Raw genomic sequence first — 72,089 nt, forward strand, 5'->3', positions numbered from 1 at the left:
TTACAAGTAGCTCATGACTGAATCTTGACTATGTGACAGATTTACAAGTGTTCTGGTTTAGAAAGGACTACGACCAGGCTCAGACTGGCCCACTGGGGTATCAGTGAATCGCTGGTCGGCCCTGTGCCTTTAGGGGGGCACTACTAGCCCCCTCCCGCTGCTTTTTTAATAGGCTAGATTAGTCCATCCGGTTATGTCCACTATCAATTTACCAATCCCCATGGCATCCTCCACGGTTCCCCTGCACCACTTGTTTTGCCATTGCATAGGAACATGATGTTTGGCACACAGACCCACTGAAGGTTGAAGCATATGAGCGGAGAGGGAGGATTAAGGGACGTGAGGGGGTACAGTCACTGGGGGTGGGGAAGGGGACAGGCAAACATTCTGAGCAGGAGAGTAAACATTATATCAAGAGAAATAATTAAACGAACAATTAAAACAACGCACAAAAGGGTGCTCAACCCAACTATGAATAAAAGGAAAAGAGGGCGTGATCACCCTCGCTAGAGTCAGGGGGGCAGTGTGGTAACGGGTGTACAGGAAAGAGTCAATGGGAGTGTGGAGCAGAGAGAGTAGGGAAAATGTGTGCAAGGGGGGAAAGGGAAGAATGCTGAGGGCATACCTCCCAACTTTTGAAGAACTGAAAGGGCTAGTTCACACGTGAACAAAGGGGCGGATTTTGACAGCGGATTTCACTTCAAAATCCGCCCCTTTACAATGGTGGTCTATGTAGACCACCGGGCTTTGCGGGCTGCCACTAGCGGAGGAAAGAAAGGACATGTCCTTTCTTCAGGCGGAAGCCGCGCAGGCTCAGCCGCGCGGCTTCCGCCCCCGGCAGCTCCCTCCTATGTCGGCTCATTCATTTGAGCCGACAGCAGAGGGTTAAGCCACGACAGCGATGGTCGCGGCAGGCGGGTTTTGACAAGAGAGAGACGCGGCTCACCGCGTCTCTCTCCGTGTCAAAACCCGCGCGGGCAGTTCTGACCCAAAGAGGGATAAAATGTGCGGCGTGCCGTGGCAAATTTAGCCCCGCCCACTTTTGTGTTGACCCCGCCCACTCGATTTTTCATGTGCCCGCACACAATATAATCCTCCTACAGTCACCCGTAAATTATATGTCCCCCCTCTATCTCTCCCCCTGTTTCATATACACCCTTCATCTGCCCCGTTTCATGTCCCCCTTCCATCTCTGCCCCCAGATTTATGTCCCTTCAATCTCTGCCCCCAGATTCATGTCCCCCCATCTCTGCCCCCAGATTCATGTCCCCTCCATCTCTGCCCCCAGTGTCATGCCGTCCTCTCCTTCATCTGCCCCCAGATTCACGTTCCACCTCTACATTAAACTTACCTTCTCCTCCGCTCCCTCGCCGCCTCTCTCACTGACACATGCGGCTGAAGGAAGGAGCTGACACAGGTCAGCTCCTCGCTTCGCCGCCGCGTGTCTCTCTCGCTGACACATATGCGGCTGAAGCGAGGAGCTGACACAGGTCCGCGATATGGCAATAATAAACGGTTAACAATAAAAAATATATAAATGTGAAGGGTTTCAAAATTAAAATACTGGTTCACATGCACTCGTAATATTCTACTGGCGTGGCACTACGGTCTGTTCGGGTAATATACGAGGCCGGCGAATTAATGCTTCACGGTCAGACGGCACTTCCAAACTGGTCTCAGACTGCCCTTTCTGGCTTAATACACCGGTCTCGTATATTCGCTGAACAAACTGTACCTACGGACGGAAGTGATTTAGTCATTTTTCACACTCGTATTGTGCGGTCACTCGCTCATCTGCTAAATTTACTTGAGAGCTTCAATAATTATTTTCCTGAGGAATTCCACAAGAAAATTAAAGAAAACTTCTTGGTTGTAGATCCATACTCTGCTATGTTGAAAAATCAGCTTGCTTAACATCTCAGCAGTATGAGTGCCTGATAGATTTGACATCGGATTCTGCAATAAATGGACATTTTAAAAGTAAATCGCTAGTAGATTTTTGGTGTCAACTAAAAGACGAATTTAAAATTTTGGCAGATAAAGCAAAAATTCTTCTTCTTCCTTTTGCAACAACTTACTTATGTGAAGCAGCGTTCTTCGCCTATGTGGCCACTAAAACAAAATATACTGTAGATCTCGACTAATGCGGAACCTGACATTCGATTGCAGTTATCCCAAATTAAACCAGATATTGCTAAACTGTGCAAATCAAAGCAGCCTCATTCTTCACATTAAAATGAAGTTATTAAGTTTTTTTAAGACTTAAGAAATAGGATGTCTGTTTTCAGGATTTTTGTTTTTCGTTATATATAGTTAAGTTCCTTATTTTTTTAACTGTGACTGAAAAAGAAAATTTTTTGAATAAAGGTAATAGAAAATGCAATATCTATCTATCGTTAGAATTTCCCCCGCCATCGTTACTATCACTCGTTATCTTTGGCATAGGTTTTAGGTAAAATATGTTAAGTGCTCACTACAGAATTTCTGTCCTGAATAGTGCTCCTCGACTTAAAAAGTTTGGGAAACGCTGCAATAAAGGAATCAGCCCTTAAATCTAAATTTCACTCTAACCTCTCTAAAGGAGAACGTCAAGCCCTCAAGGAATTACTGGCCAATCATAATTAAAATTGCAGACAATGGAGGGAAAGTTGTGGTGATGAATAAGGAACAATATAGAGAGGGGTACATGTCTCTACTCAATGATGCTACAACATACCGCAGATTAGATTCAGATCCAATCCATAAGTTTGCTAAAATATTATAAAATTTAGTCATAGAAGGGGTTAACTTGGGCATAATTCCTACATCTAAATTCCAATATTTAATTAATAAATCTCCCATTATCCCCATTTTCCATGGGGTTCCTAAAATTCATAAAGATTCCACCCCTTTACAACCTTTCATTGCAGGCATAGGATCAATTATCGGAATGCCTGTGTGCTTGGGTGGACAACTTGCTTCAACCCCTTGTTTCCCGTATACCAGGATATACGGTATTAAAAACTCAAAGGAGGTTTCAAAGATGTTTAATAACTTTCCATTGAGCTTCTCCAACTCTTGGTTAAGTTGTGATGTCAATGTCTTGTATTCTTCCATCTATCATAAGAATGTACTTATAGCTTTGTCTTACCAGTTGTATCGCCACAGTTCATACACTGAGGAGCTCTGTGAGTTTATCATTCAGGTAACTCAAGTTTTACTATCACATAATTATTTTATGTTTGATTAACAATTTTTCTTACAGATTTGTGGTGCCCCGATGGGGGCCCTTTTTCCCCCCTCACTTGCCAATTTATTCATGGCATGGTGGGAGTAGTCTTTTATTTTTTCTCATACAAACCCCTTTGTTCCTTCGTTGCTTTAGTATGGACACTACATCGATGATATGCTCATTGTTTGGGATGGAGATGTAGCGCCCATACCAATGTTTATTCGTTATCAGAACACAAATAATTCAAATCTAAAATTTACATACAATTCAGATCTGTCCAAAATTATTTTTTGGGGATTTAGCACTCACGGGAAATCTGTTTACAGGCTTAGTATCTATGTCCATTTACCGCAGGGCTAAAGCTGGGAACACTATCCTCCTAGCTACAAGTTGACACCCCAAGCACACGGTACAAACGATTCCGGTTAGCAGGTTGATTCGCACAAAGTGAGCCTGCTCAGAAAGCAATGATTTTGTAAGACAATCTAAGAAGACATGTCATAGACTGACCAAACGAGGGTATCCATAATGGGCTCTTAAAAGAGCTATGAACATAGTCCAGTCTAGAGATCGTACAGATCTTCTTGAAGACAAATCCCAGGATTCGAATTTATGTGACTAGACTCCAGCATTTACTTTTTTCACTCCTTACAGCCCGCAATTTGGCAGTATTAAGCAAATTATTAAAAACAATTTACCTATATTATACACTTGACACCATTACTAGAAAAATCCTAGAATCGGGCATCAGATATGTATCACGAAGGGGTAAGTCCCTCTGCGATACTTTATCTCCTAACCTCTTTCTTTCCAACCAAACTAATACTAATCCTTGTTCCTGGCTTAAATTGTTTTTTCCAAATGCAGTTTTTCACGATGCATAGTATGCTATTTTGCTTCCAAAACCACTCAGTTTGACATTAAGAACATGGCAAGTTCGTATAGAATTTCTGGTTTATATAATTGCAATAGCAGTTACATTATATGTCATTAAATGCACTGCATGCAATCTTCTATATGTTGGATGTACTATCCGTCCAGTAAAAACACAAATCTCAGAACACTTGTCCGACTGTGCTAATATTACAAGTGACAATATCTCCAATGCATCAAAACATTTTATTTTTCAACATCGTGGTAACATCTCTACATTTGTATTTTTCATAATAGAACAAGTTCCAGAGCCTATAAGAGGAGGCGACTGCAGAAAGCACCTTCTAAAGAGAGAGGCTTACTGGATTTGGAAACTGAATACCCGTCATCCTAATGGCCTTAATATTAGACAGGATTTGTCTTTAGTTTATTAATAGAGATGAGCGAACACTAAAATGTTCGAGGTTCGAAATTCGATTCGAACAGCCGCTCACTGTTCGAGTGTTCGAACGGGTTTCGAACCCCATTATAGTCTATGGGGAACATATACTCGTTAAGGGGGAAACCCAAATCTGTGTCTGGAGGGTCACCAAGTCCACTATGACACCCCAGGAAATGATACCAACACCCTGGAATGACACTGGGACAGCAGGGGAAGCATGTCTGGGGGCATAAAAGTCTCCATTCTGGTCCGACCTTAGACTCCGCCTCCTCCAGCAGAGCCAGCGCTGATTGGACGAATTCCGTACTCTGGCCAATCAGTGCTGGCCAATGCATTCTATTGGCGTGATGAAGCAGTGCTGAATGTGTGTGTTTAGCTCAACTACACCGGTGGAGTACGGCCCGGTACCGTAGCTCTTCTATGGTCAGAAGGGCGTTTCTGACTGTTAGCCAGGAACGTCCTTCTGCCTCGTGGCGCCTATCGCGCTGTACTGTGGAGCGGGGAGGAACGCCCCCTCCCTCTCCTGATAATACTCGTCTATGGACGAGTACTGTGAGCAGAGGGAGGGGGGCGTTCCTCCCCGCTCCACAGCACAGCGTGATAGGCGCCGCGAGGCAGAAGGACGTTCCTGGCCAACAGTCAGAAACGCCCTTCTGACCATAGAAGAGCTACGGTACCGGACCGTAAGCTCTTCACACTGGGCACAGATCGGGAAAGCCGACAGTGCGCTGAACTTAGCGCACTGTCAGCTTTTCGGCAGTATATAACACTGCCTATGGGAAAAATGGTGAGAGGTCCTCTTTAATTTTGTAAATTAAATTAAGTATTTCCAAATTAATTTTGAGCAAAGAGGTACAATATGTGATGAGACGTGGGCATTCTATACAAAATATTCTATCTACTAGACTGTATAGCTCTTATTCCAGTACCTCCAACTGGTTTAGAATTAATCACTTTTTTATATGTGGGATGCCCAGATGTGTGGTATGTAAGTATGCAAAAAAGTTGAAATTTTCCATGCATCACACGAAACTCAAAATTTTGTAATCAAGACTTTCTTAAATTGTACTGCAGAACACGTGATACATATCTCCTGTACCAGTAGTGATCTTATTTATGTAGGATATACAATTAGACCACTCAAATCACATATATATCAGAACATCTGGCTGATTGTACAAAACAAGCCACAGTGTTAGGATTGTGCAGAGACTGCGGCCATGATATGGGCGTCGCTGTCTGTTCCTCTACACAATCCAGGGTTGCAAGGGTTAACCTGCCTTGCAACAGCCGGGCGTGATCGACTGGTTGATCGACATGTGTGTCGACCTATGGACGCTCGGATTGGGCAGCTGGGCTATCTGCTGGTGACCGCCCCTTGCCTATATAAGGGGGCTGGTCTGGATGCCCAGTGCTCTATGATCACATTCCAAACCTGAAATGATGTGTGTATGTATGTTTGGGTTCCAGACTGTAAACAAGAATTGCCCTAGCTAGTAAACAGGGGCGAACCTGCCCCTTTCACCGCCCGAGGTGAACTACAGAAAGCCGCCCCCCCCGCCTAGAGGAGGGGGTGGAGCCGGGGGGCATGGCAAAGTGCAGGGGGCGGGGCTTAGCGCCGTTCGACGGCAGAGAGCAGGCACGGAGACGACCTGCTCTCCGTGCCTCCCCAAACCACCGCTCGGTGCTAAGCCAGTCCAGGACAGCTTGTCCTAGACTGGCTTAGGTAACCAAAAATGCCGCCCTCCCTGAGGCCCTCGCATAGCGCCGCCTGAAGTGCTCGCTTCAGGTCGCCTCATGGGAGGTGCGGCGCTGCTAGTAAATTGCCCCTGAGATAGTAATGCCACTGTTAGGCAGCATGCTGCCTTGTCTGTTTGTGGTAAAACTCAGTAGGGTCAGCTAGCAGTACTTCTCAGGCAGGGTGACTGGGAGTGGGCTTGGTAGTAGTTGCCTGGGTGGTTGGGTGGAACAACTGCACACAGGTTTTACTTGGTCTCTGGCCTGTCCTGGAGTTCAGGCTAGCCAGTTTGTTTATTTGTGCGGCTGCTCTGACTGCACAGGCCTCTGTAAATGATAACAGAGCACACCTGGTCCTTTACTTTAGCCGCAGTGACAGGAACTGTAGGACTGTGTTCACACCAGGTTGGTTAGCGGTCAGTGGCCCAGAGGTCTCCGTAGGGTTTTATTTTTTTAATAAACCCTGCTGACCATAACAGTATCATAGAGCCAGAGCCCCGCCGCAAAATGACTTCAAAAACGCATTTAGTGAATCTTGTTGAAAGTCTGAACACACGCCTGGGATCAGTGGAGCAACACTTGCAGTAATCTCCACCTGCTGCCCCAATTAATTTTTCTTTTCTATCTCAAGGGTTAGTTCAGGCTATGGCTCAGTTGGTTGGTAGTCTGCCGAGCCCTGCAGCGTCACCGTGTCCTCTCCTGCCTCCGGAGCGGTATGCGGGTGAGCCGTAGGGATGTCGGGGATTCATTCACCAATGTAAAACATACATTGAAGCCTGTCCCAGTCTCTTCCCAGATGAGAAATCTAAAGTGGCCTTTGTGGTTTCCTTGCTCACTGGGAGAGCCTTGGCCTGGGTCACCCCATTAAAAGAACGGGACGCAGCGGACTTGGCTACACTAGCCGTACTGTGTGAAGCACTACGCCTGGTGTTTCATGGCCCAGTGCCCCAGTCCACCTATGCCTCTCAGCTCTTACGTTTAAAGCAAGGCCAGAGCTCGGTAGCGGACTTTGCTATCAAGTTTCAAACCTTGGCATCTGAGCTGGATTGGCCAGACAAAGTACTGGTGACAATCTTTTGGGAAGGTTTGTCCTCAAATATAAAGGACAAACTAGCAGGCCGAAAGCCTTCTACCTCCCTCTCTGCCCTAATAAATTCAGCTACTCGTGTGGATACACAGTTGTCTGATAGGAGAGTGGAGCGGGGGCTTGAGCATAACCTCATGTCTCAGAGGGGGGTCATAAAATCTACCACTGCTTCGCCTGTTGTGGAGTTCACGGAACCTATGGACACCTCCCGTGCTTCCACTCCTCGTGGCAGCAGGAGTAGGAAAATTAAGGAGGTAATTTGTTACCGTTGCAACAGGCCAGGGCATATTGCTCCTCAATGCTCGACCCCACTGGAAAAGAAAGCTAGCCAAGTGTCCATCGGGGGTGGGTTACTTGGTACACAAAAGTCCCATAATCATGTCCATTTCCCATTAGCCCTTAAGCTGGGTAATGGTTGGGTAAATACTGGAGCAATGATAGACTCTGGGGCCATGGGGAATTTCATGTCAGCCAAATTCGCCCAGCAGAATGGTGTGCCCATGAGAGCTCTTAAGACCCCCATAAATATTACGGTGGTTGATGGGTCTCAGATTCGGCCGCAGATCCGATTTGAGACGCCACCGTTGCTTCTGCGGTATAAAACACTGCATACAGAGAAGCTCTCTTTTCACATCTTGGAGGGCTTAACTGATGCAGTAATGCTAGGTCTCCCATGGTTACGCCGGCACTCACCAGTCATAGACTGGAGGCAAGGAGAGATTAAGAAGTGGAGTCCTGAGTGCAAGGGAAGGTGTATGGAGGCTATACCAGCAGCTGTCCCTCCAGTGAGGCCTTCAAAGCAGGAGGGCTTACCCCCTCAGCTTGCAGAGATCTTTGCTATAAATGCTATTAAGACTCTGCCAGTACGTAGGTCTCATAATTACTCCACTGACCTGTTGCCAAGGGCAACGCCGCCTCAAGGCAGAAGCAGGAGGCATAAATCTGCAAAAAAGTCTTTTGGTCCCCTGCCATCAGGTGCCAGGGAGGGTTTTTGCCCGCAAGGGAAAGCTAGGGAAAAACCTAACACTAAGCTGAATGTTGGCGCAGTTTCTGGGCAGAATAAAGGGACTAGACTTGTACACACCCCTGACTTGCCAAATTCTGTACTAAATGGCAAAGTTCCACGGACTGTTTATTTTGCCATGAGTCAGGCCAAGGCCAGGAGCAGAGCAACAGCTGACAACAGACATAGGTCAGGGACGGAGCTGTCCCCAAGGTTTCGTGTCTGGCTCACTCCTCGCCATTCTCGTCTCTGATCCGGAGACGCATGACGTCGTTGCGCCGTTGAGGGGGGGTAGTGTTAGGATTGTGCAGCAACTGCGGCCATGATCTGGGCGTCGCTGTCTGTTCCTCTGCACTGTCCAGGGTTGCAGGGGTTAACCTGCCTTGCAACAGCCGGGTGTGGTCGAGTCTTTGATGGACTGGTGTGTCGACCAATGGACGCTCAGATTGGGCAGCTGGGCTATTTGGTGGTGACCGCCCCTTGCCTATATAAGGGGGCTGGTCTGGACGCCCGGCGCTCTATGATCACATTCCAAACCTGAAATGATGTGTGTATGTATGTTTGGGTTCCAGACTGTAAACAAGAATTGCCCTAGCTAGTAAATTGCCCCTGAGATAGTAATGCCACTGTTGGGCAGCATGCTGCCTTGTCTGTTTGTGGTAAAACTCAGTAGGGTCAGCTAGCAGTACTTCTCAGGCAGGGTGACTGGGAGTGGGCTTGGTAGTAGTTGCCTGGGTGGTTGGGTGAAACAACTGCACACAGGTTTTACTTGGTCTCTGGCCTGTCCTGGAGTTCAGGCTAGCCAGTTTGTTTATTTGTGCGGCTGCTCTGACTGCACAGGCCTCTGTAAATGATAACAGAGCACACCTGGTCCTTTACTTTAGCCGCAGTGACAGGAACTGTAGGACTGTGTTCACACCAGGTTGGTTAGCGGTCAGTGGCCCAGAGGTCTCCGTAGGGTTTTATTTTTTTAATAAACCCTGCTGACCATAACAGTATCATAGAGCCAGAGCCCCGCCGCAAAATGACTTCAAAAACGCATTTAGTGAATCTTGTTGAAAGTCTGAACACACGCCTGGGAGCAGTGGAGCAACACTTGCAGTAATCTCCACCTGCTGCCCCAATTAATTTTTCTTTTCTATCTCAAGGGTTAGTTCAGGCTATGGCTCAGTTGGTTGGTAGTCTGCCGAGCCCTGCAGCGTCACCGTGTCCTCTCCTGCCTCCGGAGCGGTATGCGGGTGAGCCGTAGGGATGTCGGGGATTCATTCACCAATGTAAAACATACATTGAAGCCTGTCCCAGTCTCTTCCCAGATGAGAAATCTAAAGTGGCCTTTGTGGTTTCCTTGCTCACTGGGAGAGCCTTGGCCTGGGTCACCCCATTAAAAGAACGGGACGCAGCGGACTTGGCTACACTAGCCGTACTGTGTGAAGCACTACGCCTGGTGTTTCATGGCCCAGTGCCCCAGTCCACCTATGCCTCTCAGCTCTTACGTTTAAAGCAAGGCCAGAGCTCGGTAGCGGACTTTGCTATCAAGTTTCAAACCTTGGCATCTGAGCTGGATTGGCCAGACAAAGTACTGGTGACAATCTTTTGGGAAGGTTTGTCCTCAAATATAAAGGACAAACTAGCAGGCCGAAAGCCTTCTACCTCCCTCTCTGCCCTAATAAATTCAGCTACTCGTGTGGATACACAGTTGTCTGATAGGAGAGTGGAGCGGGGGCTTGAGCATAACCTCATGTCTCAGAGGGGGGTCATAAAATCTACCACTGCTTCGCCTGTTGTGGAGTTCACGGAACCTATGGACACCTCCCGTGCTTCCACTCCTCGTGGCAGCAGGAGTAGGAAAATTAAGGAGGTAATTTGTTACCGTTGCAACAGGCCAGGGCATATTGCTCCTCAATGCTCGACCCCACTGGAAAAGAAAGCTAGCCAAGTGTCCATCGGGGGTGGGTTACTTGGTACACAAAAGTCCCATAATCATGTCCATTTCCCATTAGCCCTTAAGCTGGGTAATGGTTGGGTAAATACTGGAGCAATGATAGACTCTGGGGCCATGGGGAATTTCATGTCAGCCAAATTCGCCCAGCAGAATGGTGTGCCCATGAGAGCTCTTAAGACCCCCATAAATATTACGGTGGTTGATGGGTCTCAGATTCGGCCGCAGATCCGATTTGAGACGCCACCGTTGCTTCTGCGGTATAAAACACTGCATACAGAGAAGCTCTCTTTTCACATCTTGGAGGGCTTAACTGATGCAGTAATGCTAGGTCTCCCATGGTTACGCCGGCACTCACCAGTCATAGACTGGAGGCAAGGAGAGATTAAGAAGTGGAGTCCTGAGTGCAAGGGAAGGTGTATGGAGGCTATACCAGCAGCTGTCCCTCCAGTGAGGCCTTCAAAGCAGGAGGGCTTACCCCCTCAGCTTGCAGAGATCTTTGCTATAAATGCTATTAAGACTCTGCCAGTACGTAGGTCTCATAATTACTCCACTGACCTGTTGCCAAGGGCAACGCCGCCTCAAGGCAGAAGCAGGAGGCATAAATCTGCAAAAAAGTCTTTTGGTCCCCTGCCATCAGGTGCCAGGGAGGGTTTTTGCCCGCAAGGGAAAGCTAGGGAAAAACCTAACACTAAGCTGAATGTTGGCGCAGTTTCTGGGCAGAATAAAGGGACTAGACTTGTACACACCCCTGACTTGCCAAATTCTGTACTAAATGGCAAAGTTCCACGGACTGTTTATTTTGCCATGAGTCAGGCCAAGGCCAGGAGCAGAGCAACAGCTGACAACAGACATAGGTCAGGGACGGAGCTGTCCCCAAGGTTTCGTGTCTGGCTCACTCCTCGCCATTCTCGTCTCTGATCCGGAGACGCATGACGTCGTTGCGCCGTTGAGGGGGGGTAGTGTTAGGATTGTGCAGCAACTGCGGCCGTGATCTGGGCGTCGCTGTCTGTTCCTCTGCACTGTCCAGGGTTGCAGGGGTTAACCTGCCTTGCAACAGCCGGGTGTGGTCGAGTCTTTGATGGACTGGTGTGTCGACCAATGGACGCTCAGATTGGGCAGCTGGGCTATTTGGTGGTGACCGCCCCTTGCCTATATAAGGGGGCTGGTCTGGACGCCCGGCGCTCTATGATCACATTCCAAACCTGAAATGATGTGTGTATGTATGTTTGGGTTCCAGACTGTAAACAAGAATTGCCCTAGCTAGTAAATTGCCCCTGAGATAGTAATGCCACTGTTGGGCAGCATGCTGCCTTGTCTGTTTGTGGTAAAACTCAGTAGGGTCAGCTAGCAGTACTTCTCAGGCAGGGTGACTGGGAGTGGGCTTGGTAGTAGTTGCCTGGGTGGTTGGGTGAAACAACTGCACACAGGTTTTACTTGGTCTCTGGCCTGTCCTGGAGTTCAGGCTAGCCAGTTTGTTTATTTGTGCGGCTGCTCTGACTGCACAGGCCTCTGAGAATGATAACAGAGCACACCTGGTCCTTTACTTTAGCCGCAGTGACAGGAACTGTAGGACTGTGTTCACACCAGGTTGGTTAGCGGTCAGTGGCCCAGAGGGCTCCGTAGGGTTTAGTTTGTTTTATTTTTTTAATAAACCCTGCTGACCATAACACAATGCCACTGTTAGTCAGGCAGCATGCTGCCTTGTATGTGTGTGGTAAAACTCTGTAGGGTCAGCTAGCAATACTTCTCAGACAAGGGTTACTGGGAGTGGGCTTGGCAGTAGTTGGTTGGGTGAAACAACTGCACACAGGTTTTACTTGTTCTCTGGCTTGTCCTGGAGTTCAGGCTAGCCAGTTTGTTTATTTGTGCGGCTACTCTGACTGCACAGGGCTCTGTGAATGATAACAGAGCGCACCTGGTCCTTTACGTTAGCTGCAGTGACAGGAACTGTTAGACTGTGTTTACACCAGGTTGGTTAGCAGTCAGTGGCTCAGAGGGCTCCGCAGGGTTTTTCAGTTGTTTAAGTTTTTTTTAAATAAATCCTGCTGACCATAACACACAGACAATATTGCCAATGTGTCGCAACACTTTGTACAATGCCACAATGGTAAAAACAGATTCTCTTTCTTTGCTATAGAGAGGTTAAAAAAACTTGTCCGGGACATTTAAAATTAAATAAAAACAAACATTACATTAGGTAACTCAGATGTGGAAATGCCCAAACTATAAAAATACCAGAGATGTTATCCTGGAGTATCTCATTGTAAATAATCTGATAATGCCCAATCAGCATGGGTTTATGAGGAATCGGTCCTGTCAAACTAAGCTGATCAGCTTCTATGAGGAGGTCAGTTCAAGACTGGACATGGGTAATGCAGTAGATGTGGTGTACCTGGACTTTTCAAAGGCTTTTGATACTGTTCCACATAAACGGTTGGTATGCAAAATGAGAATGTTGGGACTGGGGGAAACCATATGTATTTGGGTTCACAACTGTCTCACTGATAGGAAAGAGAGGGTACTTGTTAATGGTAAATATTCAGACTGGGCCACAGTCACCAGTGGGGTTCCTCAAGGGTCAGTATTGGGTCCTCTCCTGTGTAATATCTTTATTAATGACCTGGCAGAGGGTTTACAAAGCAGGTGTCTATATTTGCAGATGATACTAAACTTTGTAGGGTAATTAATAATGAGGAGGGTAGTAGAATATTACAAGGGGATCTAAGGAAGCTGGAAGCATGGGCGGAAAATTGGCAAATGAAGTTTAATATTGACAAATGTAAAGTAATGCTCTTTGGGCGACGTAATAAAATGTATGATTATGTACTTAAAGGGGCTCTATCACTGGGAAAAGTCATTTTTAACTAATCACATCCTTGCATTGCCTTTAGAAAGGCTATTCCACAATTACCTTTAGTATGTAAATTGCCTCAGTGGTTTCTGAATAAGTCCGTTTTTATTCATATGCTAATGAGCTTCTAGCCAGCACAGGAAGTTCCCAGCAGCACTCGTCCCTGCTATTATCTCCTATGTGTGTGAAAACAGGAAACTGAGTCAGCAGCAGCAGCAACCTCTCATAGGAAACAATAGCAAAGGGGGTGCATGATGTATCGTGCACCAGTCTAATTATCATATGAATAAAAACGAACTTATTCAGAAATCACTGAGGCAATTTACATACTAAAGGTAGGTGTGGAATAGCCTTTCTAAAGCCTATGCAAGGATGTGATTAGTTAAAAACGACTTTTCCCAATGATAGAGCCACTTTAATAGTAAATTACTAGGAAAGACTGTCAATGAAAAAGACTTGGGAATTTTGGTGGACAGCAAGCTTCCCTTTAGTGACCAGTGCCAGGCAGCTGCTGCCAAGGTAAATAAAATTATGGAATGCATGAAAAGAGGTCTAGATTCTCATGACAAGAACATAGTTCGGCCTCTATACAAATCACTAGTACGGCTGCACTTAGACTATTGTGTGCAATTCTGGACCCTGATATTCAAAAAAGACTTTATTGAACTTAAAAAAGTGCACAGAAGGGCAACCAAAATTATTAGGGGAATGGTTGCATTGGAGTACCACGATAGATTAACAAACTTGGGGTTATTTAGTACAGAGAAAAGATGTCTACGGGGAGATCTAATAACAATGTACAAATACATGAAGGGACAATGCAAAGAACTTTCTAATGATTTTTTTTTACTCTGTCTCACAATTACCTCTGTCTCACAGGCCCGATGCCTTGGGGTAACGTTGGACTCCGACCTATCCTTCAAGTCACACGTTCAAACCCTCAACACTTCCTGCCGCCTCCAACTCAAAAACATCCACCAAATCCACTCCTTCCTCACCCCTGAAACTACTAAGATGCTCGTCCAGGCCCTCATAATCTCCCGCTTAGACTACTGCAACACCCTTTTCCATGGACTCCCAGCAAACACCCTCACCCCCTTTCAGTCCACCTTAAACTGTGCTGCTTGTTTAATTCACCTCTCCCCCCCCCATCGTCATCGGCTGCTCCCCTCTGCCAGTCCCTAACGCTAACATACAAAGCCATCCACAACCTGTCCCCTCCATATATCTCTGAACTAATCTCCCGCTACCTGCCCACACGTAATCTCAGATCCTCCAACAACCTCCTACTCCGCTCTGCCCTCATCCGCTGCTCACACAACCACCTCCAAGATTTCTCCCGTGCATCCTCTGCAACTCCTTACCAAGACACATAAGACTGACCCCCACAATCACAGGATTCAAGAAGGCCCTGAAGACTCACCTATTCAGGAAGGCCTACAACCTCCAATAACGCTATCACCACACCACCATCTGAACTGTCTCCCCCTCTCCTTCTGTCTCTACCCCCCTTCCCTCATAGATTGTAAGCCCTCGCGGGCAGGGCCCTCTCCCCCACTGTGCCAGTCGGTCATTGTTAGTATTATATCTACCTGTATATTCTGTTGTAATGTATGAAATCCCCAAATGTAAAGCACCATGGAATTAATGGTGCTATATAAATAAACAATAATAATAATACTCTTAGGCTAGTGACAGTGACAAGGAGACATCTTTACAGTAAGAACAGTGAACATTGCATTGAACAAGTTCAAAAAGTGCATGGATGCCTTTCTTGAAGAGAACACTATAAAGCTTTATGGATTCTAGATTTTAAGGACACGTTGAGGGCTTTTATACTGACTGCCAGATAGGAGTTGTGAAGGATTTTTTCCTCCTGAAATGGAGCAATTGGCATAATCCTCATGGGGTTTTTTTTTGTCTTCCTCTGGATCAACACTGTAGGGGATTGTAGGGTTATAGGTTGGACTTGATGGACTGATGTAATCATCCAACCTCATCTACTATGTAACTATGTTATTTGGGGGAGGTAGGCTCAGCAGTGGACCCAGACAGTCAGAGACAGACACAAAACCAGGTTCAACAGGGTTTTAAACCTGTCCGTTTATTTTGCAACAAAAATAAAAGGAATTGGCCGACAAAATAAACAGGCCCTAACTTCAGGCAAAAATAGGAAACACAAACACCTGCCCAGCTGGGCGACTAACTAAACAAGAGCACTTTACCTATACGTCTGGCAGAAAAACCAAACAGAAGCATAAGCTGTGGTGCACACACTGGTCTCTCACTAGGCATCAGGATATATGGACAGAACACAGCTCCTCCACCCTCCCCGAGGAACTGCCCGGGACTGAGGTCTTTATAGGCCTGTAATGAGGCCCAGCTTCCACCTGTGCACAAAAGCTCCTTCCTGCAGAAGGATAACAAGAGGTTAAACTCACATGCGAGGTTTTGCTAAATCTATGTGATGCCCTTAGGCTTAGCTCACACAGGGGGCGAAAGGGTGGATGATTTTGGCACTCTCCGCGTCACTCTCGGGTCAAAATCCGCCTGCCACGACTGTCGTGGTTTCAGACAGTCGAGGCTTATCCCTCCGGAGAAGGCTCAAATGAATGGGCCGACTCCGGAAGTTGCTGACGTGAGGCGGAGGCAGCAGCTCAACAAGCCGCGGAATCTGCCTGAAGAAAGGGCAGCTCGCTTCAGCTCGCTAGCAGTCTCCATAGACCATCATTCTGAGGGGGCAGATTATGACGTGAATTCCGCGCCATAATCCGCCCGCCCCCTCTGTGCCTGTGTAAACAGGCCCTAACTCACCACACGTAAGAGAGGAATCTGGGGGAGATATAGCATCCTTCCAGAACTTTCCCTGACACTCTCTCACAGTAACTATTTATCCCATACAGTAAATGTTGCAGTGGGAAAACAATCTAAATGGCCAACTGCTTTTTTTTGCTGTTTTACTCCCCCCTTCCCACAAAAAAGATATTCAACAAATATGTGATACTAGCTGGTACCCGCGACTTCGTCTGCGGTGCTTGTAGCAGTGGGTATATACAGGCGCGGGTAAGGTTTTCGTAGTGTGTATAAGGTATGGGATATGAAATGTAACTTTGTATCTTGTTGTTTCTGTAATTCAGAGAGTACGTGAGACTTTTGTGTTGAAGTTATTTTGTATTTGAGCTGCTATACGGTGTTGTGAGAAACTTTACATAGTGACTTTGGGACAGAAGTATTTGAAGTTAACCCTTTTCCGCGGATGGCATTTTTGTGATTTTGGTTTTTAGTATTTGACTCCCCTCCTTCTAAACCCCATAACTTTTTTATTTCTCCGCTCTCAGAGCCATATGAGGTCTTAATTTTTCTGGGACAAATTTTTCTTCATGATGCCACTATTATTTATTCTATATAATGTACTGGGAAGCAGGGAAAAAATTCAGAATGGGGTGGATTTGAAGAAAAAATGCATTTCTGCGATTTACTTATGGGCTTTGGTTTTACGGCGTTCACTGTGCAGCCAAAATGACATGTCCCCTGTATTCTGTGTTTCGTTACGATTCCGGGGATACCAAATTTATATGCTTTTATTTACATTTTGACCCCTTAAAAAAAAACCAAAACTATGTTAAAAAATTTTGGGAAATGTTATTGCTTTGATCACTTTTTATTCAAATTTTTATCAGAATCAAAACAGTGAAAAAACGGCAGTTTGGCACTTTTGACCATTTTTCCCGCTACGGCGTTTACCGAACAGGAAAAATATTTGTATAGCTTTGTAGAGCGGGCGATTTCGGACGCGGGGATACCTAACATGTATGTGTTTCACAGTTTTTAACTACTTTTATATGTGTTCTAGGGAAAGGGGGGTGATTTGAAGTTTTAATCCTTTTTATTTGTTTTTATATTTTTTTACTTTTTTTAAAACTTTTTTTTTGCATTTATTAGACCGCCTAGGGGTATTGACATGGGTGGGCGGTGTTGCGGATTGTCAGAGCGGTGGGGGTCGGCAAACATGGCTGCTCCGGAGCGTTATAGAGCGCCTCCTGGAGTATCGTTAAGGTGAGGGGCAGAGTGGTAAAGTATATGTATATGTGATTGTGTGGGGTTAGGGGGAGGCTGTAGAGGGTAATATGAATTTTGTGGCTTGCAATGGTCCAAAGTGTGTGAGATTGCAGAGATGGTGGTGTGAGTTTGGGTTTTGTGGGGGTCCTGGCACAAACGTATGTGCGCTATTGTGACGAAAAGTAGCCTATTGCGCAATCGGGTGTATTAACTATGTTTGTGGAAAATTTCAGCCAAATCGGTCGAGCGGGTTTTGCGTGATTGAGGAACAAACATCCGAACATCCAAACTCACAAACCCACAAACTTTCACATTTATAATATTAATAGGATAATTAAAAAATATAACTTGCCCTGCAATTACCAATTTTAATTTCTTAATATTTAAGATACGGGTCTCAGAATGTGGCCGCTCAAAGAATTTTTATTTTTTTATTTTTCAAAGTTTTCTATTTTTATAAATGTAAAGTTATGCATTTTGGTCGATGATTATGTACTTGATAGTAAATTACTGGGTAAGACTGCCAATGAAAAAGACTTGGGGATTTTAAAATATAACAAAAACAATATCTATTCAATACATTTGGTTTTTGCCCACCTCACACTGATTTTTTTGCAGCTTCCCAATACATTGTACAGAATATTAAATGGTATCATTACGGCCCAGTAAATGCAAAAATTTAAAAATTATGACTTTTGGAAATTGGGAGTAAAAACCGAAAACTCAAATGGAGGGTTGAATTTATAAGAGCTGTGAATGCTTGTCTGAAGTGTCTGAAGAGAAATGGTATTGAGTAATTGGTGTGACAATGGAGTTATACTATGTAAAATTCTTACACGTCAGCCTTAGACCTTTTGTTGCACATTTCACCATATGGGTATCTGAGTGAACAGAGCTGCCCAGTGAAGTGAGCAGCTGCAGTAATGAGGGTTGCATTTAAGTGATGTTTAGCCCCTTCCCGCCGATGGCACTTTTTGACTTTCTGACCAAGCTCAATTTTTCAAAACTGACATGTGTCACTTTATGTGGCAATAACTTTGGAACGCTTTAACTTACCAAAGTGATTTTGAGATTGTTTTTTCGTAACACATTGTACTTCATGTTAGTGGTAAATTTTGGTAGATATGTTTTGTGTTTAGTTATGAAAAAAATAGGAAATTTGGTGGAAATTTTGAAAAATATGCATTTTATAAAGTTTGAAATGATGTGCATTACATACAGATAGTCAGACCGCCAAAATTATATCATAAATCTCATGTCCCAGATCTCTGCTTTATGTCGGCAACAAACTTTAGTCACCCTTTTATTTTTTACAGACATTAGAAGGTTTACAAGTGAAACAACAATATTCAAAATTTTCAAGAAATTTGCAAAACCCATTTTTTTAAGGGACTAATCCAGTTATGAAGGGGTTTTGAAAACCCTTGTATTAACCCCCCCCCATAAATCACCCCATTTTCAAAACTGCACCCCTTAAATAAGCCAAAACAACATATACCTAGTATTTTAACCCTATAAGTGCTTAACAGGAATTAATACAAATTGGAGGTGAAATTTTCAAATTTGATTTTATTTCACTAATATTTTCGTTTAGCCCTAGAATTTGCACATTCACAAGGGGTTAAAGGAGAAAACGCATCCCAAAATTTGTTATGCAAGTTCTCCGGACTACCATAGTACCCCACTTGTGGGTGTAAACGAATATATGGACGCACAGTGAGATGCAGAAGGGAAGGCGCGCCAAAGAGCTTTTAGAGGGCAGATCTGGCTGTGATCAGTTTCAGGAACCATGTCGCATTTACAAAGCCCTTGAGGTGTCAAAACAGTGGAAACCTCTAGAAAGTGACCCCATTTTGAAAACCGCACCCCTCAAAGAATTTATCAAGTGATGTAGTGAGCATTAGTAACCCAGAAGTGAATATGTAAGCTGTGCGGAGTAAATTGGGCACACCAAATCCCATTCTATTTTCCCAATAGCTCCTATGGCACGGATGGGGAAGAGGAGCATTCTGGGGGATCAGCGCTGGTGTATTCTCTCTCATAAGCTCTAAATATGGGGTGTCCCCTGAAAACGCTCGCACAGCTTACACATTTCCTTCTAGTCGCATCCACTTACGTTCTAATGATTTGGCAACTTTTGGGGTTTTTGTTTTCACATTGTACAAGGTAAATTTTAATTTCTGACAATGTGGCCATATGAGGGCTTGGTGTTTGCGATATTAGATGTGCTTTTCAATGTCACCATTTTGGGGCCTGTAACTTATTGACTACATTTTATTAACTCTTTCTGGGTGGGATGTAAAAGGAAACATCAATTCTGGCATTGCTTTTAGCATTTTTTTTCCCCCCGTGCAGCGTACAGCATAAGTAACATGTTACCCTTATTCTGCGGGTCGGTACGGTTACGGCGATACCTCATTTATATGATTTCTTAATGCGTTGCTATTTCTGCAGAATAAAATTAAATTTAGGGAAAAAAAATCAATTATTTTTGCATCGCCATCTTCTGAAAGGCATAACATTTTTATTTTTAGGTGGACAGAGCTGGTTGAGGGCTTATTTTTTGCGGGATGACCTCTGCTTTTTATTGGTACCATTTTGGTTTTCATCTGACCATTTGAATACTTTTTATTGAACATTTTGTAAGGGAAAGGTGGTGAATAATCATTATTTTGTGCGTTTTTCTAAGTTTTTTTTAACGACGTTCGCCGTTTGGGTTAAATAATGTTTTAATTTTATTGTTCAGGTATTTACGGACGCGTCGATACCAAATATGTAATTTTTTTTCTATTTTTCTTTATTTTACATAGTAAAACATTTTATATGGGGAAAAAGGGATTTTTGGGGCTTTATTTATTTATAATTTATTTTAAAGTTATTTAAACTTTTTTATTTTTACTCTTTTATCACTTTTTTTTCTGTCCCCATGGGGGATTGAAGCAGTGATCGGCTGATCACTGCTTCACTATAACACGTGTATTGCAGAAAACAGGAAGCTGTTATCCTGTGTAGACGCACAGCTTCCATTCCTGGCAGGATCAGCCAGGTAAGTGAAGGGGACAGCATGGGGCAGACCCGGGGTCACTGATCAGACCCCGGCCTGCCCCCTACGAACACCGGCACCCACCGAAACTGGCGCGGGGGGTGCCGATCGGCACCATAGTAAAACGAAACCCCGGAGATGCCGGCGGTCAAGTTGACCGCCGGCATCTCAGGGGTTAACACCCGCGATCGGACCCGGTTCCGACCGCGGGTGTTACAGGGCATAGTCAGCCGTATATTACGGCTGACACCCGCAGCGCATGGTGCGCACAATGCAGCCGCAGTAATGGTACAGCAGTTTGCGGGAAGTCCTTCCCGTCTGCGCCATACTATTACAGCGGATGTCGGGAAGGGGTTAAAGATCCTCTGGAGAACATGTCATATTGATCTTCTGTGCATTTTGTTATGGGATGCTTGTGGGACTTGGTCCTCTCCTTCCTTCCACCACTGGAGAAATGCAGGGCATGTTTTGACTGTGAATACCAGCTTTCCTCACTGAGGCAGCAGCAAAGATGTTCAGTTACAAAGAAAGCTTTATCTGCGAGAAACAGGGTTCATGCCAGCTGTGGCCTAACTACCAATATCTAAGTACCCTGTCCTACCATCTAGGGCAAGGGAACTGTGATTGTTATCGCAAATCCTGTGGACAGTAATCCATTTGAAACTCTTCCTGATAAACAGCCCATAATAGGGCACAAAACAGGGTAGGAGACGGAAACCTGCCGGCATCTTTCAAACCCATTCATTTGAATGAGTTTGAAAAGTGTCCGGCCGTGAGCGCTGGTGAGCGTTTTATGCGGCGAAACCATTTTTTTTTAACCAGATACAGAGTCAGACATGCAGTACTCTGTGTCCAGTTTAAAAAAAACGGTTTCGCCGCGGAGAGCTCAAAATGCTCACCGGCCGTACTCGGCATGACAGGTTTCCGTCTTCTGCCAACAGTTCTGCCAACAGAAGACGGAAATCTAATATGGAGTGCCAAACGCTGATGTGAACCCAGCGTAAGTGTCCGCAACTATAGCTAGCTACCAGGTAACTGAAACAAGACCAAACCCTTGCTAAAGGCCTCCCACCTTCTAGAAACCTCCTGTATACAAAACAAAACAAAACTCGGGTCGGTTGGCAGGGCAATTGCCGAGGGCCCCAGCACTTGCAGGGGCCCCCTGTCGGTCCTCTATCAGTAGCTGCAGCTCCCTGCACACAGTGTGCTTCACACATATACTTTCCCTATTAGGAAGTATATGTCAGAAGCACACTGTGTACCTCCAGCATCGGCTAATAGACAGCAGCCAGCCAGGGATCTGCAGCTATGGATAGAGGACGCTCCGAGCCGAGGAGGCGGAGCTTATCGCTCTACAGAAGATCCCTGCCGTCCTGCATCTTACACATGAGAGGGAGAAGTTCAGCAAAGTGAAAGTAAAGACAGAACACGCAGGTACAGGCTGGAGGGGGGAGGGGGTTACTCTGCCTAGTAATGTCAGGCATTTGGAGTTATTCATTTAGTTTTGGTAACTCCATGTGCCTCATATTAATAGCAACTAACCCCATCATGTCCCTCACATTAACCCCCTGTGTACTTCACCATAAGGGTTACTGATGTGTGAGATATATGAGGTACTAATCACGAAGATACTTCATTATTACCTCCATGTCTCTCACATATCAGTAACTCTTATGTGAGGCACACAGGGGGTTAATGTGAAGGACATGATAGGGTTAATTGCTATTAATATGAGGCACATGGAGTATCTTAGGGGGCGTTCACACTACCGTCAGTGTCCGCTGCTAATGTCGTTCAAAATCTTGCACGGACATTAGCAGCAGACACTAGCTGTGTCCGTGACATTCTGCATTCATTTAAAGGGGCTCTATCAGCAAAATTATGCTAATAAAGCCCCACATATGTGTGAATAGCCTTTATTCAGGCACCGTAAATATTATATTAAACCCCGGTTCCATTTTTAAATAAAAGCATTAAAACATATATGCTAATCGTACCTGAACGTGCACCATGGGCGGGGATGCACGATGCTACGTCATCTTCGGGCACGCCTGCCTCTTCTGTCTACTTGTAGTGACGCCCTCTGGTTCCGTGTCTTCTTCCGTCTTCTTGTCTTCAAATCCCACACCTGCGTAATAGCGCTTCCCTCCAAAGCACTACTGCACAGGCTCACTTGCCAGTCCCCGCAGAAATACACGAGCGTACTACACGCTTGCGAACTGCCATTAAGTAAAATGGTGAGTGAGCCTGCGCAGTAGCGATCCGGAGGGAAGCGCTACTACGCAGGCGCGAGATTTGAAGACCTCAAGCCGGAAAAACACCAATAGGAAGCCGGCAGAAGAGACGGGACCAGAGGGTGTCGCTCCAAGAAGACAGAAGAGGCAGGCGTGCCCGAAGATGACGCGGCATCGTGCATCACCGCCCTCGGTGCATGTTCAGTAAGATTTGCATATATGTTTTTATGCTTTTATTTAAAAACGGGACTGGGGGTTAATATAACATTTACGGTGCCTGAATAGCCTTTTTAAAGGCTATTCACGCATATGTGGGGCTCTATTAGCATAATTTTGCTGATAGAGCCCCTTTAAATGGACATCAGGTGCATTGTTTTACACTCCATGCCTGTCCTAAAGATGTCCGACTTTTCAAGCGGACAGAAAAAACCTACATGTCGGGTTTTTATAAGTAGGGCCCCGCCACAGTCAATTGCCCAGGGCCCCGCAAAGCCTGGATCCGCCACTGTCAGAACACTTTATTCCATGCTTCCATCATGGCTCCCTGTCTAACAACTCCTCCTCCTAAACTCAGTTCCTCCTCCATTACTACCTCACTGTTGCTAGGCAGACAAAGCAGAATAAGTAAGCAGAACAGAACATATAGAACATACTTATAACAACATCACACAAACCAACATAGGAAATGCTAGATAACTCTTTGGCAACCAGAATAAGGCTGGAAAAGTACAAAAAGTGTAAGACATTATGAAACCTGTCATACATCAATGCAAAATATGTATTACTACACCACTCATGGATTTTTAATTAAGTAGTTTTGGCCTGTTCACATGGCAGAATCTACTCCAAACTCAGCAGAATATTCCACCCTAATTATGATTCTCATTGTATTCAATGTAAAGTAGAGATTGCAGCAGGACGCAAAAAATTGAAAAATAATGTTGCAGATTCTGCCGTTGATTCAGTTGCAGAGTGTGCAGTTTTAGACTCTATGATGACTAGGCCCATTCGTCAGTCGGAACGCCACGGTGGATGCTGATACTGATGCTTTTTTTCAACATGCTGCCATGGGGAGCTTGTGTGTGTGTATGCGTTTTGTTTTGTTTTTGTTTTTTGGGGGGAGGGGGGACCACCTAGTGACTCTAGCATTTCTCTACTTGGCAAGGCATATCCATGTCAAAGGGGAGTGATCCGTGACCACTTAATGGCTAAGCACTCCTTTTCCGCAATGCTATAATTTTGCTCAGGTGGAGTAAGCTTCCTACTCAGATAGGTGACTTCACCACCCACCATTTGGCCGAACCACCTAACCCTACATCAGAGGCGTCAGTCTGAACAATAAACTCTTTAGTAAAGTCAGGTGTGACCAAAACCAGCTGTTTACAGAGGATTGACTTCAACTCTTGGAATGCCCCCTCAGCCTCTTCACTCCATTTAATCATGACAGAATTAGTCTCCTAAGTTATTATGGGAAGAATATGCAAATCTGTCTCCCAATAGGGAGACAGCGCCTCTCTTATGCTGCCCTCTATAGGAAGCACCCTGAACATCATGCCCGAATTTCCCAGAAGCCTTTACTGCATAATGTGAGTTTTATACTAAGACAGTTTCTCAGCTACGGATGGCCGTTTCAGGCTGGTTGGACTCCGTCAGCAAAGCATAGAGAACTGATTTGGTAGAAGTGAGAGGCTGAGAGACCAGATTATGGGCATAATGTCCATCCTTATGGAGAGACGACCTATTAGGTGTGTGGAGACTTATACAGCCATAGTTGCTCCACTGCAAGGGATTATGGGAGGAAACGCGTAAGATTGTTTCTGTTTTTATATATGGATCCACTTTTTTGTATGTCTCTTTTTAATTATTTCAAGTAAAAGTTAAATTTAATATTTTTTTTTCAAGCCTTGTCAATATTGACTCCGTGCTACAGTCTGGAGCTCTCTCCGTGCAATACACAGCTCATGCTCGCTCATATCCATATGTGCATCAAGTCTAGTGGTGGAGCGTCACCAGTTTGCTTCTATGTTGGTCTGAAAAGACCCCCGAGTATAATAATAGCGGTAGTGGGACTGCAGCCTGGGCTCGGGCCTGCTTCCGCGGGCTATAGTAGAAGGGGAAGTGGGGACGGCAGTGAGCAGGCCCAGGGAGGTAGGTAAATAGGCCGCTACCTGCTGGGGATACTCCAGCAGGTAGCGGCCTATTATAAAACAAAAAAAAAAGTATTTAACTTACCGAGATCGCAGCTGCTCCCGCTGCCACTGCCTCTTCACTTCCCTGGCAGTAAGATGTCTATGTATCAGCGCAGGAGGTGTGATGATTCCATCTGCGCTGAGACGCAGAGGTCTAAATCAGCACAGGAGAGGGGCCGCTCGGGTTGTAAGGGAGTAATCCTGAAATGCGTAGCCGATATCTGATGTGTTGATTCCGTAAGGTCACTATGTGACTGTTTTATTGTTTTGTAAAATAAAGTAAGAATTTTATCACGTACAAGTGGATTTGTCGAATTCCATTGGAGCTGGATTTTATATATTATTCAAACAGGAGTTACAATACTCTTGAATATGCTTATGAATTCCTGGCCAATAGAATTGTTGTAGAATGCACTCTTTGGTGTTTTCGTACCCCAGGTGTCCTCCTAACAAATACTTATGTGCCAAATCTAAAACTATCCTTTGATAGGGCCGGGGCACCACCAATTGCTCAACAATTTTTCCCCATATTTGGTTCACCCTATACAGCAGGTCCTGATTCATGGAAATATTGGGGAACCGAATATTATAAAATTTCTTGCCCTCTAGCTCTTCACATGACTGTTGCTGATGAAAATCCATATTCAAAATCTGAACACTATACATGGCTGCATACTTACTGAGGCAGGCTGCTCAGCTTCCCATCAACCTGCTACTAAAGAACCAGATACCTCTGTGCATCACATCTGGCATTTGTACTATGGACAGCACTGCCACTGTATTATATAGCCTGCTGGGAAATTGAACAGCCTGCTTCAGTAAGTACGTATCCATATACATCTTACACACACGCTGAATACAGATTTTCCTTAGCAATAGTCAATATGTTAGGAGCTAGGGGGAAAGATCAGAGGCTGCTTTTATAATATAACTAATGGGGATGAATTGCCTAAATAAACATCTTGCAAAACTTCATTTACCCCTTCCCGACATGCGCCGTAATAGTACAGCATATGTCGGGTCTGTAACTATGGCGACCGCCCGAGAGCCGGGCGGCCGCCATAGCCGCCGGGTGTCTACTGCCGCAAAATCACGGCCGCAAAATAACGCGGCGTATACGATCCAGGCTCTCATTGAAATCAATGGGAGCGTATACGGCACTCAAAGTCTCACACGCCCCCTTAGTCACAAGCAGACACTTCGGGTTGTCTCTTGTGAACTAAAGGAGCAACCATATTGAAGTCCAACTAGCCAATCCTTCATTTGCCTTTAAGGGGAGACTGGTCATTCACATTAGATGGTCGGCTGGTCCTGCTAGAATGGAGGTTGTGGACAGCATTCATCTAATGTAAATGGTCACCTAAAGCCACTGTATCAAGTAAAATCTTTGTCTCCGAGCTGATGATGGTGGTCTCAGGCCATTCTAGGTAAAGCTAGCCATTCTTATTATAAGGTCTACGCTGTCATTTCATATTTCTTCATCCTGATTAACCCCTTCCCGACATGCGCCGTAATAGTACGGGAGCCGGGCGGCCCCCATAGCCGCCGGGTGTCTACTGCTTTAAGCAGTGGACAACCGGCTCTAATGCCTCCGATCGGTCCCCAGACCGATCGGAGGCATTAACCCCTCCGGCGCCACGGTCAAAGGCGCCGGAGGCGCCATTTTCCCGGCGGCGCATGGGCGCCGCCATTTTGTACGGGATCGCTGGCTCCTGGAGCATGCTCCAGGGCCGACGTCATGTTGCCATGACAGCCGGGAGCCTGTACAAGGCTCCCAGGCTTGTCTGCAAATTGTCTCTTTTGCAGGCTGGTCTATGCAGCCTGCAAAAGAGAGGATGATTTTTTGCAATGCATTAGCATTGTAATGCATTGCATTAGTGATCAGACCCCCTGGGGTTCAACACCCCTAGGGGGTCTAATAAATGCAAAAAAAAAAAAAAATTAAAAAAAAGTTAAAAAAAAAATATAAAAAAATATAAAAAGTATTAAAAGTTCAAATCACCCCCCTTTCCCTAGAACACATATAAAAGTAGTTAAAAACTGTGAAACAGATACATGTTAGGTATCCCCGCGTCTGAAATCGCCCGCTCTACAAATCTATAAAAATATTTTTCCTGTTCGGTAAACGCCGTAGCAGGAAAAATAGTCAAAAGTGCCAAACCGCCGTTTTTTCACTGTTTTGATTCTGATAAAAATTTGAATAAAAAGTGATCAAAGCAATAACATTTCCCGAAAATGGTAGAACTAAAAAGTACACCCGGCCCCGCAAAAAAAAGGCGCCCTATGCATCCCCGTACACTTACGTATAAAAAAGTTTCGGCCGTCGGAATATGGCGACTTTTAGAAAAAATTTTTTTTAACACAGTTTTGGATTTTTTTTAAGGGGTCAAAATGTAAATAAAACCATATAAATTTGGTATCCCTGGAACCGTACCGAAACACAGAATATAGGGGGCATGTCATTTTGGCTGCACAGTGAATGCCGTAAAACCAAAGCCCGTAAGAAAGTCGCAGAAATGCATTTTTTCTTCAAATCCACCCCATTCTGAATTTTTTTCCTGCTTCCCAGTACATTATATAGAATAATTAATGGTGGCATCATGAATAAAAATTTGTCCCGCAAAAATTAAGACCTCATATGGCTCTGGGAGCGGAGAAATAAAAAAGTTATGGGGTTTAGAAGGAGGGGAGTCAAAAACGAAAAACGAAATTCAAAAAATGCCATCGCGGGAAGGGGTCAGGGGTGAACCTTCCCCTTTCGCCGCCCGAGCTAACTGCAGAAAGCCGCCCCCCCCCCCCCCCGCCGGGAGGAGGGGGCGGATCGGGGGTGTGGCCTGGTGGATCGGTGGCGTGGTCAGGTGGATCGAGGGCGTGGTCGAGTGAAGGGGCGGGGCTTAGCCCCGTTCGCCGGCAGAGAGTAGGCCCGGAGACTGCCTGCTCTCTGCCTGAGCGTGAGGGGAGGCTGCCGGAGCAGCGCTGCTCCAGTGGCCTCCCCAAACCACCGCTCGGTGATAAGCCAGTCCAGGACAGCTTGTCCTGGACTGGCTTAGGTTAGCAAAAATGCCGCCCTCCCTGAGGCCCTGGCATAGTGCCGCCTGAAGCGCTCGCTTCAGGTCGCCTCATGGGAGGTGCGGCACTGGAAGGGGTTAAAGGACATTATCTGTAATTGGACACTTTCTTTTTCTTACTAAAACAGCTTAACCCTTATTCACTGTAGTAGAGATGAACTGCAATATAAGATACAACCTATGGACAGGTATAGTGCTGTCTCTGGAAGAAAGTGGCCAGGTTTTCCTAATTGTGTACAGAACTCTGTATATTTCTAGTAGTAATCTAAGAAAATTGGATATTTTTTATTTGTCCAATCATTTTAAGTATTATTGGGGGCCCAGAAGCCTCAGATCATGCCAGAACAAATCAGTATAGGTTTATTACATGTAATCCTGACCATAGTGAGATATGTATCATCCTGCCATTTTGATGGGTAAAATGATGTGGCCAACCTGCACTATGAACACCCATTGTGTTTTCATCATGGAACCTTCAGCAGAAATGTCTATTGTGATGTCACTTGTGTCTATAATGTGGCGCTGGGCACAGAGCAGTCACTCATCAGTTGGATGTGAACATGTGAGCACTGCTTCATTTCAAGTGCCCCCCCCCCCCCCCCCCCCACATCCATACCCATTTCCTTCAGGTTTTTTTCCTAAAGGATTTCCTTATGAATATAACCAGATTTACAGTTGTAGATTATTCAAAGTTAACCATTTTTGTTAATATATATAATGAAGCATTTTGCAGAGTTTTAGAGATTTCTTCTAACCATCTTAGTGGTTATATGTAGTACACTGTATATATTAGTATAGTAGTATATACACTAGTACACTGTCTATATTAGTATAGCAGTCCATAAACTAGAACACTGTATATATTAGTATAGCAGTCCATAAACTAGTACACTGTATTTATCAGCATAGTAATCTATACACTAGTAGACTGTATATATTAGTATAGTAGTATATACACTAGTACACTCTATATATTAGTATAGTAGTATATACACTAGCATACCTCCCAACTTTGGAAGAACTGAAAGAGGGACAAAATGTGTGGCACGCGTAGTGCGCCATGGCAAATTTAGCCCCGCCCACTTTTGTGTTGACTCCGCCCACTCGTTAATTTTTCATGTGCCCGCACACAGTATAATCCTCCTACAGTCACCCATAAATTATATGTCCCCCCTCTATCTCTCCCCCAGTTTCATATACACTCTTCATCTGCCCCCAGTTTCATGTCCCCCTTCCATCTCTGCCCCAGATTCATGTCCCCACATCTCTGCCCCCAGTTTCATGTCCCCTCCATCTCTGCCCCCAGATTCATGTCCCTCCATCTCTGCCCCCAGATTCATGTCCCCTCAGATTCATGTCCCCCCTCCATCTCTGCCCCTAGATTCATGTCCCCCCATCTCTGCCCCCAGATTCATGTCCCCCCTCCATCTCTGCCCCCAGATTCATGTCCTTCCATCTCTGCCCCCAGATTCATGTCCCCCCATCTCTGCCCTCAGATTCATGTCCCCCCATCTCTGCCCCCAGTGTCATGCCATCCCCTCCTTCATCTGCCCCCAGTGTCATGCCGTCCCCTCCTTCATCTGCCCCCAGATTCACGTTCCAACTCTACATTAAACTTACCTTCTCCTCCGCTCCCTCGCCGCCTCTCTCGCTGACACATGCGGCTGAAGGAAGGAGCTGACACAGGTCAGCTCCTCGCTTTGCCGCTGCCGCCGGCTCCTGGCTTGTAGATGCGATGTGATGTCACATCGCATCTACAAGCCAGGAGCCGGCGAGCGGCGAAGCGAGGAGCTGACACAGGTCAGCTCCTCGCTTCAGCCGCATATGTGTCAGCGATGTCAGCGCTGACACATGCGGCTGAAGGAAGGAGCTGACACAGGTCAGCTCCTTCCTTCAGCTGCATGTGTCAGCGAGAGAGGCGGCGAGGGAGCGGAGGAGAAGGTAAGTTTAATGTAGAGGTGGAACGTGAATCTGGGTGCAGATGAAGGAGGGGATGGCATGACACTGGGGGCAGAGATGGGGGGACAGCCTCTGGACGCAGATCTGAGTTGAAATCGGGACATACCTCCCTCCAACCGGGACCGCGGGACATGTCACCCAAATCGTGACTGTCCCGCGGAAATCAGGACGGTTGGGAGGTATGACACTAGTACACTCTATATATTAGTATAGTAGTATATACACCAGTACACTCTATATATTAGTATAGTAGTATATACACTAGTATACTGTATTTATTAGTATAGCAATCTATACACTAGTACACTCGATATATTAGTATAGTAGTATATACACTAGTACACTCTATATATTAGTATAGTAGTATATACACTAGTTTACTGTATTTATTAGTATAGCAATCTATACACTAGTACACTGTATTTATTAGTATAGATTGATCTGTAATCAGGTATATCACTCATAAATTTGCCATCACATCTTTGAAATAAAACTAAGAAAAACTATTAAAATTATTTACATTTGCAAAAATGTTTCATTTTTTTTTTTTATTGTCTGCAAATTTAAACATGAGTATATTCCTAGGAAAACCAATTTAGGCTAAGGCCCAAAGTAGTGAAGCACAGCTAAAAAACGATGCATTAAAAAACACGAGGGAATCACAACACGTTTTTATCCGCCATTTATTGCCATTTTGCCAGTGTTTCCGCAAGTATAATTGACGTGCTGCAATTTTCAAAAGCACATTTTTTTTTCTGCAATATGTGGATTAGTGTTAGTATTGGGTCCCACAGGGTTCTCTTTCAGCGCACTGCGCCACCTGTGGGTCAATCTAAGTCCAGCTTTCGCCCTACTGAGCATGCTCAGACTTTTGGAGCCGCTACTGAGCATGAGCGGTGAGGTCATGACCACCGCCCCTATTGGGCGGGGTCTTCCCTATAAATAGTGTGAGCCAACACCCGCCGGGTGCTCACACTTTGACTGAAAGTCCATGGTGGTTTGTTTATGACAATAGTACAGGGACAGGCTCCAGCATTGCAGGCAGGTTGTCAGACTAGGCCTCTGTTTGGGGTTACCTCTGCTTCTATCTGGGTGCTGTTAGTTAGGACCTGTAAACCCTGAACTGTCAGCTCTGCACCAGGGCTAGGAGCAGTAGACACTGTTCCAGCCTGTGGAGCTGCAACAGGTTTGGACTCTGAGATAGCCTGTTTAGACTGTCAAACTTCCGTGGTGACTCCTAGCTGTTGCAGGAGTACTCCTAGCTGTTGCAGCAGCATGTTTGTTGCTGACCTGGGGTGAGTTGACCCTTGGCAGCCTTGTTTGTTTCAGCTGTACTGGTGTATCTGGCCAGTGAGGTTAACTGGCAGGTTTTTGTTGCACCCTGTTCACATTGAGTATTGCACTGTGCACCCTGTTCACAATAAGTACCGCACCACTTGTCTGCCAGTGCAGTTTAACTGGTAGTGTACTGTTCAGACATACAGCCGCCCCCATTCTGGGCCTGTGAACCTCGCTGCAGTGTCTTGCAGACTAGAGGTTCTGTCGTTTAAAAAATATTTTTTATATAAATACACAGAACCATAACAATTAGTCAGAATTCCATCCGCTTTGCAGGTATTGCAAAATGCAGCGTTTTTTTACACAACATGGGGCTTCAGCCATAAGGGCTTGTTCACATGGCAGAATCTGCCAAAGATTTTGAGACAGATTTCATATTAAATGGAAGCAGAAATCACAGCAGGATACCAAATAAATAATAATAAATCTGCTTACGCGCGCTACACATTGAAATAAATGGGAGGCTTTAAACCCATTGATTTCAATGTGTAGTGCGCGTAAGCCGGCACTCATTGAAGTCAATGGGAACTGTTTTGAAGCGCCTCACTCTGACACATATTTACGTGTCTAAATGAGCGGCGCGTTACTCCGTGGGAATGGAGCTTAACAATAAAACCATTATTGATTCATTAGCAGGACAAGAAAATTTTGATTGTGTATGCAATCAACTAGCAAAGACCCCACAAGCAGATGCATGTGTGGCTCTCCTTAGTAAATCCTGACCAACGCTTCATCATTTTTGTTATTTGACAGCTCCAGAATTGTGCTATGTATGAAGCCCTAAAGTCTCCTTGGCTGGTGCAGGGGCAGTTCTCTCCCTTTTGTGGGCAACAGCCTACATGATGTTTCTGGGAAGTTACTTAGTTGATGCTTCAATTTACCAACACCCTGGCATTCTCTATATATCAGAGTGCAAGTAAGCCAGTGCTATCATATCCAGAGACCTGGGATGGGCCATGAATTAAGGTCCTGGAAAGTCCAAAAGATCTCCTCCTGCCACAGAGCACCAACCACTCCAAAGTGCCAGCCATTTGTTCCCTCATCCTCCCCACCAACTGATAAGATCATCATTATATATATATTTCCATTAAATCCTTGGGTACCATTTTTTAACCTCTGATTGGTCCTCATTAAACTACCATTCATGTCTTCAGGCACATGCAATATTATATATGCTAGAAAGTCGACTTTCCTGTTATGTGCCCCTGGTGAAGAGCTATCGGTGCTTTCACCAATCAGTGTCTGACAGTCTGTGAGGAACGCCCTTCCTGACAGTAGAGTCCATAGCCCTGTACTGTCAGAGGGGGTGTTCCTTACCACCCAGCCATGATGCTGAGCGGTGAGAAACCCCCCCTCCCCCCAGAACTAGTCTAAGCAGTGTCAGACTGGGATGTCTAGAGCCCACCAGTGGAATAGTTTCTAGGTGCCCACCGCCAGGACCCCTGCTGTAATGAGAATGCGCAACTACAGGTAACAATGCCATGCTGCTCACCCACCATATGATGAGCACTATCTAAACCAAACACTACACCCACTACACCCTGTATGGCAAGTGAACAGCAGGGCTCCTGGAAATGTTACCAGAACCTGCAGCTGCACTGTCTTATAAAAGCTGTTCTGGCTGTTGTTCCCCTATGATGTAATATTAACCCCTTCCCAACATAGTAGTACGGCGGGTGCCGAGTGGCCGCCATAGCAGCCGGGTGTATACTGTTTTATACAGTAGACAACCAGCGGTAATGTCCCCGGTCAGTGCCCGGACCGATCGGGGACATTAACCCTTCCGGCGCCTCAGTCAAAGCTGACCGAGGCGCCATTTTCCCAGCGGCACGTGGCCGCCGCCATTTTCCTTGTGATTTTTATTTGTTGATATGGCCACACAACTCTTTCCCCCTGACGAAGCCAGTATAGGTGAAACGCGCGTCGGGGCGTGTCACCAGTTTGGATGTGATAACAAGGTAATATCTTGACTATATTACATCAGTTCCATTTTTCTCCTGTTATATGCTAACCCGTGCTAGCAGTTTGTCAGACATTGGTCACATTATTCTGATATATACATTTGCCCTGTTTCATCACTTACATATACTTTCCTTTGAGAGGATATATGTTCATTATATATGGGCTTGATGGTATGTAATCTTCTTTGTAGACATTTTTAAACAATATTTGCTATCACTTTCAAATTAATTTATTATCTGGAGAAAATGGTCATATGATACATATTTATTGCATGTTATATAGTTATCCTCCTATTCTGGTTTGGTTATATTGTTCCTCCAGTCTTACCCTACATATATGATATTTCTTGGTTTGATTTATGTCAATTTAATTTAATAAAGGATATATGTATTTTTATTTACACCTTGGTAGTTTGCCTTTTTTTGGCATTGTTTTAATTACTTTTATGACCTATCCTCAGGCCATAAATACGTGATCACTAGGCCCCATCCGCTGTATGGAGCCACTTCCGGATCCTGTTTTGTACACAATACAGGGCTGTAAGCAGAAAGCTCCATCCACTGTATAGACACCCGGCAACTTCACTGCAGCTCAGCTCCCACTGACTTCAATAAATGCTGAGTGGCAGTGAAGGTGCCGGCTAATATACAGTGGACAAAGCTTGGGAAGGTCAGGTGCCTGATCGGGCCTCTGAACATCCCAACCGGGCCCCTGACCAATGCATTTGCATCGGCAGAATGAGTACTAATAGTCAGGATTAGGGCCCACTGGGGGATTCACCAGTTCCCCGGGGGGCAGTCCAACTCTGAGCCTATGGATGAGTACTGTCAGGAGGGGGAGGAGGGCATTCCTCACCACTCAGCATCATGGATGGGCAGTAAGTAAGGAATGCCCCCTCTGACAGTACAGCACTATGGACTCTACTGTCAGAAGGGGCGTTCCTCACAGATTGTCAGAAACGCCCTTCTGTCACTGAAGAGCTACGGTAACAGCACCAATACCTCTTCTTCAGGGGCACATAACGGAGAAGCCAACAGTATGCCGAATTCAGCGCACTGTTGGATTTCTAGTGGTATATAATACTGCATATGCCTTAGGACATGAAAAGTCCTCTTTAAAAAGTCACAATGTGTAAGTTGAAATGTCTGCTTGAACTAGGGAAGGAAATTAAAATATACAGGAAACAGAATTTCCTTTTTTTTTTTTTTTTCTCTTAAACAGGACCTTTTACCACCTCCAGTATGTTTTTGGCATCTGTTAATACCCTCGGGAGCCAAAAAATGGAAACCCAATTCGCTTACAAATCGCTTGCCTGTGGAAACCCGTGGACCCCATAGTCTTGTAGGACTTGCAGCCTTTAGCTTTACACAAAAAGTTATGTTCACATTTTCACTAACAGCCAATAAAACGTGGTAATATACGTGGTCAAGAGGTGACTTTGGTGATGGCTGCGTCCCTTTAAACGTTTTTTAACATTTTATTTTCACTGCATATCCAGTGATTGTTAACATATTACTAATATGAAGACAGAAAAGTAGGAACAGGGCCACAAGGTGAATATTAAAAATACACATTTATTGGTACAAACATAAACACTGTGTTCAGTTTCTGCAACCAGCAGCTATTTTTGGCAACGTTTTGCATTATGTTCCAAATTCAGATTTGACATCATAGTAAAAGATATTTCTTTCACATGTTCTAAAATACAAATAAATACAATCAAATTTAGTTGTTTAATCCATTTGGTATTCTGCTGGAAATTTTTGGGTAGAATTTTTTGGACATAAATGAAAATTCATATTGTTACTCATTTACACACACTAAACACTATATAGTTATACTATAAGTTGTGCGGCAGTTCATATTAAAGTGGTTTCACATTTTGTTTGTACAACCTCTATTAATTATATTGGCATAACTCCATAAAACTTTGTTGTATGTTTCTTCTTCTGCTAATTTGTCTTATGGTTCCAAGAATACTACTATTAATAACAGGGAAGAAGACGTTTGTCAACCCTGAGGGACCCACAAGCAGCTAGGAAGGTATGTACAGTCTGTGTGTCTTCAATGAACAGCTATATGTGCCATACCTTCATCTAGGGCTCCAAGACATTATTTACATACAGAACAAATTTTGAAGCTACAGAGGGTGTTACGAATTTGTGCAGTGTCCCCAAAAGAATTATGTTGAAAGCTATATAAAAGGTATTAACTGAGTATTGAGGTATGCCTAATTAGCAGGGGTTGTACAAATGTTACAACCCCTTTAATGTGTAACTTCCTTTTTTCTTTTTTTTCCGCTCTTGTGTTAGAGGGTGTTTGGCGAAGATCTAACTTCCTTTCTTTAAAAAAACCCAAAAAACAGTTGTAACATTCTCTCTCTAACATTAGGTTCACACTAGCACCGGGGTCCGTTCTGAGCTTTCCGTCTTCTGCATGCAGAAGACGGAAAGCTGTCAGATCGAGTCCGGCCGTGTGTGCCGGTGAGCGTTTTATGCTCTCCGCCGCGAAACCGGATTTTTTAAACCGGACACAAAGTACTGCATGTCCGACTCTGTGTCCGATTTAAAAAAAACGGTTTCGCGGCGGAGAGTATAAACGCTCACGGCCAGACATCTTTGGGTCTGAAAGAGTCCTGCAGCTTTCCTTCTCCTGCTCAGTTTTGTTCAGGAAACGGAAACCTGCATGAACGGAGACCGGGCGCAGATGTGAACGAGCCCCAACTGAGCTTTTACTGGAGAATCTCCTTGCACATTTGCATTCTAAATATGCAGAGCTGAAGGGGAAATGGACACTTCAAATGGCTGTATCTTTGTCAGCTTCCAAAAATACCTGCAAATACATCCACAGCAGTCGCTGTTCCTCTGTGCAGGCTTTGCTTGACTTCATTTTACTTGCAGCTCCTTGTATCTTTGTTATTTACATGCAGTGAATGGAGATTCAGTTATTTGAAGTAGCCATTCACCCTTTGGTAAATACTTCAGATCTACAAGCCGCATTGAGTACAGAAGCTTACACAGACAGGCTTATGCTGCGCCTTGACCTTTCCGTGAAACCATTTTTTCGCATCGACACATGGACTGCAAAAAAATGTCTGCTTTTCATGGTGGAGACGCTGCATACGGACACCGGAAGTTTGCTTTAAAAACCCATTGAAATGAATGGGTTCTTAAACTGCCTGCAAGCCGTCCCCAAGCAGTTTTTCTGGGGATTTAGGCGGAATAATGGCGGACCGGTCAAGTGCAAATGTGAACACCAAATAAGTTAAAGCATTGCTAATGGGAACATTACTGGCTGTTTTCTATTAAAATGAAGTTAGATAATCAATAAAGTAAATTAGAAAAATGTTCACCACACCCCCTTACACAATAGCAAAAAAAAAAAGTAAAATGGGAGTTACATTATAAGTTTAAAAAAAGAATTACAACTTTATTGTTAAATTAGCTTCTTTTGTTGCTTTATTCAAGTTTTTCCTGATTTTTGTTTTCAGTGCAGGAATCATGTTATTGTCATGATCACTTATGTATCATGGCTGACCACTATGCAGCTTACAAATCCAATACAGTTTTCCAAGGTTTATGGCAACTTGTAAATGTACATTACTCAGATTGTAAGTGAATGAAATCATTGACCTCTTCCTCTGTCACACTATAATAAAGGCTTTCATGGCCTAGTTATTACGCTAGAAGAAGAGGACACTAAGAGAATAATTACGTGTTATGTCTTGTAAGAACTGCTTTTAGGGAAATTCTGCATTATATCACACTTTTGAGGAGATTGTCGAGAGCAGGGAAAGTTATTTTAGGGGTCATGTTTTTGGAGATGGACAAGTGTTAGTATAGTCTTTGCCCACAGCTGTCAAATCCCACGGTTGCTCTAAAAACTCTGATGTTTCCTCTGCAATCTGCCCTGGAATTCGGAAGTCCACAGCTGGTTGATCCCTTTTAGGGGTGATATGAACAACTGCCGTAGTATCTGGTGGGCAGCCAGTACCCTGCAAAAATTGCAGAAAATTTTCTTCTATAGAGCCTTCCCGGCTTGGCAATCGAAGCTCATCCTCCCCAGCATCCCCCCGTTTAAAGAAACATCCAACCCACCTTCCCAGTTCTTCACGAATTTGACGATTGAGGCAACCATAAAATATTGGGTTAGAGGCAAAGCAAAAAAAACCCATCCATGTGACAATCCATTCCACTCGTGATCCAGGGGGTGGAGGGGGAGAGCACAGTGCAGCATATAAGTGGAAGCCAAAATAAGGTAGCCAACATAAGAGAAACTGCCCCCCTACAGCAGCTAAGACAGCTGCCGCCTTCCCACCACTTCCAGAGCCACCACCTGTCACTCGTTGCTGAGGAGTTCCACGTGTGGCTCCTGATCCTGTTACCATGGTGGAACGACTGCTAAGAGATTCTGAGCGCCTGCGCTGAGGTGAAGTGTCCATCCAAGTAGGTAGAGGCCCTTGATGGAGGGCAGCTACCCGTGCCACCTTGAACATGCTGCAGTAGACAACAATAATGATGGTGAGAGGCAATAAGAAATAAAAAGAGGAATAAAACAGAAGAAATCCTGCTCGGAAGACACTGTTGCCACCTCCCTGCAAGCTGCAATGTCCAGGGACAGGTGGGTTCCATCCTAAAACAGGGATTAGGGATGTGAGTACAGCTTTAATCCAGACCCCAGCTAGTACCCAACTGACTAGTCCCATAGTCATCTTGACTTGGTACCTCATGGGATGTACCACATAGTAATATCTCTCAATATTTATGGCAGAGATAGATAGAATTCCGGTGCTAGTAAGACAAACACTCAAAAACAAGTATGCACGGCAAGCCATCTGCCCTAATCCCTGGATTTCATACAGGGAAGTGCCTCCACTTCCAGACAACATAGCCAAGGGCATAAGCGTAAGAGCAGCCAAGAGATCCACCACACATAAGTGGAAGACCAGAACAAACTTCCTGAGGGATGGAGTCTTCATTATGACCCCCATGACAGCCACATTGCCAGCTACTGCCAGTAGGTCCATGAGAAGCATAATAAAAAGGGCACCATAATGGGGATTTGCTGTAATAGAGCTCCCTGAAGTGTTGAATGAAAAGTTCCATGTGAGAGAGGGAAGGGAGGTATCCATGAGGATATTTTCGATAAAAGGTCACCATCACTCTCTTTTTCAAGGAACCATCACCCATTATACCCCAAGCAGTGAGGTAAGACCTGAGAGAAACGATGGAAACACAAAAAAGATCACAAAGGTAAAAAAAAAGGTAATTGGGGAAGAGATAAAGAAGGTAAAAAAATAATAAAGCAATAAAAAGTAAAATATAAAGAAAACTAAGAAATGAAAGGAAAATGTAACTGGGAAAGGTTAAAGGTGAAGGTGAGAAAGGGGAATAGGGGAGAAAAGGGAGCGCCTTTCAAGATGTGTCACATTTCGGGTAAATATTTGTCACAAAAAGATGTTTCCTGTGCAAATACTATAATATTCTGGCATGAATGTGAATTTGTGAAAAATCATTTCTCCTATATTAGGTTATATTGCTGTTGTTCCTGCAGAGTATTTGCTTTATTTGGGCCTTTTGGTCTGTGTTGTCGACAGTTAATCCACTGTGATCTTTATTAACATCTTCATGTTGTTTTTTTATAGCTGATCATTACTCTTCACCAATGTATTGCAGTGTCCTTTATTTTGCAGGTAGTCATTTCAAGGCATCATTATTTACTCCCTCCATTTAATTACCTTTTCTTGGAAATTATGTCTTCATGTAAAAACCTAACCCTTCAGGTACCATCAACAATACAGAGCAATTCCACTGCGGATAACCGTAGGTGTCATTTAAAATGAATATGGCATCTGTGGATCTTTAAAATAGAAACTTGTCCTTTAAATCTATACAAGGTACCCTCTGTCTTTCTGGTAATGTATATGAGCTGGAAAGAAGAGATAATAAGGGTTAATATACAAATGTGCGGAGTGTAATAAGCAAATGCATTATATTTTCACTCTGAGTATGTTGGACATTATACTCTAGGATAGCAAAACACTGTTTGTATGGTCATTTAAATCCATATACTACACAAACACACACACACACACACACACACTATATACCTACCATAGATTAATAGATTACAGTACACATACATGTGTGTGTATGTGCATGTGTGCATATATGGATAGGATGATAAGATGATGAGAGAAGGCAAAATGTAAATATTTATATATATATATATATATATATATATATATATATATATATATGGTTGCATTATTCATATATATATATATACACACACTATGTGAATATATATATATATATATATATATATATATATATATATATATATATATATATATATATATATGCTATGTGAATATGTGAATGATAAGTAATATGTATATTACTATATATATATATATACACACATTTATTCCACCCCTCAGGATACCTGCATCTCCAACCACCCTTTAAGTCATACACCTTCCTATTGCCCTATTTATCAGGTTCATCTGGGGAATCTGCCCTTTGTATTAAACATCAAGTGCATAAACCATATGTAAACCTTGCAATCATATTTGTGTTGCCCAGTAGCAATCTGATTTCCCTACATACCTGTCTGCAGGAGCCGGAGCTGCATCCAGGGAGCAGGAGACCACAGAAGCAGCTCAGCCCCTAACCATCTAAGGCACAGCACTGCAGTGAGGGAGCAGACAGGCTCAGGGTCCTACAGTCACTCAGATTAACACAACATCACAGTGTATATGTCACAATGGGGAATCCAATCTCTCTTGCATATGGCACAGACATAGACATGTAACAAGTCTTTATTGTATAACATTGTATATGTAGCATTTAAATATTATATTAGCTTCTGGTTATTAATCTACATACAGCAAGACATGTAAATTAGTATGACAAAGAAGATGTGTTTTCCTTATATACCAAGTCAAATAAGGCTTGTATTCCTTATCTATAGGGAGATATATATATATATATATATATATATATATATATATACATATATATATATATATATATATATATATATATATATATGCACATTGCAGTACAAATATCTATAATTAGGTTTATATAACCATAAAATCTTGTGTTAGATCAAAATACTGTATCAATTTTATGTATGAATTTTTTAATAGATGGTTTGTCAAGAGTTTGTGGGATGTACTTAGAAGGTGTTGGACAGCTAGTCTGATCTAAGGTTAGGAATGCACAGCGACTTTGGCCATGACTCTTATCAAGCAACTGAGCATCACTGTGTCCACCTATGACTCTTTCACTAATGTAAATTAGGATGTAATTAGGAAAATAATGTCTATGCTCACTGCCTCTAGGACATCCCCCTTAAACATCAGAAATTACTATTTAGATAGCTTAATACCATGATGCGTGGGTTATTGCTAAACTAGTATTCCTATTCCAAAAGGAACAGATTCCAAGCTGTGGACAGCGCTGTTTCGATCTGTTGCATCTCATCAGAACAGCGCAGGGACACTAGTATACAGTGTCCCTACGCTGTATACAGTCCTTGTATACAGTTTCACTACTGCTGCTGATTTTCCTACATGTCGTTTGCACCTAGCAAATCTGCCAAATGTGAGTACGTTTTTTGAGTAAATTATGCATATTTAAGGCTGGTAGTAGTATTAGAGTCTCCAAATCTACCTAAAATTGGTGGAGAGGAAAGTCCTGCAAGGAGGACATTTCTTTCTGCTGGTTTCAGTATAAAATTAATAACCCAGTGGACCCCATTATAGTCTATACGGTGCACAGGTTTCTTGTGTAACTGTTTTTTAAGTGGACGGGGTCTCTGTCTTTTGGGTCCCCATGTGGAACTGATGAACTGACACCCAACCACTAGTGTCAACCTAGCGTAATATGTATGTAATATGTCTTATAAACTGTGTGAGCATTTTACGTTTGTATACGGGTATGTGTAAATATATATTGTATATGAATGTATATGTGTTAGTAAATATAGTGTATAAGTGTGACTATATACAGTATAAGAATGTGTGTGAGCATATATGGTATATTAATGAATAAGTGTAACTATATACAGTATGTGACTGTGCCTCTAGTGTATATGGTATATAAATGTGAGTGTAAGTATATATGGTATACAGTATGAGTGAGTATATAATGTATAGTATATGAATGTATATATGTGAGTATATACAGCATATGAATGTCTGTCTGTGTTTTCTTATGTGCATGTGTACCATTATGCATATTACAATTGTATTTTATAGTGTCATGCTCAGTATATATTGTGATGTTAAAGGAGATATCCAGGAATTACAGTTTTCTGCAAGGAGGCTGGGACATCACAGATAACGTATGTGAGTGATGTCTCGGTCCCTTTCCTTAGTCCGCTGAGGTCGCTGATTGGCTTCAGCAATCACTTGCGACAAGGACTTCCATTGCAACAAGACTGGGGCGCCATTGGAACGGACAGGGGTGGGAGGCTCCAGGGAAAGATGAGTGTGGGTTTTATTTTCTACCTTGCCAAGCCTCTTTGCAGAAACCTGTAATTCCTGGAAAACCCCTTTAGGCTAAGGCCCCATGAGCCGTATCCGCAGTATTAAAGCGCTGCGGGAAGAACCGCTGCGTGAACGCATTGCGGTTCTTTGCGCAGCGCTTTTAAGAGAATGTTCACAGAGTTTTGCTCTGTGGACTTTCTCTTAACATTATATCTACGGGAAAGCCGCCAGCGTTTCTGTAGATATAATTGACATGCTGCGATTTGCAAAGCTGCAACGGCTGTGTGGATGAGATTAAAGGGTCACATTTCATTCACTTGGTTCATTTCTGCAGCAGCCATAAACGCTGTGCTTCACTTTAAGGAAAAGCAACTTTCTTTTGCTGCAGATTTTGCTGCGTTTTTGAACCAAACTCAGGAGTGGATTGAGGAGAAGGGAAAGGTATATATTCTTATATATTGCACCTTCCTTTTGCAGCTATTCTTGGCTTTGACTCAAAAACTGCAGCAAAATCTTCAATAAAAACGGCTGCAATTCCACAAGCTGCAGCTGAGAAATGCTATGGAAAAGACTTTGGCAAAAATGCATTGTAGGTTTTTTCCACAGTATTTTCACAGAAAATCCACAGTTTTCCTGTTTTATAATAACCCTGCAATGCAATTACAGCCTGTAAAAACATTGCAGGGCTGTTATAAAACATATTAACTGTGTAAATAGTAAAGGGGTCATGGTGCTCACATTACCATTTAGGTCAATTTATCAGCTGATCAGCAGGTGTCCTAAGTGTTGGATAGGTCATCAATAGCAAGTAATAGGAAGAATCCTTTAGAGGGGTTATTCACTCGTGGTCCCACTCATACTTCATGATAACCGTCAGGGACTATGTCCAGGCCCAGAGAGGTATGGTTGCTCAAGGCCAGTTGGAAAAGGCTGGAGCCCCACAACACCATCATATCGGTAGGGGAAGGCATGATTCCCCCAATCACTATCTCTGCTGTATACTTTAGGTAGCAAAGAGTGCTGATCTCTTCTGCCAGAGGTGCAGAGCAGAGGTAGTGTTTATGCAATCAGGTCTTCCCCTACCCCTATCATGGTGTTGTGGGGCCCCAGCCATCTCCCGCTTGCCGCAAGCTCCATACCTCTCTAGGCCTGGAAGCAATCGCATCTTCTGCAACCAAGATCATTACACCACTGATGAGTGTTGTTCAGCTGAGTTTGCTCTGTGGTATGAACCTGCAATCTGTGGCTGTACACTGGGCCTTATGCAGTGGCCAGTACTGTATAAGTAGGAGTACTTGTGTGCCACTCAGGCAGTTCAGGACTGGTGTAGATATGAGTTCTTGTTTGCGGCTGGTAAGCACACCACTCTGCAGTTTTGCCATGAGGCCACAACTATATGTGATAAATTGTCCTATAGGGGGCAGTGGCAGTATAATGATTACAAATCTAGAACTTTTCTTTCTTTTTTTAGTTAATTAATTCATTCATTCATTTTTATTACTTATATAGTATCATCACATCCCCGCAGTGCCTTATAGATATTGAGAATACTTTCCCATATAGGGCTCACAACCTAAATTCCCTATCAGTATGTCTTTGAAGTGTGGGAGGAAACCCATGCAAACATTAAGACAACGTATAAACTCCTTGCAGATGTTGCCCCTTCCATTAGCTTTCAGACTTTTTTTTGTTTGTTTAAAAAAAAAACCAACATGCTGCCTTTTTATTTTAACATGACTGTCTGTACCAATGGATAGAAACAAAAGTGTTCCATTAATATAATTTTTTTGGCAGATTTACTGTCTGTTGTTCTGATCCTCGGATGGGTCAGACCAACGACCTTACAATACCAGGGTGAAAATTGTCTAATAGTGTTACAGATAATTTGTTTGACAGCTTTATAAATTATGTCTTACTCCAATATTTTGACAGATAAGTGTTTATACTCTATGTTACCTGTACATTAATCACAAATTATGGCAAAAATTATATTTGTGCTAAATAATTTTACATACCTTTCTCCACTTTTCAAAATGATAAAAAGTTATCTTGGATATTAAAGGGGCTGTCCCATCTCAAGGATCCTATCTATACTTGTAGATGATGTAAATTGAAGCCTTTTCCTAAATACATTGCTTTGGAAATTCTGCTTTATTTGCCTGATATGTGAATTTATTCCTCCCATTTCGGGTTTATACTGTGGTGCTATAACCACGGACCTATAGGACAAGTGATGTCACTTACTCAGTCCTAGCAGGACAATCATTTTGCTAATTGCAGTTTGCTGATAAAGCCTGGTCTGTTATCTCTCTCTGTAAACACATAGATAATACTGAGTCCATTCTGTACAAGAATGATTATCTGAACTGCGGAAGTGTTTTGTGTCCCGTTCAACCAGAGGGAGGAGGGGGGAGAGAAATACAGTAAGTGAGGAGCAGACACTGCAGGCAAAGCTGATGAAACACTGAGATGGGAAAACCCCTTTAATGTATTAAGTATATATTGTAAGATCAGGGCGGGAATTTATTAAGCTCTTCTGGCATAGAAAAATTTGCATGTTTTTGTACAAGGCATATTTTATGCAACAATTTACTAAAATTTAGTATTTACTAAAATTCACACTTCAAATTAAAGTGCAAAAGTAAGCCAGCTGGGATAAATTTTTATTTTTTAATATATGGACTGCATGAAAGTGCAACAAATTTATTAAGTGACACTCAATAAACTAGGTACTTCAACCAACCATCAATGCAAATCTATGGAAGTCAGATTGAGGATCTTTTGCATTGATTGTATGCTCTTCTGTCCATACAGGAAATTTTCGGTGTATCAGAGAAGCAGAATGGAGGTAAGTGCTGGTAGGGAGCACATGACAATTAAGCTCTAGTAAATTATTCAATATCATTACAGTAAACACAGGCTTATTTATTTATTTATTTATTTTTTGTGTCCCTCATATTCGTCTGCAATGTGTGGAAAAGGCCCGGTTCACATCTGGGTTCAGGGATTCCGTTCCCCTCTCTGCATAAAAAATGTGGATAGAAAAGCACTGCAAGCCGCACTTTTCTCTCTGCATTTTTCATGTGGAAACTGAGCGGAAACCACATGGACCCATTATAGTCTATGGAGCCGTGGGTTTCCTAAGGTAACCGTTTTTTTTTTTTTTTTGTGGATTAGGTTTTCGTTGGGTGGTCCCCAAGCAGACCCCCCCCCTCCCTCCGAAGGAAACCTGAACGCAGAAGTGAACCTAAGATTAAATTACATCTCATTCATTTTGCTGGGACTGTAGCATTTGTTCTGCTACATTGCCATAAAATGCCAAAATCACTGCATTTCTGCAACATGTTGCCTCAGCCTAAAGTGCTTTTTTCCCTCAAGACATTTATTGCATATCTACAGAACATGCCATAAATGTTTCATATACAGTATGTGGGTCTCATCTCTTGGACTCCGTCCCGTGGCTAGCCCTTACCCCATCCCTGCTGACAGTCAAAGGCAATCTGTCAGTGGTTATTGAGTTTTATGGAAACAGCAAAGCTTTCTGAGCTACTCTGTTTCTGTAAATCCTGTAGAAGTTATATAGAGCAGAATGGTGAGCTATGCTGCCTCCATAACTAGTATTCACTTATATGAGAGGTTCAGAAACAGCTGAAAGATGTAGTTCAGCAATGAATGAGGGTTAGCTGTGAGACAGAGTCTGGGTTAGCATTTTAGATGTAGGTACAGATCAAAGATGGGACCCACATTTGTCAGACATAAATGACTTTTATGAGTAAACTCCTTTAGGCTGGGACCCGCTTGGTGTAAAAGCCACAGAAAAAAAATGTGGCGTTTTACAATCCTCTCATCGTGGATGGGATTCTAGTGAAATCCATCCACACACTGTGGAAAAATACACGCAGCGAACACTCTGCGATTTCCAAATTCATTGTGGCTTTGGAAATTGCAGTTTCTGCAGTTTGGAAATTGGACTTTCTGTGAAATGAAATGCATAAAAAAAACTGCAATGCATTTCTGCTGCGTTTTTTCCTGCAGTGTTTTTTTTTTTTTGCATGATTTTGGCGAGGAAAAAATCTGCTTCAAAAATTAGGAAATGTTTTTTTCTTCCAGCACAATGTATGAAACTTGAAAAACCCGCTAGTGGTTTTTCCATGTGCTTTTTGCTAATTCCACGTGATTTTCTGCCTCCCATTGACTGTGTTGGTTTTTGCAGGCGGAATCCGCCTGAAGGAAGCTTTTTTTCTGCTAGCGGAACCAATAGAACTCTATGGGGAAGCGTTTTTTCCGCGTGGATTCTGACATGGATTCAGCGCCAAAAAACTCAGTGTGAATGGACTCTTAGGGCTAGTTCACACGGGGACATGGAGGAGGATTTTGACAGCGGAATCCACGTCATAATCCTCCTCCATACAATGTTAGGGTAAATTCACACAATGTAACGTTTCACGTGATCTGGCACATATACTCGTGCCGGCAGATGACGCGCCGTAAAAGCTCCCATTCATTTCAAAGGGAGTTAGGATCGTATGCGCCGCGTTATTTTGCGGCCGCAAAATCACGGGCGCAAAATAACGCGGCGTGTACGCTCCTAACTCCCATTGAAATGAATGGGAGCATTTTGAGCGCGTCATCTGCCGGCACGTATATACATGCCAGATCACGCGAAACATTACATCGTGTGAATTTACCCATAGTCTATGTAGACTGCTAGCTTTTGTTTTCTGCTAGCAGATAAAAAGAAGCGACATGACTTTCTTCAGGCATTTTCCGCCTGAAGAAAGCAATAGAAGTGAATGGGAGGCGAAAACCGCGCGTTTTTTTCCGCATGGATTTTTGCAAAAATAAGCGACGCTTTTTTTTTTTGCAAAAAAATGCGCGGAAGAAAAACGCGACGCGTTTTTTTTCAACCAATTCACTTTACAGGAGGGGAAAATAGCCTGGCTTTTTTTTAAGCTGTTTTTCCAAAAAAAAAAAAAAAGCTCCAAAAAAAGCTTGGCAAGGTCCAAAATACCAAAATAAGGCACACGTTATTTACGTGTGAACTAACCCTTAATGTTTGATCTAGAAGCTCTTCTAGAGTCTTAGTATGTTCACAAATGATAGATATTTGCAGAAATGGGGCAGTTTCTGCAGCATCCGCATACATTTTTGCAAACCTCATTCATATGTACTGTAAAGGATAGTCATATAAATGTCAGCATCCTGGAATGTGTTGCATGTGAATATGCCTAATACATCAGCAATGTTACAGTAAGGTGCTGTATTTCATATTTTACACAGACAGCATATTCAGTAGGCAGCAATGGTGACACAGAACCTCCACAGTAACATGGGTAGGATTTATCGTTGTGCTTAAAATCTTGTCTCAAGGCTGTAATGCTGTCAGCAGAAGAGTATAAGGTGTGCAGATGTCATTGCTCCTGCGCTGAGTGTTACTTTATGTACATACATTGTAAAAAGACTGGCGTTCTCCTAAATAAATAATGATAATGACAGTTAATAGGTTCAGTGTCTCCCCAGTGAGCAGTCTCCCAGAGTCCCTTGCTTCTGGGAACGTGAGGAGCTCATGCATATTCAAAACTGTCACATGATCACGTTGCTATGACACAAGGACCCAAAAATACATCCGTTAAAAATTGGAGCAGCAATAAAGGTCTTTGAGTGACAGACAAAGGGACACGGAGAGGTGGTCATAGACAGCCTTCAACGCAACGTAGAAAGGGAAATGGAATAAATATGCCAGAAAGATTGAAAAGCACTGACCAATGTAACGCCTTGTAATAGCGGTCATATTTATATACCGCAGAATATATAGTGATTGGTCAGATATTTATAAGTGAGAGGAAGGCACAGACAGAATGAGACAGCTGCATGGCAGCAGGATTCAAAGTGACAAAGAGAAAGACAGTTGCTTGGCAGCAGGATACAAAGCTGGAGACAAGGACACGCACAGTTGTGTGACATCAGGAGACAAACAGCTGTGCAAAACAAATGACAAAGACAAAAGATACCAGCGCAATAAGGAAGCAATACTGTACAAGTCAGTATATTGCTACAAGGCAGTATACAGTACATGGCCATAGTTTACATGTAAAGGGAGGACTAAATAAAATGTTGCATTTCTACCTCCATTAAAACTGTATTAGATCAGTTCTAGCCATTTACACAATTCACATATATAGCTCATCTAGTGAGAATTTATTGCATAGATTATTTCATATGTGGGGATGTACAAATCAATCAAATTCAGAATAAGCTCCCATCAAGCTAAAGTAATACCGCTATGCCATTTACACTCCAAATGATTTGCTAATGGATTCCATAATACATGTGTATCTGTAGAAATAAATTCTCTTTTCTGACTTGAAAAATAATCATTTTCTTGCATCTTACAGTTACCTTTAGGCGTGATAACTGTATATGAATTTATACAATGAGTTCTGAAGCTTTCTTTAACCCATTAAGAACACAACCTAATTGGATACTTAACAACACTGGTCATTTTTATTTTTTTCGTTGTCACATTTTAAAAGTCATAACTATTAGAGGTGAGCCAATATAATCAATAAAATACCTCGGCCGCATAGTTCCCGGCGCCAGGGAAGGTGGGAGGGGTAGTAAAAATGCCAGCCCCGGAAGTGTTTTTACAGCGGGAGCTAGGCAGCATAGGTATTCCATCGAGTATTTTCGCTCATCTCTAATAACTATGTAATTGCAATGTTAGTGTAACAATAAGAGTGAGTTATGTAGAGAGGAACTTCACGTTTTTTGCAGTGTCAAAGAAAATTTACAGCATGGTGCTCCTTATGTATATATGTATATATGTGTCTATTCCTTATTCAATTTTGGTATTGTATTATTACCTGTACACCAATGTCACTTTATGTTTATTTGTTGATTTTTATTTTTTATGTAGAGTCTGATGAAGGTCTAAGAGACCGAAAATGTTTACTGGCTTTATCAATATAAATTTTCTTTGACACTGCAAAAAACGTGAAGTTCCTCTCTACATTACTGATACGGGTTGGGACCCTAACTTCACCATTTAAGTCTACTGTATCCCTATACGAATAAGAGTGAGTTCACACGGAGTAAAGTGCCGCGTGATGTAGCACGTAGACGCCGCATGAGATTTTGCGGGCCGTATATGCTCCCATTGATTTCAATGGGAGCCAGGATCGTATACGCGGCGCTATTTTGCAAATTTGGGATCATATACGCGGCACTTTACTCCGTGTGAACTCACCCTTAGAGGGCTTGTTTTTTGTGCAGTAAGTTGAACTTTTGTATTGCACCATTTTAGGAAACATTTAACTTACTGCTCAAATTTTATTAACTTTTTCTGAGCCTAAGGCAGGGACCCCATGTAATGTAAACTCCGCTATTTTGCAACAGCATTTCCGCTGTGGCAAAAAAACAGGGCGCTTTACAGCTCCTGCAAACTGGATTCTGGCTAATCCCATCCACACATTGCAGAAAATAATCTGTTGTGAAAATGCTGCGATTTAAAAAATGTCTGTGTTTTTGCAATTTGCAGCATGTCAACTATACCTACGTAAACACTAGTAGTTTCCGTATAGGTGTAATGAAAGCAGAAAGTCTGCAGAGGAAAAGTTTTTTTTAGTCGCACCATATTTTGATAGCTGAGAGGAACATAACTTTTTTCATCACTGGAGCTGTGTGAGGGCTTGTTTTTCTGAAATATCCCCATGGTGGGACTATTAAAGTATTATCTTCTCTACGAATGGCTGCTGTTTCTATTGGAACCATTATGGGTTGTTTGTGACTTTTGTAATATTTTCATTTTTTCTGTGGCAACAGGACCAAAAATCTGCAATTTATTTTGTGGGGTTTCCAGAGACCTATTAGTGTGATCGCCTTGGTCTGTTTCTCCATCTCCTACTACCCTTTAGGCGTTTAAATTTGCACCCTAATTGCCCCTATGGGAAAAATAAATGGTGAATAAAACTCCTAAACCACATATGGAGTCACCTTCACTCTCCTTCTCAACCATCTTGGATTCCTACCTGATGTGGCAGGATGAGTCTCCTGGGCACACACCCAAGATGGTGCTGGAGCCCTCTGTTTCTTCACGTCTTGTGACAGTGCTGCCACATCTGCTCCTGAACCCTGTTCTGTCGCCCTGGCTTGCTCTTCAGTGGTTGAGACCTGATAATCTTTATGTCTCCTACTCCATCAGAACTCCTCCTCACTGTACATGCCATCCACTTCAGCGAGTAGCAGCCTCTTGCTTTGCCTGTGCAGGCAGTTGTGTAAGTACCGCCATAGCAGCCATTGTGGCTGCCACAGGGCCGGGGACCTTAGGGTGATGTGACCTGATGCTTTTTTTTTTTTTATTAAATAGGCCCTATTTACTTATTGAACCATACTCCTGCTCACAAACGCCTTCGCTCCCCCTTCTGCATTCCAAATCCTGTCGATGGGGCCCACTGGAGGGCAGAAGGGGAAGCGGAGGTGGCTGTGAGCAGGAACAGGGATCGATAAATAAGGACATGGGCCTGTGGCAAGAATATTTGTTAGGCGAACCCCAAGAAATACTGCAATGATACTCTGAGGAGTATAATGATTGTAGGCCCAGGGGAGGAGATTGAACATACAATCCAGTGTTACTCACCTCTCCTGGGCTTTGGTGCACTCCCTGCCATCTTCAGACCTCTTTAATGACGTCACAGATGGTCCAGACTGGTCCAGACGGTCCAGACTGACGCCGATGAGCTGAATACATAGTCGATTAAAGCAGGAACTGTGAGCGCAGCTCCTGCTTTAAAGTCGCGGCCCGGCTTGCGTGTGTAGGCGCGATGACGTCATCGCATCGCGCTTACACACGCACGCCGGGCCGCGGCTTTAAAGCAGGAGCTGCGCTCACAGTTCCTGCTTTAATCGCTATGTGACTGGAGTGAGAGCGCGCAGAGAGGAGCGTCGGGGGAACGATGGAAGGTGAGCGTGAGTGTGTTTGTTTTGTATTATATTAAGGTGGAACATAATGAAGGGGGCCCATGAAACTGGGGGGCAAATGAAGGGGAGGGAACGGCATGACACTGGGGAAGATGAAGGGGGTGGGGAGAGAACGGCATGAAACTGGGGACAGAGAAGGAGGGGGCCCAATGAAACTGGGGGGCAAATGAAGGGGAGGGGGGAATCGCATGACACTGGGGACAGAGATGGAGGGGGCCCAATGAAACTGGGGGGGCAAATGAAGGAGAGGGGGGGAACGGCATGACACTGGGGCAGATGGGGGGTGGAACAGCATGACACTGGGGCAGAGACGGGGGACATGAAACTGTGGGTAGATGAAGGGGGGGAACGTGATGAAACTGGGGACAGAGGTGGAGGGGGGGACATGAAACTGGGGGCAGAGGAAAGGTGTATATGAAACTGGGGGAGAGATGGAGGGGGGGCATATCCTTTACGGGTGACTGTAGGAGGATTATACTCTGTGGGAGCACATGATAAATGAATGAGTGGGTGGAGCCAAATTTGCCGCTGCGCGCAGAGCGCGACGCACATTTTCCCCCTCTTTCTATTCTTTAAAAGTTGGGAGGTATGGCGTTGGTGACGTCACTTGCTTCATCTGCAACGCACAGTGTCTCGCCCCCCCTGCCTCCTTTACAAGGGGGCCCACTGAGGCTCTGTCGCCCAAGGGCCCATAAAAACCTGGAGCCGGCCCTGTTCTGGGTGGTCCACTATTGGTCATAATACTGTGTGGAGGGTCCACTATGGGACATAATACTATGTGGAGGGGCACTCTGGGACAGGAAAGGGGGTGGCATGCTATAGGAGGGCCCCCAAGTCAAAATTTTTCTATGGGGCTCAGTCTTTTATAGTTACACCCCTGGTGTTCTCCCATATTATTATATACAGGGTCGTTATTCATTATTAGTATATGCAGTGTTTTCCTGACCATATAAACACATTATTTACAGAGTCCTCTTAAGTATTAATGTCTGCTGCCTGTGTACCACATGCATGGCTGCACATTTTTCAGCGCTTTTGTTCCCTAATGTGTCCTGTCCTGGATTGGATCCAGAGGCTGCCCTTGGTTCCCCTCTGATGTTTGTTGTTTAGGTGTCTCAGCTGCCTACATGCTGGGTATCTGGGTGACGTGTAGGATCATGAGCATGAGTGGGATGGAGCTTGTTTGGATGGAGCACTCACTTCCTGCAATCATGGATGGGTCTTGGCAGGCCTGTCTGGTTTTGCTGGAGCCTATAATATGGGGTGGACACTGCTAGGATGCTAATTCAGGTGGGAATAGCCGGAGTTACTGTGAGGACATTATGTATGACTATGTCCAAGAAGCGACAGAAGCAACACAATAAATAAAATGACAATTTTTATTAAGTGATAATAAAATAGTCAAATAATAAGGGTTCACATGTTGTTGCAAGTGTGGAAACAACATGTGAACCCCCTGGCGAAGTCGTTGGGTGAAACGCGCATCCGGGCGTGGTACGGGTGGTAGGTGCTTTACACTATAACTATGGTCTTAGGGTTGGTCTTTACCTTCTATGTATATAATTTTCACATATGTCTCTCTGTTGTGCATTCTTACCTATGGGATATTTTTATCTGCTTTGGAACTGCCACACTTGCAACAATATGTGAACCCTTATTATTTGACTGTGATATACCGTATTTTCCGGACTATAAGACGCACCTAGGTTTTAGAGGAGGAAAATAGGGAAAAAAAATTTGGAAGCAAAAAATGGTAAAATATTTAATATATGGGAGTTGTCGTTTTGCAACAGCTGCAAGGCCACATTGACAGGTGACCCTGCAGCTGTACGGGGACGCATAGAGTGTTTTTTTTTTGCGGGGCCAGAAGTACTTTTTAGTTATACCATTTTGGGGAATATCTATTGCTAAGATCACCTTGTATTGAAAAAAAACCTGGTGGTTTATGATATATGATTTTCTACTTTTATATATATATTCTAGGGACAGGAGGTGATTTAGAACTTTTATTTATTTCATATTTTTTTATATATTTTTAAAGGTTTTTTTTTTTGTTTTTTTTTTACTATTTTTATTCCTCTCCCCAGGGGCTTGAACCTGCGGTCACTTGATTGCAAGTCCCATAGACGCCAATACAACTGTATTGCCGTCTATGGGACATTCTGTCTATTAGTATTACGGCTGGTCATAGAGACCAGCCGCAATACTAATACAGCAGTGACAGGCCTGGGAGCCTCATTAGGCTCCCGGCTCTCACCCGAACAGGTCGGCTCTTGCGATATCGCCGCGCAGGAGCCGGCCTGCAACTTCACAGGTACCCACCGGCCCCGGGGGAGAAGGGGCTGCTGATACAGACTACAGACCCGGCATCCGCTGTACTAGAGAGGCGGATGCCGGCAAGGGATAGACGCCATCACAGGTGCCGGGGCCTGAGACATCGCAGCGCTCCTCTGCCCTGCATGAAGCCAGCGGCGGGGGGACAGAGGACCGGAATAGCATCACCGCTGCTGGCTTCATGCAGGGCAGAGGAGCGCAGCGATGTCTCAGGCCCCGGCGTCTATCCCTTGCCGGCATCCGCCTCTCTATTACGGCGGGTGCCAGGTGCCACATTCGGACTATAAGACGCACCCTTCTTTTCCCCCCAAATTTTGGGGAAAAAAAGTGTGTCTTATAGTCTGAAAAATACGGTACATACTTTTTTCACCCTAGACCTATATACTATTTATTACCACACACCACCCGCCTCTTTGTGAAGCATTTACCCCCTGTTGTTTATGTGTAATTTATGTTTTCATATTTATTATCACTTAATAAAAATTGTCATTTTATTTATTGTGTTGCTTCTGTCCCTTCTTGGACATAGTCATACTTAGTTTATTTTTGAAGCAGTCGCTTTTTTGTGTGCCTTGTGTTACAAAATTTTTGTGTGAGGACATTATGGACATATGCATTGTTACCCAACTTTCACAGAAGTCTGAAAGGCAAATCTGACAATCTCTGGATTAAGGACATTTATTTTATATTACTTCAGGTATTAGGTAGGTATATGATATATTTAATACTAGCCTCTTCCCCCGACTTCTTCTGCGTGTTGTTGGCGTCAATGATCCACCTATATTCAGGAAATTGCTGCTGTTCATCCTGCTCCGGCGTTTCAGCAGCTTTCAAGCTGTCCTGCTGCTGAACTTGTTCCTTGCACTGTGCCTGTGATTGTTCTGGCATCTCAGCAGCTCGCTGGGACGCCATATAATCAGAGTGTTGTTGGCATTGACGATCCCCCTGAGCTCCGATTGAGGAGAAGTCTGTTGACTGCTGGCTACCTTCATAGCTCTCCTTGTTTTAGAATTTTGCAACAAATTAGCTTTTCTTTTTCTCAGCATGTTTAAAATTGGCAAACTGCCAATTTGGATTAAAGGTGTTTTTCTCATCTGAGTGTGTCAGCCTGGAGCAGATCAGATAATATGAAAATGCTTGTACACAATGGACTCAGTGTTAGCTGAGTGTTTACATATAGAGATAACAGACCAGGCTTTATCAGCCTGCTGCCAAGAGCAGTTTAATATACTATATGAACATAAATTCATAAGTTGTAACATCTCTGCCTGTTCTGGTCTCTGCGACACCCTCTGCTCACATGCTGCGGCGCAGGAGGCGTGCACAGTTTGATAACTTGCTTAGAGTTTTTGGTTGCATTGTCTGAACACTGTCCTATTCCTTCACCTTGTTAATTGATTTTCCATCACACCCGTCTCCTTCACCTTCATTTCCCTCTGCTCCTCTAAGAGTTAAGTTTTGTTTTGCCCTGTGATTGACCGCCTGCCTTCCTATCAGGTTCAGGGCAGGTTCTTCCTCCCTATTTATTCTTGGTTCGCATTCACATTGTTGCTTGCTATTGCCTCGTACTTGATAGCGGTTTCTCTTGCTGTTAATTTACTTGTATTCTTAATCCTGACCTCTGGCTTTCCCTATTGACTATTCTTTTGGATTTCGATTTGGCACTGCATTGCTCTACTGTTACCGAACCCTGGCTAGCTGACCTCCCTTTGTTGTTGTTTGTCTTGTCTGTGTTTTGTGTGTCACATATATATGAAGGGATCGTCTTCTAGTTGCCGCCTATTACATAGGATAGGGCCTGGCAAGAGGAAGGGACAGTGGGGGGCTTCAGCTTAGGTCTCACTGTCTCTTGTGCCCCTTCCTCTAGGGTTCTCCAGCAGCTACTGGGGAATTGTCATTTACACACTGGGGAACTGCTGTCTGCACTTCCCTAACATAATAGCAAGCCCAAAAACCTACTGCCATTTCTTCCCTCCAGATAAGCATGGATCCTATTCAGGGCCTTGCAGCAAAGTTGGAGGGATTGGCAGGCCTGGTAGCTGAGCTAGCTAGACAGGCTCAGACCCTTACTGACGCTGCTGCATCATCCCCAGCTGTTTTGTCACCTTATAAGGTCAAGATGTTACTCCCAGATTGTTTTTCAGGGGACTGTGAAAAATTTGAAACTTTCAGGGAGTCTTGTCGTCTGTACTTTCGTGTTAATCCACATGCAACTCAGGCCCAAATGGTGGGAGTGGTTATATCTCTGCTACAGGGGGATCCACAAGCTTCGGCCCTTAAAGGGGTACTCCCACCTCACATACTCAGCAGTCTTCACTCTTGTAAAATCTTCTTTCTTCCTGGTTTCTTGCATCATTTGGTGGGCGGGGTTTCACAGGCAACCTGCCATTTAGCTCCGCCCCCAAATTCACGTGTAGCTCCGCCCACCCACATTGGACTATGAAGTACAGGCAGCAGCAACTCCATTCTGTGTTACATACAGAGACTGCCTGTCTCTGCCATAATGAACACAACTGAATTAGCTAGCCTGATAACTGGGAGAACAGAAGAAATGAAAGCAGCTCCTCTCCCCTATCTGAGTGCAGGACCTAGGTCACGTGGTGTAGACACAGGATTAGCTAGATACACAGGCTCGCTCCCTGCACTTAGCCCCTCCTCCCTCCCCCCTGAGAGCAGCACATACATCATTTGACTCAGGAGCAGCTAGGTCAGGGCTGTGGCCACAAAAAATTGAATAAAGTAAGATAGTGGACAAACAAAGCAGTTTTGCTGAAGCAATGTATTTAGGAAAAGTCTTACATCCACATTAACCAGCAGTATAGATAGGATCCTTGTGATGGGACAACCCCTTTAAACTCCCTCCTGACTCTGATGAGTGGTCTGATTTGGAAAAAAAAATTAAGTCCCTGGGCTCTATTTATGCTGAGCCAGACCACATTGCGCTTGTGGAATGTCAACTCCTCACCATGCGTCAGGGAAAACGCTCTGCAGAGGAGTATTGCTCAGAGTTCTGTAAGTGCAGTGTAACTACAGGTTGGTGTGAGTCAGCTTTAAAGGCTCACTTTAAGCAAGGTTTGTGTGATCGTGTTAAGGATCTCTGGATTGGTCACCCAGATCCCCCTACTCTTGAGCAGGCCATGACTTTGGCGGTCCATATTGACCGTAAGATCCGGGAAAATTTAAAATAGAGAGTAGGGCCTGTTGCCTCCAAGTTTTCTGTCTCTTTCTCTCTCTCTCCTGAAGAATGTTCCTTTCCTACCATCACTTCTGGTGAGGAACCCATGCAACTGGGAGCTGTGGACGCCAGAACACGACGAGAACATCGTCTCAGGAATAACCTCTGCCTGTACTGTGGTTCTGCAGATCATATCATCCGAGACTGCTCGATCAGACCGCTGACATCAGCAAAAAAACTTCAGTGCCTGAGTGGTAATCAGAAGAACCACTCAGGCAACCAGGTATTTGGTGGAAATAACAATAAGATGTTGTTATCTGTGTCTTTGTCCTCTGGGGACAGATCTGTTTCTGGCCAGGCCCTAGTTGACTCTGGGTCTGCAGCTAACTTTATTAAATACTTGTTTGTTTCATCTTTGGGCATTGAGCTTTTGCCACTTGATACCTCTCTGTCTGTAACTGGAGCGGATTTTGCCCCACTGGCCAGGGGAAAGGATCAATAACAATAACATTAATTACATTGCAAGTGGGTTCACACATTTGGAGGTCATAAGCCTTTTTGTTATGGAGCATCTGTCTGCTGATGTTATTTTGGGGTTCCCCTGGCTGAACCTCCATAACCCTATTTTTGATTGGGGTAAAAAGGAGTTGGTAAAGTGAGGAAATCAGTGCTCATCCCACTGTATTGCTTTGCATTCCTTAGATTGTGCCAGTGAGGAAAAGGTCTTAACTACTAAAAGTTGGGAACGCCCCTCTGGTATTAAAACCTGGCGGTATCCGAAATGCCAGGTGAATAAAAAACGTTTGTCTGCTCCTCAAGCATCTGTGGTTCAAGCAGAACCAAAATACAAGACAGGGAGAATTCAGAATCCCTCTAGAACTGGTTTGTCTGGTGAGGGTCCAGTGGCCCCTCATAAAAGGGGGGGTACTGTAACATCTCTGCCTGTTCTGGTCTCTGCGCCACCCTCTGCTCACATGCTGTGGTGCAGGAGGTGTACTCAGTTTGATAACTTGCTTAGAGTTTTTGGTTGCATTGTCTGAACACTGTTCTATTCTTTCACCTTGTTAATTGATTTTCCATCACACCTGTCTCCTTCACCTTCATTTCCCTCTGCTCCTCTAAGAGTTAAGTTTTGTTTTGCCCTGTGATTGACAGCCTGCCTTCCTATCAGGTTCAGGGCGGGTTCCCACCTAACAATAGTTATACAGAATGTACTGACCGTAATGCTAAATAGGTTCTCTTCTTGAAAAAATCTCTATGACCTGTAGTATTATATTTGGGTCAGTGTGAAGAAGGGACTAAAATCTAACCTGGGAATATTGCAGTAATGGTTGACAGTGAATAGACACTATACATTTGTTTTACATGTGATCGTGAACCTCAGTAACATGAATCACAAGATAGCGCTTGGTTGCACATGTGTGTTTTGTCCTGGATATGATTTAATCATAATTAATAAGGATGAAGTTTTATATACATTTGTTTTTTGCCTTTGCGAGGCATCCCTAACTCTACAACTATTCCTTGAGATATAGATTTTAATTTTGATAGAGATCTAGACAGGGTTAGACCCCCTGCTACATTTGACTCCTTGGTCTCTACTCCAATTTAGTTACAGGCTTGAGAGATCCATAGGTCCCCTCAGGACGAGGGATGTTGGATTCACACACACAGTCCCCTGTGGCTGCTATGACCCTTCATAGTTCAGTCTGATAACCCTGCAGTTGCCCAGGAAACTAACAAATGAATGATTTGTAAATGTTGTAGCCTTTATGACTCACCTACATTCAGTCATTTGTAATTGTTCCTGAGCTACTGCAGAGATCTCTAACATTTTAAAGTGACAGTAAGGTTGGAGATCCCCCCCCAAAATGTTCTCCCTACATCTAAGGGTGTATGGCCGGCAGCTTAGAGCTGAAACTTTTAGTGAACAAACTGAACAAAAATCAGTGATGAAGAAAGTTTAAAGTGGAATTGTTACTATCCAGAGATAACTTGTGGGAGGAGGAAGAAAAACACAGAATTATAGTAAGGGATGACCTAAAGATCTACTTCAGACACGAAAGCATTGCAAAAGGCATGTGGAACGAATGGCAAAAGCTGCATGAAAGATCCAGTCAAAGCAGCAAGTTGTTTCTGCTAAGGAAACTGAACAAACTGAGGCATAACAAAGAAAATGGCATGCAAGAGTCTATAAATGCATTGTAGAGGTGGCTGCACAACTAATGTCAGTCGGTGAAAACAGTAAGGGTGTGTTCACACGATGTAACGTGCCGTGTGATCTGGCACGTATACGGCGCGTGAGAGTTTGTGCGCCGTAAACGCTTGCATTGATTTCAATGGGAGTTAGGATCGTATACGCCATGTTATTTTGCGGCCGTGATTTTGCAGTGGTAGCATAAATCACTCCCTCACTCCAGCAATTAATAAATTGTTTGATCTTATACACTTTTCCGGTAGTGTGCGCTCTCACTTCGGTACATTTCTGAACATAAGTGCATGCCCTACAAGACCCACATTTGTAGGTCCAAGTTGTCTTAGTGCTATTCAACCAAGTTGTCTCTGGTGGAAGTGGACTCAGATGACTCCTAGTTACACAATCTGCCAAGATTCTACCCCTCCTGTAGGTGATCGAGGCGCGGGTTGTTATACACCCTTTAATATCCTCGTCCTGTTGAAGAATTCCCCAGAAGGTGTCAAAAATTTGCGATGCTTCTTTGACATGTTTATTGTATGTACGGATCATCCAGACTACATTGGTCTCCGCGGTCTTCGCTTTCGGAGTCAACAGAGACTCTCCAGGTGTGGACCTGGCGATCTCTCTTGCTTTTTCCAAGAGTCCTCCACTTAGAGGGACAGGGGCACTCAGAACCGCTACAGCAGTCAGAATCAATCCCTTAGTAGAGGAGTCAATCTTTATGTTCCCGCAAACTGCGGTTTTCACCACACATCATTGTTTTCTGCGCAACGCTGCTCTTTAAAGCCTCCTGATGATCTGTTAAGCAGGGAAACGCATTGAGGACATTACTAGCAGCTATTGGACTTAAGGGGGAGCTTATATTGGGGGTAATCCCTGTGGAATGGCGGCGTTTAATGGGACTGACCGGGCTCACTTTATCAAATCCATAGAAAGAGACATCGGATCCATAGAGTAACCCTCTTATGTCTGAGATAGCTAGGCAGCAATAGTATGCATATATCTTATTGTTAATGCTATGATAGCCGTGAGCATGAACATAGGAAACAGAGTGAAAAAGTGCTGATAGTACTGGACCTTAGTATGTAGAGTCTGTACCCTTTCTGCTTGGCTAGAGTACTGTTCCTCTTACAGTGTCCTCCAGTAATTAGTAGCTGCCTGGGCTGTCCTTAGGGTTTGGGAAATCATAGATTACAGTGCCTTTTATTATACACCCACCAACCATGAACGTGGTTACCATGAACGTGGTAATAAAGCGCATACACTTTTTGCTAAGATGTTGAGGGACTTTCAGGCTGCCTCTAGTTCTTATGTCCTTACAGATGCGATGGGTACTGTCCAATGCCATCCAGATGTGATTGCCGCAGCATTTTAGAATTACTACTAAGCTTTATAATCACCCTTCACCACAGCTCTCCTCTCACCATCTAAGGGATTTCCTGGCATCTTGCCATTTGCCCTCCATGGGAGAACACTCTGACTCTCTGAATGGTTATGGCTACAGATGAGCGAATTTTTCCTAAATTCGATTTGGCCAATTCGCAAAAGGCCTGTAATTTTCTCCCCTCAACACACAACAGCTAATAAGCAACTTATTTTACATGACCACCATGACGGCTACACAAGGAGGTTGACCTCTGACCCTCTGTAGGGACAGGAACTGAGAGACTAGTTAAATACCGCACTCCCACCACCATACACCAGTATTTCCTGTCCCTACAGAGGGTCGGGATGAGAGGCTCTCCTCTGTTGGGGGAGGAGATCCTCTCATCCCGTTCCATTAAGGATGTGGGGGTCTCGCTGTTGCCTGCCCCCGGGTGGATAAGCTCCCCCTTCCAGCGGTCCATTAGGGCTAATGCAGGGGGAAGAGGGTGCCCGCTCCGGTCCGGCACATAGGGAAGGAACGGCCGACTTGTGGGTACCGGTGTTTCAGGAAGAGACGTCATCGCAGGCTGGAATTTTAAAATGCCGGGCAGTGAGGGAACTAGGTGGCATTCCTGCGAGGTTTGTGGCGTATCACTGTATGCTTCAGCATGTCACTACCTGAGTCACAGCTGTCGGTGACAGATCACCTGGCTTCTTCTTTCTCCTCTGGTGTTGTGAGGACCTGGAGCAGCTGCTCTGTACCGGAGTTATTTTTTAACAGGACAGAGTGTAATTTGGGTTTCCTTTTCTCTCCATTTTTAGGTGGAGACTGAAGGTTCCCATAGGGGCAAGGATGTATCAAAAAGACCCAGGAAATGTCCACTTTGTAGGAAACAGTTGGCTGACTTCTATTCTAAAGCCCTATGCTCAGGATGTACGGCAAAAGTCCTTAAGGAGGAAAAGCCGTCATTTTTGGAGGACTTTAATTAAAGAAGAAGTCCAGTCCCCTTTTTCTAGCTTTCTGCCCCAGTCTAGTTCTGAGCCTCCCCGGAGAAAGCCTAGGGTCCAGGCTTATTGTTTCCTTGGACTCGGATAATGAGGTCTTTTGCTCATACTCTGAGTCCATTGGAGAAGATTTCTCAGCTGTTGATCATGATGATAAGTGAGAAAAAGTATTTTTTTTTTGCTTTAGAAGACATGGATGATTTATTGAATGCTGCATGTAAAACCATGAATATTGAATAGGAAGTGAAACCTAAAACAATTCAGGATGATATGTTTGGGGGCTTGAAGTCTAGAAAACGGGGGATGTTCCCTGTTAACGAGGCTCTTAAGGAGTTAGAGACAAATGGTTAGAGACAGAAAAAAGGATTTCAGTCTCTCGGGAGTTTAAAAACCGCCTTGTGTTTCAGCCAGAAGAGTCAAAAATTTGGGATAATATCCCTAGGGTGGATATTCAAGTGGCTAAGGTAGTTAGGAAAACAGACTTTCCATTTGAAGACTCAGCCCAATTAAAAGACCCAATGGACCGTAAAGCTGATGGACTCCTTAAAGGGGCTCTATCACTGGGAAAAGTAATTTTTAACTAATCACATCCTTGCATAGGCTTTAGAAATGCTACTTCACACCGACCTTTAGTATGTAAATTGCCTCAGTGGTTTCTGAATATGTCCGTTTTTATTCATATGCTAATGAGCTTCCAGCTAGCACAGGAAGTTTCCAGCAGCACTTGTCTCTCCTATTATTTCTCATGTGTGTGTGCAAACAGGAAGCTGAGTCATCATTATCATCATCAGCAGGCTCCCATAGGAAACAATAGGAGAGGAGTGCACGATGTATCTTGCACCAGTCTAATTAACATATGAATAAAAACGGACTTATTCAGAAACCACTGGGGCAATTTACATACTATAGGTAGGTGTGGAATAGTATGTAAATTTCTAAAGGCTATGCAAGGATGTGATTAGTTAAAAATGACTTTTCCCAATGACAGAGCCCCTTTAAGAAAAATTCGGAGACAGCTATGCTGAGTCTAAAGTCTAATATAGCGTCCACTTCAGTGGCTAGGACACTTTTTATCTGGCTCTCGCAGTTGGAGACTCATCTTAAAGACAAAACCCCCCAGAGAAGATATCATTCAAGCAGTTCCCTTACTCGTATTAAAATCAGCCACAGAGTTTCTAGCGGACTCTTCAGCTGAATGTATTAGATTTGCAGTAAGAGGGGGCTTTGCTACGGATGGCCGCAGGGCCTTATGGCTTAAAGAGGACCTTTCACCATTTTGCCCCCAGGCAGTTCTACATACTGCCAGAAAGCTGACAGTGCGCTGAGTTCAGCGCACTGTCGGCTTTCCCAATCTGGGCCCGGTGTGAAGAGCTTACGGTCCCGGTACCGTAGCTCTTCTATGGTCAGAAGGGCGTTTCTGACAGTTAGCCAGAGACGTCCTTCTTCACAGCACAGCCAATCGCGCTGTGCTGTGAGAGCCGGGAGGAACGCCCCCTCCCTCCATGATAATGCGTTCCTCCCGGCTCTCACAGCACAGCGCGATTGGCTGTGCTGTGAAGAAGGACGTCTCTGGCTAACTGTCAGAAACGCCCTTCTGACCATAGAAGAGCTACGGTACCGGACCGTAAGCTCTTCACACCGGGCCCAGATCGAGAAAGCCGACAGTGCGCTGAACTCAGCGCACTGTCAGCTTTCCAGCAGTATATAGAACTGCCTGGGGGCAAAATGGTGAAAGGTCCTCTTTAAGTATTGGTCAGGGGATGTTATATCCAAAGCCAAATTATGTAGTTTGCCTTTCTCGGGGGAATTCGTGTTCGGACCAGAACTCAACACAATTCTCGAGAAAGCGGCTGACAGAAAGAGTTCCCTGAGCAGAAACAAGTAAAAGAGCCCTATTCCTTTCACTCCCCCAAATCCCAGAGGGATAGTTATAGGGGGAAAGGGTAAGGTGGCAGATGAAGCTACCCTAAAGGAGGCAAGGGGAGGGGTTATCTCCTCAACCCAAACTCTTCTTCCTCCATTAGACCCGAGGACAAGTTATGACGCCAGGGTCGGGGGGAGGTTAAAGGGAATCCTGGTAGAATGGAAAAAAGTAACCTCAAATCCCTGGGTTTTACAAGTCATAGAGTCAGGGTACAAAATAGAATTTGTCAGTTCCTACCCCCAGATTTTAGGTCTCTACCCAACCTTCAGGGTTTCTACAGCAGCAGGTTCAGAGAAAAGTGGCCAGCCTTCTAGAACTTGGTGTGTTAACACCAATGCCTGTTCTTCAAAGAGGGAGGGGACATTATTCCTCCCTTTTCCTGGTAAGGAAATCAGACAAATCTTTCAGATTGATCATAAATCTGAAATACTTGAACAGGTGGGTCCGATATCGCCACTTCAGAATGGAAACAATCAGGTCGGCCACTCCCTTGATTGCAAGAGATGCCTTGATGTGTACCTTCAACCTCAAGGATGCATATTATCATATCCCCATAGCGGTATAGTCCAAGCAGTATCTGAGATTTGCGATTCAGTCCCACTCTGGAGCAGTTCTCCATTATCAATTTTTGGCTCTACCCTTTGGTATCTCTTCCACCCTGAGGGTGTTCACCAAGGTGATGGTGAAGGTGGCATCCTCCCTAAGACAGAAGGACTGTCTCATTATCCCAAATCTAGATGACCTTCTGATATAGTAGCAGAGTCATCCAGGGCCTTAATCAAGAAAAGAGATTTTGTAATCCAATTCTTGAAAGTCCTAGTTTGGATTATAAATTATCCAAAGTCAGATGTTCTCTCTCAGAAGGAAAGGAGGTTCTTAGGGGTACTCCTAGACTCGCTAAGGCAGGGATCCTTTCTGCCCCAGGACAAAAGAGAAAGGCTGAAAGCCAGCATTCTATCCTTTCAAAAGGTGAGGAGGTGCAGGATAAGACAGGCCATGAGTCTTCTGGGACAGCTAACAGCCTGTATCCCTTGCGTCAGATGGGCTCAAAATCACACTCTGTGTGTTCAGAGGTGGACCCTAGGTTCCTGGAACCGTTCTCCATCCTCCCTAGATACCAGTATCCACATCCCCCAAAGAGTGAAGGACTCCCTGGAATGGTGGCTAAAAAGCAGCAATTTAGATGTAGGGGTTCCTTGACATTGCTGTCCAGTCACCTTGGTTCAGACCGACGCAAGTTTACAAGGTTGGGGGGCAAAGATAGGCCCAGATTACCTTCAGGGGACTTGTAAGGGTGCATTCAGACTACGTAACGCCGGGCGTGTATGAGAGCCGTACACGCCGGCATTACGGCAGACTGCCGAACACTTCCCATTCACTTCAATGGGAGCGCTCGTAACAGCGGCGTTTACGAGCGCTCCCATTGAAGTGAATGGGAAGTGTTCGGCAGTCTGCCGTAATGCCGGCGTGTACGGCTCTCATACACGCCCGGCGTTACGTAGTCTGAATGCACCCTAAGGGTGCAGTCGTCAAACTACAGAGAGTTAAGGGCAGTTTGGGAGATGTTAAAAGCAGGGGCATTTATGCTTCAGTGTCAATATGTCCGGATTCTTTCAGACAACATCACAACAGTGTCTTACATCCACAGATAAAGGGGCACAAGATCCTCTTCCCTAGCTTTTCTGTCTTACAAGATCCTCAGCTGGGCAGAAGAAAACCTCAATTCCCAATCTGCCATTCATTTGAAAGGTCCAGAAAATCTGTAGGCGGACTTCTTGAGTCACCAAAGACTTGATCCAAACGAGTGGAGCCTAAACCATCAGGTTTTTCAGATGCTGGCTCAATGCTGGAGTCTTCCTCAGGTAGACTTGTTTTCTTCCAGAGCAAACGCAAAGACAAGCACCTTTCTCTCCCTAAGACCATCAGACATCCCATGGGGGAGATAGATGCGTTTGCCCACAAGTGGGACTGGGACTTGGCTTATGCGTTCCCTCCCTTTTCATTGATCCCAAAAGTATTACAGAAGATCTGCAGTGAAGGAGCTAGAGTAATTCTGATAGTGCTGTTCTGGCCAAAGAGAAGTTGGTTCTCTCTACTTAGCTGGCCCTAGACGATCCATGGATTTTGCCGATAAGGACGGCTCTGCTTCAACAGGATCCTCTCACATATCAAAAGCTGGACTATCTTCACCTGTCAGCATGGATCCTGAAGGGTCCTTCCTGAGATCTAAGGGCTTCTCTGAAAAGGTCACCAATGCCATCTACCTCAAAATCTGGAAACTGTTTTGCTCCTGGGCCCAAGACTCCCCGCCTAATCAGAACAGCTCTAATATAGGTCAGATTTTAGATTTTTTACAGTCAGGTTTAGAGTTGGGCCTCAGCCAAAGTACTCTAAAAGTGCAGGTCTTAGCACTCAGTGCCCTTTTTGACACTCAGCTTGCGGATCATCGGTGGGTGGCAAGATTTTTTAGAGCAACTGCTAGGTTCAGACCTCCCAAGAGATCTGTCTCCTCATTGGGATCTCTCGATGGTCCTGGATGCTCTGTGTTGGGATCCGTTTGAGCCCATTGACAACATCCCTTTAAAATTCCTGTCCTGGAAGATAGCTTTCCTGATCGGTATACTGGGTACTAGGGGAGATTCAGGCCCTCTCTTTTAGGGAACCTTATCTTAGAATCACGAGTGACAGGATTGTCTTAAGGCTAGATTCAAATTTTATGCCTAAAGTAGTGTCAGAATTCCACAGAGAGTAGGAAATAGTCCTTCCCTCCTTTTGTTCAAATCCCTCCTCACCAAAAGAAAGGGAGTGGCAGGCTCTGGATGTCAAAAGGGAAGTGGTTTCCTACTTGAAAACTATCTCCTCCTGGAGGAAGCACGACAATTTATTAATTAAATTTGAGGGTAGAGATAAGGGGCATAAGGCTTCCAAAACTACCATCGCAAGGTGGATTAAGGCGACAATCGAGCAGGCTTACCTTTTAAGGAATCTACCAGAGCCAGGGAACATCAAAGCTCGGTCAACTAGGGCAACTTCCTCCTCTTGGGTGGTAGTCATGCCCTGGGAGTCTGTAATTTGGTATATCTCCTTGTGTAGCCGTCATGAAAAACTGGCGTTAGACTTAACGGTAACCTTGTTTCCATGAGTTCACAATGACGGCGTCTAATTACCCTCTCTAATTAAATATTAATATGTGAGACATCATGCTGTAGTTTATAATTTAAATCCTCTTTCCTCTGTAATTTGGTAAACACTGGTGTATGGTGGTGGGAGTGGTGTATTTAACGAGTTTCTCAGTTTCTGTCCTTACAGGGTCAGAGGTCAACCTCCTTGTGTGGTCGTCATGGTGAACTCATGGGAACAATGTCACCGGTAAGTCTAAGGGTGCATTCACACTACGTAACGCCAGCGTGTATCACAGCCGTACACACCGGCGTTACAGCAGGGCTGCCGAACACTTCCCATTCATTTCTATGGGAACCGGCATGCGAGCGCTCCCCATAGAAATGAATGGGCTGCTTCTTTCACTGCGAGCAGTCCCATTGAAGTGAATGGGAAGTGCCGGCGTATACGGCAAGCTCTGCTCATGCCGTCCCGTACACGCCGGCACTTCCCATTCACTTCAATGGGACTGCTCACAGTGAAAGAAGCAGCCCATTCATTTCTATGGGGAGCGCTCGTATGCTGGCTCCCATAGAAATGAATGGAGCTGCTTTATACGCCGCTTATTATGAACGTCTTTTACGTTCAGAATAAGCTTCAGGAAACGTAGTGTGAATGCCCCCTAATTCTGTTTTTTTCCCCACTAATAAACGCCAAGAAAAGGCGTTATAAAAGAGACTGAGTTGAGTGTCCAAAACCATACCCATAGGTGACTTTCCACCCATTTAAATGAATGGATACCAGACCTTGGTGTGGATAAATGTGGGATTGGCCACAGCTTTATTAAATAAACATAAACCAAACAGTGAACAAACAAATTTCCATGTCCATGATGATATCCTGTAACTCAAGCATGTGGGCCCTCTTTCTTTAACCGGTTAAGGACCAGGCCCAAAAGTATGTTAAAGACCAGGCCTCTTTTTTCAAAACTGACATGTGTCACTTTAAATGGCAATAACTTTGTGACGCTTTAACTTACACAAATGAATTTGAGATTGTTTTCTTGTAACACATTATACTTCATGTTAGTGGTAAACACTAATCAATATTTTTGCATTTATTTATAAAAAAAACTAGGAAATTTGATGGAAATTTGAAAAAAATTGCAATTTTCAAAATGTGAAATTATCTGCTTTTCAGGCAGATAGTCATACCATCCAAATACATGAATAAATATTATCTCCCATATCTCTGCTTTATATTGGCATCATATTTTGATTGTCTTTTAATTTATTTTGGACGTCACAAGGCTTACAAGTGTAACAGCAATTTTCCAGATTTACAAGAAAATTCTCCAAACCAATTTTTTAGGGACCACTTCAGTTCTGAAAGTAATTATAAAGGCCTGTATAATAGAAACCCCCATAAATTACCCCATTTTCAAAACTGCACCCCTCAAATTATTCAAAACAGCATTTGGGATGTTTGTTAACCCTTTAAGCATTTCATAAGAATAAAAATAATATGGCAGTGAAATTTAGACATTTCATTTTTTTTCACTAATACATTCATTTAGACCCAAAATTAACACATTCACAAAGGGTTAAAGGAGAAAATGCATCTGACAGTTTATTGTGCAATTTCTCCCGTGCACAGAAATACCCCACATGTGGGTGTAAACTGATTTTTGGGCACACGGCAGTGCATGGAAGGGAAGGAGCGACACTGGGTGTTTGAACAGCAGATTTTGCTGGAATAATTTTCAGCGCCATGCCTTATTTGCAGAGACCCTAGAGTACCAAAACAATGGAAACCCCCCAAAAGTGACCCCATTTTAGAATCCACACCCCTCACAGAATTCATCAAGGGGTATAGTCAGCATTTAGACCCTACAGTTGTTTCACAGATTTTACTAACATTGGGATGTGTAAATGAAAAATTACTAAAATGTCACTTTATCTCCAAAGTTTTCATTTTCACAAGGGGTTAAAGGAGTAAAAGCCCCCCACAGTTTGTTAAACAATTTCTCCTGAACACGGCAATACCCCATATGTGGCTATAATCTGCTGTATGGGAACATGGCGGGGCTCAGAATGGAAGGAGCGCTATTTTGCTTTTGGATGGCAGATTTTGCTGGAATTATTTTTAGGTGCCATGTCGCATTAGCAGAGCCCCTAGAGAACCAATACAGTGGAAACCCCTTAAAAGTGACCCCATTTGGGAAACTACACCCCCCACAGAACATATTAAAGGGTAGAGTGAGCATTTTGACCCTACAGCTGTTTCACAGATTTTATTAACATTGGGCCATGAAAATGAAAAATTACTTTTTTTCCAACAAACTATCAATTTAGCCCCAAATTTTTAATTTTCACAAGAGGATAAAGGAGAAAAAGCTCCCTAAAGTTCGTTACACAAATTCTCCTGAACACAGAAATGCCCCATATGTGGTCATAATCTGCTGTATGGGAACATGGCGGGGCTCAGAATGGAAAGAGGGCTATTTGGCTTTTGGAGGGCAGATTTTGCTGGAATATTTTTCAGGTCCCATGTTGCATTTGCAGAGCCCCTAAAGTACCAATACAGTGGAAACCCCCTATAAGTGACCCCATTTTGGAAACTACACCCCTCATAGAATTTGTCTAGGGGTAGAGTGAGTATTTTGGCCTCACAGGTGTTTCACAGATTTTATTAACATTGGGACGTGAAAATGAAAAATTACTTTTTTTCCCAATAAATCGTCCATTTAGCGCCATAGTTTTAATTTTGCAAATAGTTTAAGAATTAAAAGCCCCCCACAGTTTGTTACACAATTTCTTCTGAACACGGCAATACCCCATATGTGGCCATAATCTGCTGTATGGGTACATGGTGGGGCTCAGAATGGAAAGAGCGCTATTTGGATTTTGGAGGGCAGATGTTGCTGGAATAGTTTTCAGGGGCCATGTCGCATTTGCAGAGCCCCTAAAGTATCAATACAATGGAAACCCCTCAAAAGTGACCCCATTTTAGAAACTACACCTGTCAAGGAATGTATCAAGAGGTATTATCATTTTGAGCCTAAAATGCTTCCCAAAAATTAATGTACAAAATGAAAATTGAAATTTTTAAAAATATGCCATTTCGGTGCCCAATACGTTGCACCCACTTTGTGTTGTCAGAGACCTGCACTCCTAAAACTATTAAGGGGCCATCCCGGGGGTCAAAAAATTATATATGTGGGTGTAAACTGCTGCTTGGGCACACAGCAGGGCTCAGAAGGGAAGGACCACTGTGCGTTTTAGCTTTTGGGGTACAGATTTAGAGGGACTTTCTGGGTGCCATGTTGTTTTTGCAGAGCCCTGGAGGTGCCAGTAAACTGGAATTCACCAAGAAGTGACCCCATTTTGTAGGGGCAATTTTAGGGTCTCTGCAAATGTGACATGGTGTCCAAAAACGAAGAATCTAAATCTGCACTCCAAAAGCACATATTGCTCCTTCACATCTGCGCCCTGCTGGGTACCCAAATAGCAGTGTATGCCCACATGTATGACACTGGTGTACCCCGGATAACGGACTTAATACCATATGTGGGTAGAATCGGCAGTTTGGGCACAGCCGGGGACAGAAGGGAAGGAGCGCTATTTTGGTTTTTGGAGCACAGTTTGGTTTTTGGACGTCATGCCACTTTTGCAAAGCCCCTGAATTGCCAATAAAGTGGAATCCGCAGACATGTCACCCTATTTTGGACACTACCCCACTGATGGGATTTATCAAGTGGTGTAGCGAGAATTTTTAACCCTTGAGTGTTGCATTTATTTAGTTTCCAGAAATGAAATCGCAACTGATAGAGAAGTTAAAAATGAAAATTTTACAGATTTGCCATTTCAGCGTGCAACATGTTGTGCCCGACTTATGTCAGCAGAGACACTCCAAAAACTGTTAAACGGGTATCCCAGGCACAACAGCTTTTAGAGCGTTCATCTCTGATACAAGGTGACCACAACATATTACGCACTGAAAGGACGTATTCCTGGAAAAATGGTCATTTTCACCTCTCACAATCCGCTTCGTATTCATTTATGGATAATAAGTTATAGCAACACTTGGGGGTTAAAAATGCTCTCTGTACCCCTGGAGAAATCCTTCAGGGGTGTAGTTTCCAAAATAACGTCTCATATCAGGGGATTCCACTTTACTAGCGTTTCAGCTCTACAAAAGTGTCATGGCATCCAAAAACCAAACCGTCTATGCTCCAAAAACCAAATGACCCTTCTTCCCTTCTGTGTCCGGCTGTGCCCTAATATCAGTTTATACCCACATATGACATTACGTCCGTTATCCAGGGTACACCAGTGTCATACATGTGTCATACATGTGTCATAAACTGCAGTTTGGACGTACAGCAGGGCGCAGAAGGGAAGGAGCGCTATGCGGCTTTTGGAGTACAGATTCAGATGTTTGGTATCTGGACGCCATGTCATGTTTGTAGAGCCTGTAAGGTACCAGAAAAGTGGATTCCATGGGGTACCAGGAGTGACCCCATTTTGAAAACTGCACCCCTCAAAGAATTTATCAGGGGGTGTAGTGAGTATTAGTATCCCGGACGTGACTGCACAGCGGATGGCGAAGAGGGAATATATAAGCTGTGCGGAGAACATTGCAAACACCAAATTCCCTACTATGTCCCAGTAGCTCCTATGATTGGGGGAGTCACTCTGGGGGTCACTCTGGGGGTCACTTCTGGTGTCTGTTCCCTCATAAGCTGTAAATCTGGGGTGTCCCCTGATATCCGCTCGCACCGCTTATATATTCCCTTCCTGACGCAGCCAGTTGTGTTCTAATAATTTGGCGATTTTTGAGGGTTTTTGTCTTCACATTGTGAGATGCTATATTTTCTTTATTTTTCTGGTGACGCGGCCATATAAGGGCTTATTCTTTGCGGGATGAGATGCATTTCGTAATGACACCATTTTTGGGTGTCTACATCTTTATGAATACATTTTATTAACCCTTTTTTGCTGGATTTAAAAAAAAAAAATCAATCCTGGCATTACGTTTTACTTTTTTAATTTTGCGCCATGCAGCGTACAGTATAAGTAACATGTTCCCTTTATTCTGCGGGTCGGTACGGTTACGGCGATACCTCATTTATATTATTTTTTTATGTGTTACTAGTTCTGCAGAGGAAAAACACATTTGGGGACATAAATCAATGTTTTTTGCATCGCATCTTCTAAGAGGCGTAACATTTTTATTTTTCGGTTGACAGTGTTGGTTGAGGGCTTATTTTTTGCGGGACAATGTGCGCTTTTTATTGGTACTGTTGTCGGATGCATATGACTTTTTGATCACTTTTTATAGCATATTTTGTATGGTGAGATGGCGAAAAATCATTACTTCCGGCGAGTTTTTTCCGTTTTTTTTTCCCGACGTTCACCGTGTACATTAAATATTATTTCAGTTTTATTGTACAGGTTGTTACGGATGCGGCGATACCAAATATGCATTGCTTTTTTTAATTTTTAGTGCTTTTTTTTATATAATTCATTTTGTATAGAAAAAAGGGATTTTTGGACTTTAGAACTTTATTACTTTTTTCATACACTTTTTTTTTTTTTTAAACTTTTTTTTTTACTTTTTCATGTGTCCCTTTAGGACACTTGAATCAGTTGATGCTTTGATGAAAGCATCAACTGATTCTGCACAATAGCAGACAGGACACGAGCAGGACATGAACCTGCTCGTGTCCTGTAAGCTGCAGAGGAAGTGAGCCCACTTCCTCCATCGCCGGGCAGAAGCAGCAGGTATGTGGGGGCTCTGGTAGTCTGGGGTCACTGGCCAGACCCCAGACTACCTTTTACTGACATTGGCACCCCCCGATCTCGCCGCGGGGGGTGCCGATCACTTTCAATTATCGGCGTATCCCTTTCGATCGCGCCGTGATGTTTGACGGCGCGATCGAAAGGGTTAACACGTCCAGTCGGACTCAGTTCCGACTGGACGTTATGGAGGAAGGGGTTAGGTGTTAGTAACACCTAACCCCTGTCCCCCCCGCACCCCTCCCCCCGCCAGAAAGGTACCTAAAGGCCGGACGTATTTCGGCAATAGTCCGGTCTTTAGGTACCAGCACATGAGGCCGTAAATTTACGTACGGCGGTCCTCATGTGGTTAACCACGATTTACTTGGGCATGGTCTCCTGCCATGCTGTGACATCTGTAAAGAAAGACAAATAATTACCAGACCATATCAAAAAAAGGGCAGGGTGGGCGGGTGTATTTGACACCAGACAGGCAGAAGGTAAGACCCCGCCAACGTTCTCTCCACTGTATTTTATACACACACATCCCTCCATACTCTGACACTTACTGAAATGTCATCTTCTTTAAAAATACACAGTACTTTATTACCGCCCCTCAGTCTCTGGCTCTTTCCTTAACCACTTCAGGGCCTTCCAAAACTGCGGAGATTAATGGATAACTATTTATTTATTTATTTTTTAAGAACAGGGTTCATTTGGGGTATTTGCAGCCTGG

General features: G+C 43.9%; 1 protein-coding gene across 1 annotated transcript; it reads right to left on the reverse strand.

Moving 5' to 3' along the window:
• Nucleotides 1-36,378: 36,378 nt before the first annotated feature.
• On the reverse strand, nt 36,379-39,682 carry GPR61 (G protein-coupled receptor 61). Its single transcript, XM_075264316.1, has 2 exons — nt 39,610-39,682; nt 36,379-38,926 (listed from the first exon to the last, which is right to left on the reverse strand). Exon 2 carries the CDS (start codon nt 38,127-38,129, stop codon nt 36,807-36,809), a length of 1,323 nt encoding a protein of 440 aa, XP_075120417.1. The 5' UTR covers nt 38,130-38,926; nt 39,610-39,682; the 3' UTR covers nt 36,379-36,806.
• Between the last annotated feature and the right edge of the window lie 32,407 nt (nt 39,683-72,089).

Source organism: Leptodactylus fuscus, chromosome 2 (genome assembly GCF_031893055.1).
Source record: "Leptodactylus fuscus isolate aLepFus1 chromosome 2, aLepFus1.hap2, whole genome shotgun sequence".
Taxonomy (NCBI): domain Eukaryota; kingdom Metazoa; phylum Chordata; class Amphibia; order Anura; family Leptodactylidae; genus Leptodactylus; species Leptodactylus fuscus.

Coding starts and splice junctions, on each gene's coding strand:
- GPR61 (XM_075264316.1), bottom strand. CDS start 38,129: ATGGATACCTCCCTTCCCTCTCTCACATGGAACTTTTCATTCAACACT.